Source organism: Bos grunniens, chromosome 1 (assembly GCF_055505025.1).
Source record: "Bos grunniens cultivar Pamir isolate PY7600 chromosome 1, Bosgru_T2T1.0, whole genome shotgun sequence".
NCBI classification, from domain to species: Eukaryota; Metazoa; Chordata; class Mammalia; order Artiodactyla; family Bovidae; genus Bos; species Bos grunniens.
Window position 1 is genome coordinate 145,773,683 of NC_141165.1, and position 72,089 is coordinate 145,845,771.

At 38.4% G+C, this 72,089-nt stretch overlaps 1 pseudogene; it reads left to right on the forward strand.

Moving 5' to 3' along the window:
• The first annotated feature begins 42,646 nt into the window (after window positions 1-42,646).
• LOC147380260 (EMI domain-containing protein 1-like) lies at window positions 42,647-44,170 on the forward strand (annotated as a pseudogene).
• The last annotated feature ends 27,919 nt before the right edge of the window (window positions 44,171-72,089 follow it).

Genomic DNA, 72,089 nt, shown 5'->3' on the forward strand with positions numbered 1-72,089 from the left:
GACTTTTTGCAACGCCGTGGACTGTATCCTACCAGGCTCCTCTGTCCATGGGATTCTCCAGGCAAGAATACTGGAGTGGGTTGCCATTTCCTCCTCTGGGGGATCTTCCTGACCCAGGGATCGAACCCAGTTCTCCTGCATTGCAGGCAGACGCTTTAACCTCTGAGCCGCCAGGGAAGCCCAGTCACATTTTCATAGAATAATACTAAATATTCTATTATATCTGTTCAGAATGACTGAAATGAAGGAATGGATTGTTTTTATGTCAAACACTCTTTATCTCTCTCTTTTAAAGTATAGATCTGGCATGATTAAAATTTTTGTTGGTATTCACCTCTCTTTTATACTACTTCTATTTATTTTCTTCTGCTCTCATCATACTTTTTGATCCACATTTCCACCCCCCACCAAAAGCCACTCTATTATAGGTTCCTGTTAAAAATTTTAATGATTGTATTTCTCAGTCAAAGCTGAAAGAGCAAAGAAGTATTGAGTGTTCACAAAGTTCACTCCTTCATTTAATCTCTGTACTTAAGTATCTATCTCATCTGGCACCAAGTAGAAGAATTGGAATTGCTAGGTAACAAATTGCTGAATACTAACAAATCTCTGGTAAGTGTCAGCATTATGTCATTTTTCTCTAAAAGTCAAAGTTATAAAAGTCAATGAAGCATCAGTAAATGACATTACAGACTTCATCTCCTTCAACTCTATAAATCTCTCTCTAGGTTTCACATACTCAGTATAAATCATGTCAATCAATAATGCCTATTATAAATAGGGTGATCATACAATTTACCAAACAAGCAGGAATTTTTTGCAAGTATCCATAAATGGGCACTGTAAAAATTAATCCACAATAACAGATATAAAGCAAAACTGGACTTATGTTTACTCTACTTGTATTACTTTTTTTTTCTTTCTTTTTTTAAATTTTATTTTATTTTTATTTTTTTCAATTTTATTTTATTTTATTTTTAACTTTTTTTTTATTTTATTTTATTTTTAAACTTTACAATATTGTATTAGTTTTGCCAAATATCTAAATGAATCCACCACAGGTATACCCGCGTTCCCCATCCTGAACCCTCCTCCCTTCTCTACCCTCCCTCTGGGTCGTCCCAGTGCACCAGCCCCAAGCATCCAGTACCGTGCATCGAATCTGGACTGGCGACTCGTTTCATACATGATATTATACATGTTTCAATGCTATTCTATGAAGGTAGTATCACATAGCTGCTACCAGATCAGTTTTTAGAACCACAGAGAACAGAGTTTGTATCCCACTGTTTGTGAAACAGCTGTAGGAACTTGGAGAAATTTAACATTTTTAAACCTCACTCTCTACTTTTGCAGAGTGTAACTATCTATAGCATTTATCTCATAGGCTTGTCTTAGAGATTCATTGAGGTTATGTGTATATATTATTTATTAATAGCTTAAGGGTTATGTATGCTGCTAAGTCACTTCAGTCATGTCCAACTCTGTTTGACCCCATAGGCTGCAGCCCACCAGGCTTCCCCGTCCCTGGGATTCTCCAGGCGAGAACACTGGAGTGGGTTAGGTATATGATGAATTAAAAAAAAAAAAGAAGCAAAAGATTTGTGAGACTTTATATTAAAACACTAAAAGAACTTATTTTAAAAATGGAGTAAAAATTATAAGGACTGTCAGTTAAAAGGGAGGAAATAAAATTTGGGGAGTGATGGAAATTTTATGCTAGTTGCTAACAAATGTATGCATATACTCACATTTACAGTGAAAACTTACTGAAAATTTATAGCAAATTTTAGTGTATTAAAATTATGTGTCAATAAAGCTGACCTTTAAAATCTGGGTAAAGTAATTTTAAATATGTGGAGGTGGCTAAAGAAATGTCTAACAATAAATTATAATAAATATACAAATGAATATGTGTAGAAAACTAACCTGATAAACATTTTATAAAGTTATTGCGAACTATAATTTCTTAATGAGAATTTTGGATTTAATTAGTAATCATGCATAGTAAGTATGAATTCTTTACTATTAAAATAAACTAGAAAGCTAAGCAATATCAGCGACATTGACTCAAATAAAAATGTCAAGCTTCAAATTTATTATTTCTCAAATTACAATTAAAAATACTTTAAAACAAAAAAGTTTAAATACAGAAGAATTATTAATTGAAAAGATTCCAAACTGGATGTAAAAATGAATTGCTTTAAAAGAGAAAGTATGGCTTTTAAAGTACACCATTTATTTTAAATGAAAACACAACCTCAAGTATAATACGCCATAGTGCTATTTATAAAAGTGCTACCAAAACTCTTATCATTTTGACAGATCATTTGAAAATATAGCAAAAATTGTCCAAAATTGCTGAAAAACTTTTTGCCATATGAGTAAGATCAAAATAAGTAATGAAACTTTTTTTTAAAGAAGAAAATGTTAGAATATTTTTATATGACTCTGAAATAAATAAATAAAAATAAATTGGAAGTCATAGTGTTGTTTAGCCACTCAGTGGTGTCCAGCTCTTTTGCGACCCCATGAACCTGTCAGGCTCCTCTGTCCATGGGATTTTCCAGGCAAGAATACTGGAGTGGGTTGCTGTTTCCTTTTCCAGGGGATCTTCCTGACCCAGGAATCAAACCCACATCTCCTGCATTGGTGTGTGTGTGTGTGTGTGTGTGTGAAAGTCACTCAGTAGTGTCCAACTCTTTGCGACCCCATGGAATAAACAGTCCATGGAATTCTCCAAGCCAGAATACTGGAGTGGTTAGCCTTCATCGGTAGGCAGATTCTTTACCATTGAGCCATGAGCTTCTCTTGGAAATAAATTACAGGGTATTAATAGAACTGTATAATCATTGGTCTATAATATAAAAGTACCTACTAATATCTGAAGCTATTTAAGTATAATTCTACATGAAATTTTTGAGGTGTAGTTGCTCATTCCACTTCAGTCGCTTAGTTGGGTCTGACTCTTTGAGACCCCATGGACTGTAGCATGCCGGGCCTCCCTGTCCAGCACCAACTCCCGGAATTTACTCAAACTCATGTCCGTTGAGTTGGTGATGCCATCCAACCATCTCATCCTCTGTCATCCCCTTCTCCTCCTGCCTTCAATCTTTCCCAGCATCAGGGTCTTGTTTTCAGTGAGTCAGTTCTTCTCATCAGGTGGCCAAAGCACTGGAGCTTCAGCTTCAGCATCAGTCCTTCCAATGAGTATTCAGGACTGATCTCCTTTAGGATGTACTGGTTGGATCTCCTTGCAGTCCAAGGGACTCTCAAGAGTCTTCTCCAACACCACAGTTCAAAAGCATCAATTCTTTGGCATTCAGCTTTCTTTATAGTCCAACTCTCACATCAATACATGACTACTGGAAAAACCATAACTGTGACTAGGTGGACCTTTGTTGGCAAAGTAATGTCTGTGTTTTTCAATATGCTGTCTAAGTTGGTCACAACTTTTCTTCCTAGGAGCAAGGGTCTTTTAATTTCAAAGCTGCAGTCACCATCTGCAGTGATTTTGGGGCCCCCCAAAATAAAGTCTTTCACTGTTTCCTCATCTATTTGCCACAGATAAGAAAGCCTTCATCAGTGATCAATGCAAAGAAATAGAGGAAAACAATAGAATGGGAAAGACTGGAGATATCTTCAATAAAAACTGAGATACCAAGGGAAATTTTCAAGCAAAGGTGGGCACAATAAAGGACAGAAATGGTATTGACCTAACAGAAGCAAAAGACATTAAGAAGAGGTGGCAAGAATACACAGAAGAACTATACAAAAAAGATCTTCACAACCCAGATAATTACAATGGTGTGATCACTCATCTAGAGGCAGACATCCTGGAATGTGAAGTCAAGTGGGCCTTAGGAAGCATCACTATGAACAAAGCTAGTGGAGGTGATAGAATTCCAGTTGAGCTGTTTCAAATCCTGAAAGATGATGCTGTGAAAGTCCTGCACTCAATATGCCAGCAAATTTGAAAAACTCAGCAATGGCCACAGGATTGGAAAAGGTCAATTTTCATTCCAATCCCAAATAAAGGCAATGCCAAAGAATGCTCAAACTACTGCACGATTGCACTTACATCACACACTAGGAAGGTAATGTTCAAATTTTTCCAAGCCAGGCTTCAGCAATATGTGAACTGTGAACTTCCAGATGTTCAAGCTGGATTTAGAAAACGCAGAGGAACCAGAGCTCAAATTTCCAACATCAGTTGAATCATTGAAAAAGCAAGAGAGTTCCAGAAAAACATCTATTTCTGATTTATTTACTATGCCACAGCCTTTGACTGTGTGGGTTACAACAAATGTGGAAAATTCTTAATGAGTTGGGAATACTCAACCACCTGACCTGCCTCCTAAGAAATCTGTATGCAGTTGTAGTTATTAACATTGTGGAAATGAAGGCTGAGTCCCAGGTAGCATGAGTGAGGGAAAGCCAGTATTGTAACTGTATGGGACTCCCAGAGATTGTTGGATTCTGCTAAATGCACCCCTAAAAACTGCACTCTACTTGTGAACTTCCAGGAATGCTAATTGGACATATTTGGTAAAGCTGAACAAAGTTCAAGAATGAAATCTTACTGAAATGAATTTTAAACTTATATTTGATGGAGAAGGCAATGGCACCCCACTCCAGTACTCTTGCCTGGAAAATCCCATGGACGGAGGAGCCTGGTAGGCTGCAGTCCATGGGGTCGCTAAGAGTCGGATAGACTGAGCGACTTCACTTTCACTTTTCACTTTCATGCATTGGAGGAGGAAATGGCAGCCCACTCCAGTGTTCTTGCCTGGAGAAACCCAGGGGCAGGAGAGCCTGGTGGGCTGCCCTCTATGGGGTCACATAGAGTCAGACATGACTGAAGTGACTTAGCAAGACTTATATTTGAGAGATAATGGAAGTGAGTATAGTAGTTTTTAGGAAAACCTATTTTTAATTTTTTTCATATCACAACATGGTTTTAAAACCCTTTCACAACAACTTTCACATTTGATAATATTTCCCCCAAAACTTGTTCATTTAAAGGATAAGCCTAAAAATTAAATAAATAAAATGGAGACATCCTTAATGCCAACAGTAGGGAAATTAATCACTTTTTTTTTCATAACTACACATTTCCTAGACTTGAGGTCCTTAACCTGCTCTCTTCATTTGGAAGACTCCTTGCCATTTTAAGGATCTATGTTTTTGCCTAACATTCCCTTCCCTTTTTCTCTGTCTGTAATCTCCTATCCACCTTTCAATGCACAGTTTGGGGACTTCCCTGGCAATCCAGTGGTTAAGACTTGGCACTTCCACTTGATCCCTCTTCAGGGAACTAAGATCCCACATCCCCCATAGCATGGCCAAAACACACACATACACACAGCTCAAAATTACCTACAAAGATGAATAAAATTACCTACAAAGATGAATACCTGCACCTAGCTCAGACTTGGCAGATAGAACTGCTCACTCAACCATATATTGAATGAAGGAAGGGACCATCTAGTAAAGGAAAGCCTAATAAGTATGTCTCTTAACTCTATCTAGAACTGTTTTTTTCTGACTTTTTTGCCCAAGACCTAAAACCAAAAGAAAAATTCTAGTGTCTAAATTTATAGTTTGGCATAAACGTTCCACAAATTTTTGGCCAATTCACCATCTTTTCAGAGCAGCTTTTCCCAGTACCCACTCCTCTGAGCACAGCAGCCTTGTTGAAACCACGACAGAGGTGGTCCAGGTCACAAAGAGGTGTTAGAGCCAAAGGGTCAATCCAGCAACCAAAAACTCAAGATGACTCAATATGACTTAATTATGTTTCTTAAACACTATAAAAGGGACACATCATTTGCCATAAAAAAATAAAATAAAGGATAAGCCTTACATAAATCCTAAGGCTGAAATATTAATTTAGAAAAAAATTTCCCTGAGAAAGATAAAAGAATTCAGTAACTGATGCCCTCAACATAAATATAATGTTAACTAGTAAAGAAAAATATAAAAATCTACTTTTCTCTCCATCAAAGTCACTGATGTTGATTTCAATATTCCTTGAGAATCCCATGTTAATTCCTACTTCAAGATTTTACTCTTACTTTTTCCAAGGCCTGGATCTCTCTTGTTCTGTTTTTATATTTTCCCATTAGATTTTAGGTTCCATGAGGTGCACTAGTATATCTCATTTATTTTTTTTTCTCTTAATGCCTAGAACAAGTACTGAGACATAATGTGGGTTAGTTGACTTATTTTAAATGGAGAGAAATAAATATATTTATCCAATTGCATACAGGGAAGAGGGCTTCCCACGTGGCTCAATGCATACTGGGAAGAGGGCTTCCCACGTGGCTGAATGGTAAAGAATTTGCCTGCCAATGCAGAAGATATGAGTTTGATTGCCTTTGTGGATCACAGCCTTGTCATGGCAAAAGGGTTTGCATAATTTAGTGAATCTATGAGCCGTGCTGTGCAGGACCACCCAAGATGGACAGGTCATAGTAAAGAATTCTGACAAAATGTGGTCCCCTGGAAGAGGAAATGTCAATTCACTCCAGTATTCTTGCCTAGAGAACCCCATGGACAGTGTGAAAAGGCAAAAAGATATGACACTGAAAGATAACCCCCACCCCCAGGTGGGAAGGTGTCCAGTGTGCTACTGGGAAAATGTGGAGGGCAATTCCTAATAGCTTCAGAGTGAATGAAGTGTCTGGGCCAGAGTGGAAGTCGGCTCACTTGTGGATGTGTCTAATGGTAAAAGTAATGTCTGATGCTGTAAAGAATAATATTGCATAGGAACCTGGAATGTTAGGTCCATGAATCAAGGTAAATTGCATGTGGTCAAACAGGACATGGCAAGATGAGCATCTACATCTTGGGAATCAGTGAACTAAAATGGATGGGAACTGGCAAATTTAATTCAGATGACCATTATATCTACTACTGTAGGCAAGAATTCCTGGGAATAAATGGAGTAGCTCTCATAGAAAACAAAAGAGTCCAAAATTCAGTACTTGTGCGCAGTCTCAAAAATGACAGAATACTCTGTGTTTATTTCCTCGTGGCTTCCCTGGTGGCTCAGAGGGTAAAGTTTCTGCCTGCAATGCAGGAGACCTGGGTGCAATCCCTGGGTCAGGAAGATCCCCTGGAGAAGAAATGTCAACCCACTCTGATACTCTTGCCTGGAAAATCCCATGGACGGAGGAGCCTGGTAGCCACATTCCATGGGGTCACAAAAAGTCGAACATGACTGAGTGACTTCACTTTTCCAAGGTAAACTATTAGACATCAGAGTAATACAAGTCTAAGCCCCAAATACTGATGCTGAAGAAGCTGAAGTTAAATGGTTCTATGAAGATCTACAACACCTTCTAGAACTAATAGCAAAGAGGATGTCATTTTCATCATAGGGGTTTGGAATGCCAAATTCGGAGGTCAAGAGATCCCCAGACTAACAGGCAAGTTTGTATTGATGTGTAAAACGAAGCAGGGCAAAGGTTCACAGAGTTTTGTGAAGATGACACTGCTCATAGAAAACACCCTCTTCCAAAACACAAGACTACTTCACACGTGGATATCATCAGATGATCAATATTGAAATCAGATTACTTGTGTTCTTTGCAGCCAAAGACGGAGAAACTCTATAGAAACATCATAAAAAAGACCTGGAGCTGACTGTGGCTCAGATCATAAGCACTTTATTGTTAAATTCGGACTTAAATTGAAGAAAGTAGGGAAAACCACTAGGCCATTCAAGTATGATATAACTCAAACCTCTTATGAGTATACAGTGGATGTGATAAATATATTCAAGGGATTAGACCTGGTAGAAAGAGTGCCTGAAGAACTACGGATGGATGTTTATAACATTGCACAGGAGACAGTGACCAAAATCATCTCAAAGAAAAAGAAAATGAAAGAAGACAAAGTAGTTGTCTGAGGAGGTGTTACAAATAGCTGAAGAAAAACACGAAGTGAAAGGCAGGGGAGAAAGGGAAATGTATACCGAACTGAGTGAAGAGTTGCAGAGAATAGACAGGAGAGGTAAGAAAGCCTTCTTAAATGAACAATGCAAAGAAATAGAGGAAAACGATAGAAGGGGAAAGACTAGAGATTTTTCAGGAAGATTGGATATATCAAGGGACCATTTCATGCAAATGTGGGCACAATAAAGGACAGAATTGGTAAGGACTTAAGAGAAACAGATGAGATTGTGAAGAGGGGGTAAGAATACACAAAACTATACAAAAAAGGTCTTAATGAACCTCTGATGGTGTGGTCACTCACCTAGACACAGGCATTCTGGAATGTGAAGTCAAGTAACCCTTAGAAAGCACTGCTATGATCAAAACTATTGGAGGAGATGGAATTCTAACTGAACTATTTCAAATCCTAAAAGATGATGCTGTGAAAGTGCTGCACTCAATACGCCAGCAAATTTGGAAAACTCAGCAGTGACCACAGGACTGGAAAAGGTCAGTTTTCATTCCAATCCCAAAGAAAGGCAATGCCAAAGAATATTTAAACTACTGCACAATTGCACTCATTTCACATGCTAGCAATGTAATGTTCAAAATCCTTCAAGCTAGGCTTCAGCAGTATATGAACTGAGAACTTCCAGATGTACGGGCTGTATTTAGAAAAGGCAGAGCAACCAGAGATGACATTACCAACATTCATTGCATCAAAGAAAAAGCAAGGAAATTCTAGGAAAACATCTACTTCTCCTTCATTGACTATGCTAAAGCCTTTGACAGGGTGGATCATAACAAACTGTAGAATATTCTTAAAGAGATGGGAATACCAGACCACCCGACCTGCCTCTTGAGAAACCTGTATGTAAGTAAAAAAGCAACAGTTAGAACTGGATATGGAACAACTGACTGGTTCAAAATTGAGAAAGGAGCATGTCAAGGCTGTATAATGTCACCTTGCTTATTTAATTTTGGTGCAGAGTATATCATGCAAAATGCCGGGTTGGGTGAAGCACAAGCTGGAATCGATTGGTGGGAGTAATGTAGGCAACCTCATATAGGAAGATGATACTATTTTAGTATCAGAAAGTGAAAAGGAACTAAAGAGCCTCTTGATGAGGGTGAAAGAGGAGAGTGAAAAAGGTGGGTTGAAACTCAACGTTAAAAAACTAAGTTCTGGCATCTGGTCCCATCACTTTATGGCAAGTAGAAGGAGAAACAGTGGAAACAGTGACAGATTTTATTTTCTTGGGCTGCAAAATCACTGTGGATGGTGACTAGCAGCCATAAAATTAAAAGATGCTTGCTCCTTGGAAGGAAAGATATGACAAAATAAGACAATGTATTAAAAAGCAGAGGCAACAATTTGCTGACACAGGTTCATATAGTCAAAGCTATGGTTTTTGCAGTTGTCATGTATGGATGTGAGAGTTGTACCATAAAGAAGGCTGATCCCTGAAAAATTAATGCCTTTGAATTTAGGTGCTGGAGAAGACTCTTGAGAATCTGCAAGGAGATCAAGCCAGTCAGTCCTAAAGGAAATCAACCCAGAATATTCGTTGGATGGACTGCTACTGAAGCTTCAATACTTTGGCGACCTGATGTGAACAGCTGACTTATTGGGGAAAACAAACAAACAAACAAACAAAAACAAAAACCTGAAAGATTGAAGGCAAAAGAAAAAGGAAGTTTCAAAGGATGAGACGTTTAGATAGTATCACTGACTCACTAAATATGAATTTAAGCAAACTCCATGATATACTGGTGGACAGAAGTTCCTGCAAGTTGCAGTTCATGGGGGAAACCGTGAGTGACTTGACTTAGGGACTGAACAACAACTGTAATTGAGGAGGCAATAAATTATAAAAGGTAAAAACTGATAAGCATTGAGAAACAACTGGAAGCTCCAACAGAGATGATGAAATCCAATCCGTCTACGTTCCAGCTGCAACTAAAATCTTTTGCTTCACAATTAAGAATGCACAGGAGTACTTCTGTGACAGAAATGACTATTCTGTAAAAATAAGTTTAAAGCTATTTTAGATTATACTTGAAATCATGGAAATCACAAAAACAAGAAATTTTTAATAGTTAATAAAAAGCTTAGGGCACACTTTGCAACTGAGGAAATGTTATTTTGGTAGGTCATATTTAGAGAGAGAGTGGATAAAAGAAAATTGCAGAACTCTTTCAGTGGGGTTAGGGGTTTAAACAAGAAGCTAATGATCAGGTCACTGGAAAGATGCAGATGACTTTCCAAACAGCAGAGACTTTGAAAGATAATGGTAATTAGAATCACATTAAGCCATTTTCTACTGAAGCACGATGTTTTAATAAAGCAAAGATAAGGTAAATATATCTGTGGAGCCTTGTATGAAGTGTAGGAGGTAGAATTAGGCTTTTTGCTTGTCAACACTATCTACTTCTGTGGTCTATCACTATGCAATTTTGGAGTCAGTTATCCAGCAACTTCTAAGTGCATATCTGTATATAGAGAACATGATAGGAGAAATAAAACTGCAATGAAACATTGCAAACAGAAAGTTAAGATAAGGATACTCATCATCCAATTAAATGAATCAGCCTTTTAGATTGGAACTGGGTTTTCTTGGAACCGTACCTTAAAGCTCAGTTGCACATACTAGAGCAGGGTAAAAGCATTCAGGGATGGGCATTTAGGAGGAACTTGGCACCACTGGTAGGGTGGATGTGTACTTTTGGGCTGCTGCCCATAGAGTTTTCAGTAAGCCAAAGCACAATAAAAGGAACAGAAGCAACTTTGGCTGAGTCACACTTGAAACCAGCAGAATCTGCCAACTCTGGAAGCAGAGGCAAAGGCTGCAATAACGATAAAGTAGGAGCACAGCTTTTCAATCCTTTCCAAACAAAGGGGGCTTAGACAGAAATAACTCTTTTCAGCATCCCGACTGAAAAAATGTTGTCTTTGCCCACCCAGTCTATTCATCTGATCTCACCACCTTGACTTTCACAACTAGTTTGCATATACCTCTTGACACAATCTATTGTCTTTTAGCAAGCTGAAATTAAGTATCCATAGAGAGACATTTTAGCAATTACAGACTGCTGATCTGTAGCACATGTGGAGAATGAACCTAATAACTTTAGAAGATGTGTCCTAAAATTAGTTTGCCTTTGTAAGGCTTTCAGTTCTTACATTTTATATAGCCCTTAATTGCTCAGCTTATGCTATAGAAACCTAGTGCCCATTTAGGATAGTGTGTGCACGCATGATCTGTTCTCGGTCATGTCTGACTCTTTGCTACCCCATGGACCACCAGTGTATTGCTGTTGTTGTTGAGTCACTAAATTGTGTCCAACTCTTTGCAACCCTTTGAACTGCAGCATGCCAGGCTTCCCTACCCTTCACTATCTCCTGGAGTTTGCTCAAATTCATGTCCTTTGAGTCTGTGATGGTATCCAACCATGTCATCCTCTGTCACCCTCTTCTTTTGTCTTCAGTCTTTCCCAGCATCAGCGTCTTTTCAAGTGAGTCAGCTCTTCACATCAGGTGTGTATGCTCTGTTTAATTCTGAATCAGGACATGTCTTCCTTCTGATCACTACTGCTTGGTACAACTAATGAAGATAGAAAAGAGTTGAATTTTCCTTTTCCCTCTTGTCTTCGAATATCCACAGAGGATGTGCTGGATGACTCAAGTTGTGAGGCAACAATAACACTTTTCTCCCCTGTATCTTTTGCACACAACATCAAGTGCAGAAAGAGGAATGGACTATCTCATTCCATATAAGTAAATAAGAATGTCAGTTATCAGCAATTACAGCCCTCCACATGAGCCAGTGAACCCTGAGAAAACTTAGAAAGGAAAAGCCATCTAGCAACCATCAGACTGCAGACACTCCATATAGTGATCCCTGAGGAAACTCAGGATGAGAAAACACAGGATATTAGCCTCAGACAGTTGAGGTCCATGTCAAAGACATGGTTTCAGTGACCTCACACTCTTGCATATTCCCATATACAGAAAGGCACTAAATTCCTTAACTTGAGATATTTGGCTTTCTTTAATTAACAGCAATTTTTTGATGTTTCAACTACCTGCCCTTTGTTGAAAATCTCCTGTATATCCTGGCACACCCTTCAGATCATTTGAGCAGTTTTTTAGAGCTATCTGAAATGCTGTCTCCTGGGCTGCAGTCCTCATTTTGCCCCAAATAAAATTTAATTTACAACTCTCACTTTGTGCTTATTTTTTTAAATCAGCGAGGGAGAGCAAAACAGTGTATGCCTTCAGAAAGTACAACCTTGAGCTGCCACAAGCAAATTACATCCTGATCTAGAGGACAATTGATGTTTAAATAGTAAGATGGAAGCTGCCAAACACCTAGATAATCTCACAAAATTTAATGCTCCAGATTTCAGTTTTGTTACATTCTCCACTAATGATTGGCTGTGAGCCACTACTGAGTCACTTTATTCTTTGTTCTTTAAATCTTCCATTTAATGTGAGGACAAAAAAAGCAGAACAGTGCCAATATATAAACATATTTATTTTCTAAGAAAAATTAGGAAACTAAAATTTCAATAATGGAGGAATATGATACAAAAGATAATTTTAGAATAATTTATTAATTCTTTTGATACATGAACATTCTCTCGTTCAACAGATATTTACTGAGCCTGTCCTGTGCACCATGACTTCTTCAGATTCTTGAGACACTGGTGAAAAATAAAACTCTCTGCTTTTAGGTTTTACATTCTCTTATGGGTGGGGAAGGGGAAAGACATTAACATATACATTCATGATATGTCAGTGGGTGATATGAAGTAGTGGAAAAATAAAGCCAAGTAAGAGGGCAAGTGACACAGATATAATGTAATACTATACAAGAGAGCAATGCAGAATTTGGTACTGAGAAGAAACATTCTCTAAAATTAATACAGATAAGCTTCTGCTGATGGTTGTACAATTTTACCAATCTCTCTTTGTGATGGTTTATTTTATGTATCAACTTGGCTGAGCCACAGAGCGCCCAGTTGGTGAAACATTATTTCTAGGTGAGTCTTGAATATGTTTTTGGACGAGGAATGAATAAAGCAGATTGCACTTCCTTAATGTGGTGGGCATCATCCAATCCAATCTAGGGCCTGAATCAAATGAAAAGGCAGGTGAAGGTGAAATTTGTTCTCTGATTGACTGTTGAGCTGGAATATCAATGTTCACTTGACTTTGGTTCTCTTGATTCTTAAGAGCTCACACTCAGGCTGGAATTTAAACAATTAGATATCTGGCTCTTTGACATTTTCAATTACACTACTGAAATGTTGGCTTAAAACAACATTAAAAAAACTAAGATCATGCATCCGGTCCCATCACTTCATGGCAAACCATAAGAGATTTTATTTTCTTGGGCTCCAAAATCACTGCACATGGTGACTGCAGCCATGAGATTAAAAGACACTTGCTACTTGGAAGAAAAACTATGACAATCCCAGAGAGTGTATTAAAAAGCAGAGGCATTACTTTGCTAACAAAGATCTGTCTAGTCAAAGCTATGTTTTTTGTTTTTTTTTTCCAGTAGTCATGATGGATGTGAGAGTTGGACCATAAAGAAGGCTGGGCACCAAAAAATTGATGGTTTTGAACTGTGGTGTTGGAGAAGACTCTTGAGAATCCCTTGGATAGCAGGGAGATCAAATCACTCAATTGTAAAGGAAATCAGTCCTGAATATTCATTGGAAGGACTGATGCTGAAGCTGAAGCTCCAATAATTTGACCACCTGTTGTGAAGAGTAGACTCATTAGAAAAGACTCTGATGCTGGGAAAGATTGAAGGCAGGGGGAGAAGGGGATGACAGACAACAAGATGGTTGGATGGCATCACTGACTGACTGGATTTGAGTTTGAGCAAAGTCCAGGAAATGGTGAAGGACTGGGAAGCCTGGCGTGCTGCAGTCCATGGTGTCACAAAGAGTCAGACATGACTGAGCCACTGAACAACAACGGGCTTTCCTGGATCCCTAGTCTGCAGACAGGAGATGGAGGGAATTCTTGGTTTCCATAATCTATCTCTTTCTCTGTCTCTATCTCCTCCACTGGTTCTGTTTCTCTGGATAACTGTGACTAATATACTCCCAAATTTTCCACTTATGTAATCAAAACATGCCACACAGATTTGAAGATCTAGAGTAATTAAGAAAGGAGACAGTATGAGAGGCTTTCTATGTTTGCTCATTTTGTTGTCTTGTTCCTTTAAATTTCAATGTTTCCTTCTGCTAAAGTATTATTGACAAATAAAACTTAAAGAGAAATCTGTATGCAGGTCAGGAAGCAACAGTTAGAACTGGACATGGAACAACAGACTGGTTCCAAATAGGAAAAGGAGTACGTCAAGGCTGTATATTGTCACTCTGCTTATGAGAAACGCTGGACTGGAAGAAGCGCAACCTGCAATCAAGATTGCCGGGAGAAATATCAATAACCTCAGATATGCAGATGACACCACCCTTATGGTAGAATGTGAAGAGGAACTAAAAAGCCTCTTGATGAAAGTGAAAGTGGGGAGTGAAAAAGTTGGCTTAAAGCTCAACATTCAGAAAATGAAGATCATGGCATTCAATCCCATCACTTCATGGGAAATAGATGGAGAAACAGTGGAAACAGTGTCAGACTTTATTTTTTGGGGCTCCAAAATCACTGCAGATGGTGACTGTAGCCATGAAATTAAAAGATGCTTACTCCTTGGAAGGAAAGCTATGATCAACCTAGATAGCATATTGAAAAGCAGAGACATTACTTTGCCAACAAAGGTCCATCTAGTCAAGGCTATGGTTTTTCCTGTGGTCATGTATGGATGTGAGAGTTGTACTGTGAAGAAGGCTGAGCCCGGAAGAATTGATGCTTTTGAACTGTGGTGTTGGAGAAGACTCTTGAGAGTCCCTTGGACTGCAAGGAGATCCAACCAGTCCATTCTGAAGGATATCAGCCCTGGGATTTCTTTGGAGGGAATGATGCTAAAGCTGAAACTCCAGTACTTTGGCCACCTCATTGAAGAGTTGACTCATTGGAAAAGACTGTGATGCTGGGAGGGATTGGGGGCAGGAGGAGAAGGGGATGACAGAGGATGAGATGGCTGGATGGCATCACTGACTTGATGGATGTGAGTCTCAGTGAACTTCAGGAGTTGGTGATGGACAGTGAGGCCTGGCATGCTGTGATTCATGAGGTCACAAAGAGTTGGACACGACTGAGTGACTGAACTGAACTGAAAGCAGGCAATGTAATAATTTATGCACATTTTTATTGTAAGAGGACTTCCCGGGTGACTCTAGTGGTAGTCAGTCTACTGCCAATACAGGAGATGCAAGAGACACAGTTCAGTCCCTGGGTCAGGAAGACCCCTAGAGTTGGAAATGACAACCCACTCCAATATTCTTGCCTGGAAAATGCCATGAACAGGGGAGCTTAGAGGGCTACAGTCCATGGGGCCACAAAGAGTCAGGACATGTCTGAGTGACTAAGTACACATTGAATGAATTCTCACAATCAATTAATTCCCACCATCAATTAATTAACACAGCAATCACATCACATATTTATTTTTTACATTATACTGTCAATAAAGTTCTAAAGAGCAATATTTCCAGTCCTCATCAATGACTATTATAATCCTTTAAAACCATATCTATTACCACACTTAATAGTAATTTGAGAAAATTAACTTTTCAACATTCCCTTAAACCTTATTTTTTCTCTATAACTCTATTTGCATAAACTATTTTTCTAAGAAAAAATCCTTGTAGATTACATGCAGGAAAAACAACTGTATCAGTCTTGAGAAACTTTAACTAAAATAATTTTAGAAAATAGCACACTGAAAGGTCATGAATATTTCATAAGCGAGTAAGTACTAGATAGATTTAATGGATCAAATAGGTTCAGGTCAGAATTATTTTGAAATAAATTGTTATTAGTAAATCTACTTAATATGAAATAGGCATTCAAGAAATTTATCACTTATAGAAGATGGTACATATGTCCTCTGTGCCTTATTTTTCTCATCTGTATTAGGAATAAATGAATAACATATTTGACTTAATGATCTAAGAATATGGGTGTATATATCGGTTCAGTTCAGTTGCTCAGTCGTGTCTGACTCTGTGACCCCATGAATTGCAGCACGCCAGGCCTCCTTGCCCATCACCAACTCCCGGAGTTCACTCAAACTCACGTTCATGGAGTCAGTGACGCCATCCAGCCATCTCATCCTCTGTCATTCCCTTCTTCTCTTGCCCCCAATCCCTCCCAGAATCAGGGTCTTTTCCAATGAGTCAACTCTTTGCATGAGGTGGCCAAAGTACTGAAGTTTCAGCTTCAGCATCAGTCTTTCCAAAGAACACCCAGGACTGATCTCCTTCAGAATGGACTGGTTGGATCTCCTTGCAGTCCAAGGGACTCTCAAGAGTCTTCTCCAACACCACAGTTCAAATGCATCAATTCTTTGGCACTCAGCTTTCTTCATAGTCCAAATCTCACATCCATACATGACTACTGGAAAAACCATAGCCTTGACTAGACAAATCTTTATTGGCAAAGTAATGTCTTTACTTTTTAATGTGCTATCTAGGTTGGTCATAACTTTCCTTCCAAGGAGTAAGCGTATTTTAATTTCATGGCTGCGATCACCATCTGCAGTGATTTTAGAGCCCCCAAAAATAAAGTCTGACACTGTTTCCACTATTTCCCCATCTATTTCCCATGAAGTGATGGGATCGGATGCCATGATCTTTATTTTCTGAATGTTGAGCTTTAAGCTAACTTTTTCACTCTCCTCTTTCACTTTCATCAAGAGGCTTTTTAGTTCCTCTTCACTTTCTGCCATAAGGGTGGTGTCATCTGCATATCTGAGGTTATTGATATTTCTCCCGGCAATCTTGATTCCAGCTTGTGCTTCTTCCAGTCCAGCGTTTCTCATGATGTACTCTGCATATCAGTTAAATAAGCAGGGTGACAATATACAGCCTTGACGTACTCCTTTTCCTATTTGGAACCAGTCTGTTGTTCCATGTCCAGTTCTAACTGTTGCTTCCTGAACTGCATATAAGTTTCTCAAGAGGCAGGTCAGGTAGTCTGATATACCCATCTCTTTCAGAATTTTCCACAGTTTATTGTGATCCACACAGTCAAAGGCTTTGGCATAGTCAATAAAGCAGAAATAGATGTTTTTCTTGAACTGTCTTGCTTTTTCCATGTTCCAGTGGATGTTGGCAATTTGATCTCTGGTTCCTCTGCCTTTTCTAAAAACAGCTTGAACATCTGCAAGTTCACGATTCATATATTGCTGAACCCTGGCTTGAAGAATTTTGAGCATTACTTTACTAGCATATGAGATGAGTTCAATTGTGTGGTAGTTTGAGCATTCCTTGGCATTGCCTTCCTTAGGGACTGGAATCAAAATTGACCTTTTCGAGTCCTGTGGCCACTGCTGAGTTTTCCAAATTTGCTGGCATATTGAGTGCAGCACTTTCACAGCATCATCTTTCAGGATTTGATATAGCTCAACTGGAATTCCATCATCTCCACTAGCTTTGTTCATAGTGATGCTTTCTAAGGCCCACTTGACTTCACATTCCAGGATGTCTGGCTCCAGGTGAGTGATCACACCATCGTGATTATCTTGGTTGTGAAGATCTTTTTTGTACAGTTCTTCTGTGTATTCTTGCCACTTCTTCTTAATATCTTCTGCTTCTGTTAGGTCCATACCATTTCTGTCCTTTATCGAGCTCATCTTTGCATGAAATGTTCCCTTAGTATCTCTAATTTTCTTGAAGAGTTAGCTAGTCTTTCTCGTTCTGTTGTTTTCCTCTGTTTCTTTGCATTGATCGCTGAAGAAGGCTTTCTTATCTCTTCTTGGTATTCTTTGGAACTCTTTGGAACTTCATGGCTATGTCATGGAGTTAAAAACCCTTGAACTTTTGTTTGATATTGAGATAGTAACAATATCAAAAAACAAATACTACTGTATTCACTTGAGATATTGTTTTCATGAGCAGGAATAAGTTTAGCTCATGACATCCACATGGATATTTTATTGGGATTTTTGCTGTAGCTTCATTATTTTGGAAATATTATGAGAATTTGTATTGCTGCACTTTTTCAAAGATAAATTGATTTCTGGAGTAATCATGCATGCAACATGTTTCCTTTTCCTAAGTCAGCATAGAGGGGAAAAAAAAAAAGACATATTTCAAGATATTTAACAGAAAGTAGGAGATATGTGAGTCCCACCACCAGCGGTACAGAGATTTCTCATGGGAGAAAAAAAAAAATTCAAAAACAAGCTAAAGGGTCTGGTGTTACTTCTCAAGAAGCGACTGCATGTGACAACAAATGATGCTCACCATTCTGTCTTTCCTAATGGCAGCTTTCCTGCCAATATTGAAGAGGTCTACTGCATTCATTGTCCTTGAGTCTCAATGCAGAATTCCTGACAGAGTCTAAGACATAACCAAGTGTGACAGTAGAAGGCAGAGGTGATCTGTATTATTCCTGTCATGCTCTTGTGATGTTTAAGTGATTAGCAAATTGATCTTCAGTTAATACAATAACAAGAGAGAGAGGTTGGGTTCTAATTAGTGTATAATAACTTTAGGGATGATAATATATGGAAGTTCAAGAAATCTTCCTTGCCTTATAAGTCATTCATCAATACTTGTGCTTCTGAGATAATTGAGTTAGAGAAATTACTCTTTAAAATACTAACCTAATTTAGCCAACACATGTTACCCTAGACTTTAAAGAAAAAAAATTTTTTATATAAAAAGTCTGTGTTATCCATAGGCTTTTATAATTAAACTCACAAAATAAACATGTGCTGATTTCAGGTTAATGGAAGTATGACTCGGAAAATGGCCAAATCTTTATGATAGTTTTTTAAACATTTTCTACAGACCATTATTTTAGTGAGGCAGGATACAGGTGACTCACTGCCAGCTACTGTTCCATGTGTCCTCAGACAGTCACCTGGTGGACAGTAGCCCAGTGGGAATACAGAGACTCCCTTAATTTCATAATTACATAATGAATTTAAGGCATGCAATGTTTCAGTATATTAGCCAATGTAAAGTGAATTATGTTTACTACGTATCTGACTCAAACTTACAGTATAGTGCAGAAACAGACTGTAGTCTACCAGACTTCTCTGTCCATGGGATTTTCCAGGCAAGAGTACTGGAGTGGGTTGCCATTTCCTTCTCCAGGGATACAGATACACCTTTGCTCAAAAACTCATAAAGAGTTACATTTTCCTTCAGAAGTGAAAGAGTGAAGTCGCTCAGTCGTGTCCGACTCTTTGTGACCCCATGGCCGGTAGCCTACCAGGCTCTGCCGTCCATGGGATTTTCCAGGCAAGAATACTGGAGTGGGCTGCCGTTTCCCTCTCCAAATAATATTCACAGTACATGTGATCTTTCACAGTTGTACAACCTTATCTCATCTCCTATGATAGTACTTTTGAAAGCCTGATTTCTCTTATTCAGTTTTCTATTTCTTTATATCAATCTGTACACAGTTTCCATTTGCACATCTCTAGATTTTCTTATGGTTTTGTGTTTGTTCTTTAGATGATGTCCTCTTTGTTTTTCCTAAGTTGACCACTCTTCAAAATTAGGATGAGTCCCAGCTTCATCATAAGCCCTATTCAGACGTTTGTAACAGATATTATCGTTTCATCTTAATGACTACTCAGGGCACATATATTTGGAGTCAAGTATTATGAAAGGCCCTTCTCAGCTTTTGCTTTCAAATTAAGTTATAGTCTCACCTCTAGCTTTATATATATACATTGCTGCAAGATTATTGATTCAATATTCAAATATTGCATTTCTATCAACTCTATAGTTAACTGAGGCAAAATCTTGCCATCTTCTTACTCTGCACTTGTGGGATACTATAGAACAAAGCTAGGCACATACTACTCTCTCAATAAATAATTGTTGAATTAAACTGAACAGAAAAATAAAATGCTACTTTATGATGACTGGTTTTAGAAGTTTTACCTAATGATGTCATTTTATAACTTTTTCTATGACATTATTTTATTGACTTGAGAACCCCTAAGGGTTTCATTTCTTGTTAATAAATTGTTAGTGAAAGTGTTAGTTGCTCAGTCATGTCTGATTCTCTGCAACCCCGGGGACTGTGGCCTGCCAGGCTTCTCTGTCCATGGACTTCTCCAGGCAAGAATATTGGAGTGGGTATCAATTCCCTTCTTCAAGGGATCTTCCCAATCCAGGAATTGAACCCGGGTCTCTTGCATTGCATTGGTAAGGAGACTCCAAATCTTATTTTATCCTCAATTGAAATATAAAATGTATTGGTCTTAAAATTAACATAATTATAAAATAAGTACTTACTATAATGGCCGTGTATTATTTGTTGGAATTTTTCTTTTCTTAAATCCCCAAATACCCTGTAATACTATGACTCCACATAACAATAAGAAAGGTTATTAATATAATTAAAATTTGAATCCAGATAAATCCTGTTTGTTGCAAACCATCTGATAAAACAACACAAAAACCACCATTCTTAATTTTTAAACATTTTTTTCATTACATCTGTAATTCTTAGACATTTGACTGGGAAATTTGTATAATTCATAGCAATGTCTAATTTGAAAACACAGGTTAAAATTTGGTCATATAAAAAGGTTTGCAACCATGTAAGTAGGGAAGAATAGCTTTGTACATAGCAAAGCTATCATGTAGCATAATGAAAAACTGTAAAGTTGTTTAACTCACTGATTTCCCTCATTAACTTTACTAATCCAATCTGGCCAATTTGCATATTCTGTATATCTTATACTCACCACTATAGAAAACACACAGATAAACAAAGTTTGTTATTGATCTATCCATCTATCATCTACCTAAATATGTATCTATATGTGTGTGTAAACTAATATGATATTATTCTCCTTTAAAATAATCCCAGCTTATTTTTTAAAATAGTAATAATTGTATGGAATTATTTCATTAAACTTATTCTTTGCTATACCACTCACAAAAATTGTTTTGCACAAGTTGCTTTAAATATTCTCAGAAAACTTCAACATTATCACACATAATATTGAAGTTTCAAACTGTAAATTTTAAATCATCATAACTAGGCTCAACCACAGCCTTGTTAATCAAAACAGGAACCTTTGCAATCAACACATTTTTGCCAATGAGAAACACGATTACTTATTCCTGTAGCATAAAAGTCCATGTTTCAGGATTTTATGAACTCCTGGAAAGCAGCCTTTGCCTCCTGCTGGTGGTGGAAGCGTTTTGCCTGCAAAAGTTGTCCAGATGCTTGAAGTGGCAGTTAGTTGGCTAAAGGCCAGGTGAGTGTGGCAAATGAGGCAAAAGTTCATAGCCCAATTCATTCAACTTTGAAGCATTTTGTTGTGTGACCTGTGGTCTGGTGTCATGGAGAGGAAATGGGTCCTTTCTGTTGACCAATGCCAGCTACAGGCATTGCAGTTTTCAGATCCTCTCATAGATTTGCTGAGCAGGCTTCTCAGATGTAATGGTTTTATAAGGATTCAGAAAGCTATAGTGGATCAGACTGGCAGCAGACCACCAGTGATCATGACCTTCCTTGGTGCAAGTTTGGCTTTGGGAAGTGCTTTGGAGCCTCTTCTCAGTCTAACCACTGAGCTGATCATCACCAGTTGTCTGTCATATAAAATTCATTTTTCATCACAATCTGATCAAGAAATGGTTCATTGTTGTGGCATAGAATAAGAGAAGATGACACTTTAAAATGATTTTAAAATTCGTTCAGCTCATGAGGCACCTATTTACTTTCCCAAATTACTTCAAATGCTGAATGACCACAGAATGGTCAACACTGAGTTCTTTTGCACCTTCTTATGTAGTTGTAAGAGGCTCAGCTTCGATGATGGCTCTCAATCAGTCATTGCCACTTCTGATGGCCGACCACCATGATCCTCTTCTTCAAGGTTCTTGCCTCCTTTGCAAAACATCTTGAACCAACACTGCACTGTACATTCATTAGCAGTTTCTGGGCCAAATTTGTTGTGTAGTTGGAAGTTGTCTCTACGGCTTCATGACCCATTTTGAACTCAAAAAGAAACTCTCTCAAACTGCTTTTGGGTCTAACAGTATTTTCCTAGCCTAAAATAAGGCAAAAGTTTGTAGTCCAGTTCATTCAACTTTGAAGCATTTGTTGTGTGACGTGTGGTCTGGTGTTGTCACAGAGAAGTTGGTAACGAACAGGGAGGCGGGGCATGCTGCAGTCCAGGGGGTCGTAAAGGGTCGGACACAGCTGAGCGATTGAATTGAACTGAACTGAAAATTAACAATGACAACAACAACAACAAACATACAGTAAATAACAGTCATTCAGTTCAGTTCAGTTGCTCAGTTGTGTCTGACTCTTTGCAACCCCAGGAATCACAGCATGCCAGGCCTCCCTGTCCATCACCAACTCCCGGAGTTCACTCAAACTCATATCCATCAAGTCAGTGATGCCATCCAGCCATCTCATCCTCTGTTGTCCCCTTCTCCTCCTGCCCCCAATCCCTCCCAGCATCAGAGTCTTTTCCAGTGAGTCAACTCTTCACATGACGTGGCCAAAGTATTGGAGTTTCAGCTACAGCATCAGTCTTTCCAATGAACACCCAGGACTGATCTCCTTTAGAATGGACTGGTTGGATCTCCTTGCAGGCCAAGGAACTCTCAAGAGTCTTCTCCAACACCAAAGTTCAAAAGCATCAATTCTTCGGCACTCAGCCTTCTTCACAGTCCAACACTCACATCCATACATGACCACTGGAAAAACCATAGCCTTGACTAGACGGACCTTTGGGGGAAAATTAATGTCTCTGCTTTTGAATATGTCATCTAGGTTGGTCATAACTTTCCTTCCAAGGAGTAAGCATCTTTTAATTTCATGGCTGCAGCCACCATCTGCAGTGATTTTGGAGCCCAAAAAAATAAAGTCTGACACTATTTCCCCATCTATTTCCCATGAAGTGATAGGACCAGATGCCATGATCTTAGTTTTCTGAATGTTGAGCTTTAAGCCAACTTTTCACTCTCCTCTTCCACTTTCATCAAGAAGCCTTTTAGTTCCTCTTCACTTTCTGCCATAAGGGTGGTATCATCTGCATATCTGAGGTTATTGATATTTCTCCTGGCAACCTTGATTCCAGCTTGTGCTTCTTCCAGCCCAGCGTTTCTCATGATGTATTCTGCATATAAGTTAAATAAGCAGGGTGTCAATATACAGCCTTTACGTACTCCTTTTCCTAATGCAAAAAAGCAAAATGGCTGTCTGGGGAGGCCTTACAAGTAGCTGTGAAGAGAAGGGAAGCAAAAAGCAAAGGAGAAAAGGAAAGATATAAGCATCTGAATGCAGAGTTCCAAAGAATAGTAAGGAGAGATAAGAAAGCCTTCCTCAGCTATCAAGGCAAAGAAATAGAGGAAAACAACAGAATGGGAAAGACTAACCACCTCTTCAAGAAAATTAGAGATACCAAGGGAACACTTGATGCAAAGATGGGCTTGATAAAGGACAGAAATGGTATGGACCTAACAGAAGCAGAAGATATTAAGAAGAGGTGGCAAGAATACAGAGAAGAGCTGTGCAAAAAAGATCGTCAGGACCAAGATAATCATGATGGTGTGATCACTCACCTAGAGCCAGACATCCTGGAATGTGAAGTCAAGTGGGCCTTAGAAAGCATCACTACGAACAAAGCTAGTGGAGGTGATAGAATTCCAGTTGAGCTATTTCAAATCCTGAAAGATGATGCTATGAAAGTGCTGCACTCAATATGCCAGCAAATTTGGAAAACTCAGCAGTGGTCACAGGACTGGAAAAGGTCAGTTATTATTCCAATCCCAAAGAAAGGCAATGCCAAAGAATGCTCAAACTACCGCACAATTGCACTCATCTCACACGCTAGTAAAGTAATGCTCAAAATTCTCCAAGCCAGGCTTCGGCAATACTTGAACCATGAACCAGATGTTCAAGCTGGTTTTAGAAAAAGCAGAGGAACCAGAGATCAAAGTGCCAACATCCACTGGATCACAGAAAAAGCAAGAGAGTTCCAGAAAAACATCTATTTCTGCTTTATTGAGTATGCCAAAGCCTTTGACTGTGTGGATCACATTTAACTGTGGAAAATTCTGAAAGAGATTAGAAAACCAGACCACCTGACTGGCCTCTTGAGAAACCTATATGCAGGTCAGGAAGCAACAGTTAGAACTGGACATGGAACAACAGACTGGTCCCAAATAGGAAAAGGAATACATTTAGGCTGTATATTGTCACCCTGCATATTTAACAAGTCATGAGCAAAAAACATAAAGTGAGAAATGTGCATTAAAATGGTGACCACGTTAAGAATATATCCCAATATGAAATGGTAAATTTCAACAATGCAAGACTGCAATTACTTTTGCACCTACTTAATAGTTCAATAATTTGAAATAATATGAAAACCATGTTAAAATATAGAGCTTAAACCTATTTTACATCAAGAGCTTCGGTCTCATTAGTGCTTTATAGGTTATTACTTTTTTCTATTAGTTTTTCTATAGCAGTAGCTTACCCAAGAGAGAAATTAATTCTGCCCAAGAGCAAAAAATTATTAAAAATATTAAAAAGAACCTTTAACATTCATGCCAGAGAACCTAAGCATTATATTCCAAGAACTTCACATATATTGATCCTAATAGTTGCAGAATCTCTGTAAGAGAATATTCTTCCTTATATACTGAAAAACTGCAGCCCTGAGAGTTTAGACACCTTAACTAATAGATAGTGGGGAAATTAATCGATGCCTTTCTCATTTCAGAAAACTGCCTCTGGCTGGTCATTCTATTCTCAGGTATTTTCTCTTCATTTTCATCCATGTCACTTAATTTTCACAAATGGACAACTGAATTTTGTTAAAATTAGAAAGCAATATTTTTACTGTACTTTATCCTGGAGTGTGAAGTCCAGTGAATCTTAGGAAGCATTACTACAATCAAAGGTAGTGGAGGTGATGAATTCCAGCTGAGCAATTTCAAATCCTATATGATGATGCTATTAAAGTGCTGCACTCAATATGCCAGCAAAACTGGAAAACTCAGCAGCAGCCACAAGACTGGGAAAGGTCAGTTTTCATTCCAATCCTAAAGAAGAGCAATGACAAAGAATGTTCAAACTACCACACAATTGTACTCATTTGACGTGCTAGCAAGGTCATGTTTAAAATCCTCCAAGCTAGACTTCAACAGTACATGAGCCAAGAACTTCCAGATTTACAGGCTGGAATTAGAAAAAGCAGAGGAATCAGAGACCGAATTGTCAACATTTTTTGGGTCATAGAAAAAGCAAGAGAATTCCAGAAAAACATCTACTTTTTCTTCAATGACTATGCTAGAGCCTTTGCCTGTGTGGATTACAACAAACTGTGGAAAATGCTTAAAGAGATGTGAATACCAGACCATCTTACCTGCCTCCTGAGAACTCTGTACTCAGGACAAGAATCAACAGAACCAGACATGGAACAATGGACTGGTTCAAAACTGGGAAAGGACTACATCAAGGCTGTATACTGTCACCTTGCTTATTTAAACTATATGCAGAGTATATTATGAGAAATACCAGGCTGAATGAAGCTCAAGCTGGAATCAAGATTTCCAGGTGATTTATCAATAATCTCAGATATGCATATGACACCACCCTAATGGCAGAAAGCAAAGAACTAAAGAGCCTCCTGATGAAGGTGAAAGAGGAGAGTGAAAAAGCTGGCTTGAAACTCAACATTCAAAACCCTAAGATCATGGCAAATAGATGGGGAAACCATGTAAACAGTGAAATATTTTATTTTCCTGGACTCCAAAATCACTATGAATGGTGAATGCAGCCATGAAATGAAAAAAAAAAAAAAAATGCTTTGTCCTTGGAAGAAAAGCTATGACAAACTTAGATAGCATAATATTAAAAAGCAGAGACATCACTTTGCCCACAGAGGTCAGTACAGTCAAAGCTATGGTTTTTCCAGTAGTCACGTATGGATGTGATATTTGGACCATAAAGGCTGCGTGCTAAAGAATTGCTGCTTTTGAACTGTGGTTTTGGAGAAGACTCTTGACAGTCCCTTGGACTGCAAGGAGATCCAACCAGTCCATCCTAAAGGAAATCAGTCCTGAATATTCATTGGAAGGACTGATGCTGAAGCTGAGACTCCAATACTTTGGCCACCTGATGTGAAGAACTGACTCATTTGAAAAGACCATGATGCTGGGAAAGATTGAGGGCAGGAGAAGAAGGGGACGACAGAGGATGAGATGGCTGGATGGCATCACCAACTCAATGGGCATAAATTTGAGTAGACTCCGAGAGCTGGTGATGGACAGGGAGATGCAGTGTGCTGCAGTCCATGGGGTTGCAAAGAGTCAGGCACGACTGAGCGACTGAACTCAACTAAAACTGACTGATACTTCAAAATATTTTAGAAGAGTCTTGCCAATGGTCACTCACGCTTGTACTTTTTTTTTTTTTTTTTTTTTTTTTTGCTCACGCTTGTACTTTAAACCTTAGGCAATAAAAAATTGATTAAAAAAACATTCTGAATATCATAAAAACTCTCAGGATTTTTCAGGTGAATAATGGATCCTGATCCTATGGTCTCCGTATGATCTCCAAAAGGTGGTGAGGAGGGAAGTGAGCCACTTTATTTGTCTTGAGTGTCCACCCCTTAAATAGTCTGTGCAGTTGACAGTAAAACAGTTCTTACATTACTAGAGTCATGCTGTAGAAACTTTGAATGTATCAATCATGTTCAGTTCTTCTTAGCATCACCTGTTTATAAACATGTGCCAGGGTAGGGGTGCCATTATGGAAATGAGGAGTAAATACTTTTATATTTTGACTGACTATCTGGGGAGCATCAGTGATGATCTGTGTGGAAAAAAAAATACTGAATGTCTTCACATCAAAGTTACTTTGTCTTTCCTTCCCTCTTTTGTTTATTTGTTTTTAATTAATTAAGAAAAGGGCAATATCTGAAAGAGTTACCAAGGGAAATTGCTCTGCTGGTGAAGTAGAGTGTGAGAGTAGTCTGAGAATGAGGAATGAGCACAGCTTTAGCTGTGTTATTAGGCAGAAAAAAAAAGTATTTTTTTTAAACAGACTGAGTAGAAGGTAACATAAGTACCATTAAAAGTTTAGCTTTTCAAGAAGTAAAAAAAAAAAAAAAAACTCATTACTTTCACAATTTTTCTCAGCCAAGAGGTACCCAAGGGCATCATGAAAAGGATGCTAGCTGATGCTTTTTAATATGTGAGTGTACATTCTCCAAGACAGCTGCCGGTTCTGCCACCTGGGCAGAATGCAGAGGCAGCAGAAAATTTGAAGACTTCATAGAACACAGACTACAGACCTTAGCTCCATACCATAGTGTGGAATAAGAAAAAAAAAAAAAAAACTGAAAGAAATGTATACCATAAAAAATCATAACATTTGGTGATTTTATGATGTTACATGATGGCATCACTGACTCAATGGACATGAACTTAAGCAGACTCCAGGAGACAGTGAAGGACAGGGAAGCCTGGCATGCTGAAGTCCACGGGCTTGCAAAGAGTCGGACACAACTTAGTGATTGAACAACAGCACGATGTTACATAATGAAAATATTTGTTACTATGAAATTTTAAGGGGATAATACAGGAAGGTTATACATGTATAACCTTAATTGAAGGTTATAACACATATAACCCCTATATATTGTATAGGGGTTTAACTCCCTATACAAGGCATAGGGGGTTTATGGGAAATTGTACTTTCCTCTCAGTTTTGTTGTTAACAACAACAAAATATGTATATGTATATATATATACATATATGTTGTGAACCTATACATATATATATATATATATATATATTATTTGTGTGTGTGTATGTATATGTATATGGAGAGAGAAAGTAAAATGGTGGTTTCAGGACACAAAAATAGGGAGATTGGGGAAATGTTTACAGCACAAGCCTCTGTACAGCATAGTAATTATAGCCAACAATACAGTATTATAATTTTCCAAGTTGCTAAGAACCTGGATTTTAATTGTTCTCACCACACACAAAAAAAAGATAATTATGTGACATGCTAGAGATGTTAGCTTGGAGAAGGAAATGGCAACCCACTCCAGTGTCCTTGCCTGGAGAATCCCAGGGACAAAGGAGCCTGGTGGGCTGCCATCTATGAGGTTGCACAGAGTCAGACACGACTAAAGTGACTTAGCAGCAGCAGCAGAGATGTTAGCTAATTCTATGGTGGAAATTATACTGCAGTATGTAAATATACCAAGTTAACATGAGGTACATCTTAAACTTACATAATGTTTATGTCAATTATTTATCAATTGAAAAAAAAATCACTCACCAGAATGGTGCATTTGTCTTAAAGATGAAACTGTATAAATGAATCATAATCAACCACAGTTAACCTTAGGGTCCAACCCTTGGAGTTGGAAAAATGTATAATGACTTATATCCATCATTATAATATCATAGAGTATTCCCACCACCCTCAAAATCCTTTATGTTCTGTCTATTCATCCTTCCTCCCTGCTCCCTGCCAAAATCACTTTTGGCAACCACTGAACTTTTCATTGTGTTCATAATTTGTTTTTCCTTTTCCAAAATGATACATAGTTGGAATCATACAATATGTAGACATTTCAGATTAGCTTCTTTCACTCAGCAACATATTAACACATTTAAGTCTCTTTCATATATTTCTATGGCTTGATTTATTTTTTGTAACGAATAATGTTCCGTTGTTTGGATATTCCACAGTCGAGTTTACCACTCACCTAACTGAAGGACATCTTAGTTGCTTTCAAGTTTTGGCCATCATGAATAAAACTGCTATAAAAATCAATATGGGGATGTAAGTTTCTAACGTTTTACATAAATGCCAGAGAGTATGATTGCTAGATCATACAGTAAGGGTACATTTAGTTCTGTAGTAAAACATCAAACTAATCTCCAATGTGACCATGCTATTTTACTTTCCCACCAGCAATAACTGTGAGCGTCTCCTGCTCTCTATTCTCCCCACATCTGATGGTGTCAGTGTTCAGATTTGTGCCATTCTAGCAGTTACACAGTTGTATCTTATTGGGGTTAAGAACTTATGATGTGGAACATCTTTTCACATGCTTGTTTGCCATCTGCATATCCTTTCTTGGTTACATATTTGTTAAGGTCTTTGGTTCATATTTAAATCAGTTTTTTTTTTTCTTATTTTTGAGTTTTAAGGTTTCTTTATTTTGGATAACAGTCCTTCATCAGTGTGCTTTTTGAAAATATTTTTCTCCCAGTCTGTGACACTTAGCTTTGCAAAGAAGAAATTTTAATATTAATAAATTTCAGCTTATCAATTATTTCTTTCATGGATCCCATCTTTGGTATATAAAAAGACATTGTCATGCTCAAGGTCATCTGCAATTTCTCCTGTGCTGTCTTCTAGGAGTTTATAGTTTTGCATTTTTACATTTATATCTAGGATCCATTATGCATTCATTTTTTGAAGCATATAAAGTCATTCATTTTTTCTGCAGGTGGATGCCCGGTTGTTTCAGCACTATTTATTAAAGAGATTATCTTTGTTCCATTGTATTGTCTTTGTTTCTTGTCAAAGATTAGTTGACTGTATTTATAGAGGCCTATTTCTGGACTCTCTATTCAGTAGCATTGATGTAGTTGAATACTCTTTTGCCAGAACCACACTGTCTTTATTTATAGCAAGTCTAGAAGTCAAATAGCCGCAGTCTAATCTTTTCTTCTCTTTTACTCTGTTTCTTTTCATATTTCTGTTTGCACAAGGACTATTCATAGAGGAGGAACTAACTGCTAAGACTTAGACAATATTTCCCGAAAAGGTTTGATTTAAAAACTTTTCACTATTAAGAAGAAATGCTTCTGGAAACAGGTGAGTGTTGGGAATTGTAATTATTATGTGTCCACTTGGCTAGGACTGAAGCATTCAATTATCTATTCAACACTAACAAAACTGTTGTTAACCTAGGTGTTGCTGTGAAGGTATTTTGTAGATGTGACTGATATCTATCATTAGTTTATTTCCATTAAAGGAGATTAGCTTTCATACTTTGAGTGGACTTTATATAATCAGCCAAAAGAACTTAGAAAAATAGCTTTTCCCTGAGGAAGAAGAAAGCCCACTTGTGGACCCCAACATAAACTCTTATCTGAGAGTAAACAGCCTGCCAACCTGCCCTGTGGATTTCAGACTTCCTTGACCAGACCCTACATTTGTGTAAGCCAAGATCAGTCCTTGAAATAAATGTCTTTATGCACACCACACATACACACATTCTACTGATTCTGTATTTGTCTGATAGATACAGGAATCATATTAGCTATTTATTTTACTCTTTCCATCTCGTATTTGACCTGACCTTAACAACATAGTAGATTTTTCTCTTGCTTTAAGCTGTGAAGAGGCACATGGAACTCCTAATGCATGGTGTGTATGCATTTTAATCATTTCTGTTTAGAAAATTAAATCAGGATCATTTTTAAACAACAGATAACTAAAATTGAAGAAGCTCAAATTAATCATTTTCTAAATATAAACTTATTTACTAGGAAATTGTCTCTAGAGTAGCATAATTTTAAAGATACTCATTTTTCTCCTCTAATTATACTAAGTCAGCACTGGGAAAAGTCCTTGAACTCTGGAGATATTGTCACTGGAATCAGCCTTTGGAATATGCACTCAATCATAGCTGCTTTTATATTTGGTATGTCTATCCTTCAATGTCAGTTCTCATTAATGTTCTGGTTCTGATACTGTCATTTGATGACTTCTCCATTGCCATCTTACTTTATTAGCTAATTATTTTCTAATTACTATTTTATGCCACTCTTTGATTCATTGGTTTTTAATATTTAACTTAATTGACTTTGTTTAAATGATATGAGAAAAAATGAATTTAAATTTATCATTTAATCTTGCAAATTCTGATTTGAAAAAAGTGAAAGTGTTAGTTGTGTCCGACTCTCAGCGACCCCAGGGACTGTAGCCCTCCAGGCTCCTCAGTCCATGAAATTCTCTTGGCAAGAGTACTGAAGTAGGTTTCCATTTCCTTCTCCAGGGGATCTTCCCAACTCAGGTATTGAACCCAGGTCTCCTGAATTTCAGGCAGATTCTTCATCATCTGAGTCAATAGAAAAATAGGGAAGCCTGGCATGCTGCAGTCCATGGAGTCACAGAGTTGGATATGACTGAGCGACTGAACAGCAATAACTCTGCTTATAAGTTAAATAAGCAAGGTGACAATACACAGCCTTGAAGTACTACTTTCCGATTTTGAACCAGTCCGTGGTTCCATGTCCTGTTCTAACTGTTGATTCTTGACCTGCACACAGGTTTCTCAGGAGGCAGGTAAGATGGTCAGGTATTCACATCTCTTGAAGAATTTTCCACAGCTGTGGAAAATTGTGAGTATAATTTCAAGTAAATATAGTATAGTTTAATTTTCTTATATGAAAGTTCTAAAGCCAAACATTTAAGAGATAAACAAGAAGAAAGCTCAACATGGCACAAAGTAGAATAAAAATTGTTTTTTAGATTAATTTTCAAAATACAAGTTGTTTTAAAATAATATTGTTTTTCTGTTCCAATTTGTTTATAATACATAATGCATGAGAAAAAACTGAATGGATTAAAAGCAAACAAAAAAACACATTTAGCTAGAAGGAGGGAATGTTGATGAACACTTCCATTATTTTCATTTTTGTAAGAAAAACACCTTAATTTTTTTTAATTTGTTAGTGTTACTTAATTGATGGAGAGGGACACAAAATGAAGCAAAGCAAAGCTATCCTTCCACTGCAAATATTCTTCTTTCAGACAATAGAATAAATTTTTTCACTCCTTCTTTCAGAAATAAAGTTCAAAGTAATTACCATTACTTAGAGACACAGAAAATAGCCTTCCAGTTAGACAAATGGTTCAACAAGCTTCTTAATGAGAGTATCTTCCCATCTGGATCCCTCTGCAGGCAGACTCAACAGGAAAACAAAACAATAACCCTAGGATATCTGATTCCAAAAACCTGAATAGAAAAATTTTAAATAAATTATGCAAAAACAACAGAAAATACTGTAGAATGAAGTTCATAACCATCTCCTGTCTCAGTTCAGTTCAGTTCAGTCACTCAGTCCTGTGTGTACTCAGGACTGCAGCACACTAAGCCTCCCTGTCCATCACCAACTCCTGGAGCTTGCTCAAACTCATGTTCATTGAGTTGGTTATGCTATCCAACCATCTCATCCTGTCATCCCCTTTCCCCTCCTGCCTTCAATATTTCAGTCAGTTCTTCTTATCAGGTGGCCAAAGTATTGTTCTTCCAATGAATCAGCATTAGTTTTTCCAATGAATCTTTTCAGTTCAGTACAGTTGCTCAGTCGTGTCTGACTCTTTGCGACCCCATGAATTGCAGCATGCCAGGCCTCCCTGTCCATCACCAACTCCCGGAGTTCACTCAAACTCACGTCCATTGAGTCAGTGATGCCATCCAGCCATCTCATCCTCTGTCGTCCCCTTCTCCTCCCACCCCCAATCCTTCCCAGCATCAGAGTCTTTTCCAATGAGTCAACTCTTCGCATGAGGTGGCCAGAGTACTGGAGTTTCAGCTTTAGCATCATTCCTTCCAAAGAAATCCCAGGGCTGATCTCCTTTAGAATAGATTGGTTGGATCTCCTTGCAGTCCAAGAGTCTTCTCCAACACAGTTCAAAAGCATCAATTCTTTGGCACTCAGCTTTTTTTTTTTTTCCAATGAATATTTAGGACCAGGTTCCTTTAGGATTGACTGGTTTCATCTCTTTGCAGTCCAAGGAACTCTCAAGAGTCTTCTTCAACACCACAGTTCAAAAGCATCAATTCTTCAGTGCTCAGTTTTCTTTATAGTTCAACTCTCACATCCATACGTGACTACTGGAAAAACTATAGCTTTGACTGTACAGACCTTTGTCAGCAAAGTGGTATCTCTGCTTTTTAATATGCTGTCTAGGTTTATCATAGCTTTTCTTCCAAGGAGCAAGCGTCTTTTAATTTCATGGCTGCAGTCACCATGTACAGTGTTTTTGGAGCCCAAGAAAATAAAGTCTCTCAATGTTTCCATTGTTTCCCCATCTATTTGCCATGAACTGATGGGACCAGGGAGAAGGAAATAGCAACCCACTCCAGTGTTCTTGCCTGGAGAATCCCAGGGACGGGGGAGCCTGGTGGGCTGCCATCTATGGGGTGGCACAGAGTTGGACACGACTGAAGCGACTTAGCAGCAGTAGCAGATGGGACCAGATGCCATGATCTTAGTTTTCTGAATGTTAAGTTTTAAGCCAACTTTTTCACTCTCCTCTTTCACTTTGATCAAGAGGCTCTTTAGTTCCTTTTCACTTTCTGCCATAAGAGTGGTGTCATCTGCATATCTGAGGTTATTGATATCTCTCCCGGCAATCTTGATTCCAGCTTGTGTTTCCTCCAGTCCAGCGTTCCTCATGATGTACTCTGCATATAAGTTAAATAAGCAGGGTGACAATACACAGCCTTGGTGAACTCCTTTATCAATTTGGAATCAGTCTGTTGTTCCATGTCCAGTTAAAAATGTTGCTATCTATCTCCTGCCTACTCTTTTCCATTCCATTTCATGGTTTTGTTACTTTTTACATTAAATTCTATAATAGACTCCTAGATGTTCTGCATAACTCCCAACTTTTATGTCTTCATATTTTTTCCAATTTCTACTACACAAATTTTTCACTGGGTTCAACTTGAACAACATCAAGTCCCTGTGCTCAAGCACTCAAGATGATTTAAACTGACTGTAACAATCATACCTAATCAAAATTCAATGCCTGATTTTAAGGCTGTTATATACTGGTTCCGTCAAAACCAGCTTTTTCATCCTCTTTATCTTTTTCAACTGAGTTGAAGTATAGTTAATTTACAATGTTGTGTTAGTTTCAGAGGTACAATAATTCAGCTATATATCTATTCTTTTGCAGATTATTTTCCATTTTCAGGTTATTAAGAGATAATGAACATAGTTTCCTGTGCTATATAGTAGGTCCTTGTTGTTTATCTATTTTATATATAGTACAATGTGTTTATAAATTAAACTCCTAATTTATGTTGCACACCACTGCCACTATCCAAAATGGTAACCACAGGTTTTTTTTTCTGTGTTTGTGAGTCTTTATTGACCTTGCAAATTCACTTGTATTATTTTTATAATTCCCACATATAAGTGATGTTACATGATATTTGTCTTTGTCTGACTTATTTTACTTAATATGATGATTCTAGATCCATTCATGTTGCTACAAATGCATTATTTCATTTTTTTGCTGAGTTAACTGTCCATTGTATGCATTTGTGTGCATATACCACATCTTCTTTATCCAGTCTTCTGTTGATGGACATTTAGATTGCTTCCATGTCTTGGTTTTTGTAAATAGTGTTGCTACAAATAGTGGGGTGTACTTACCTTCTTAAATTAGAGTTTTCTCCATATATACTCCCAGGAGTAGGATTTCTGGATCATTTGGTAGTTCTATCTTAAGTTTTTAAAAGTAATTTCCATATTGTCTTCCATAGGGGCTTCATGAATTTACATACCCAGTAATGCTGTAGGAGGGTTCATTTTTCTCCACACCATCTCCAATATTTATTATTTGTAGACATTTTAATGATGAAATTCTGACTTGTTTAAGGTGATACCTCATTGCAGTTTTGATTTACATTGTTCTAATTATTACTTTTATTGAGCATCTTTTTATGTGCCTGTTGGCCTTCTATATGCCTTTGGAGAAATTTCTATTTAGGTATTTTGTCCATCTCTTAATTGGGTTGTTTGGTTTTTTGATATTGAGCAGTATGAGCTATTTTTGTACTTTGGAAATTAATCCTTTGTTGGTGACATCATTTGCAAGTATTTTCTCCTGGTCCTTAAGTTGTTTTTTCATTTTGTTTATGGTTTTCTTTGTTGTGCAAAGCTTTTAAGTTTTATTAAGTACCATTTGTCTATTTTTATTTCCATTACCCTAGGTCAGGAGAAGAATCTGAAAAAAATATTGCTGCATTTATATCAAAGAGTATTCCATGTATGGTTTTGGACTTCCGAGGTGTCTTAGTGGTAAAGAAACTCCCTGCCAATGCAGGAGATGCAGGAGATGCAGGAGATATGGGTTTGATTCCTGAGTGGCAAAGATCTCCTGGGGTAGGAAATGGCAACCCACTCCAGTATTCTTATCTGGAAAATTCCATGTACACAGGAGCCTGGTGGGCTAACAGTCCAGGAGCCACAAAGAGTTGGACATGACTCAGCACACATACACACACACACACACACACACACACACACACACGTGTGTGTGCACAAACACCTATGTTTTACTCTAGGGATTTTATAGCCTCCAATCTTACATTTAGGTTTTTCATCTATTTTGCCTTTATTTTTTAACATAGTGTTAGAGCATATCCTAATTCCATTCTTTTCCATGAAACTGTCCAGTTTTCAGCACCATTTATTGAAGAGACTGTCTTTTCTCCATTGTATATTCATGTTTCCTTTGCCATAGATTAGTGACCATAAGCATGTGGGTGTATTTCTGGGTTCTGTATCCTATTCCATCAATATATGTGTCTGTTCTTGTGCCAGCACCATATTGTGATTAATGTCTATTTTCAGTAAAGATCAGTCAGATAGCATGATTTCTCCAATTCCACTCTTCTTTCTCAAGATTGTTATGAACAATTATGGGTCTTTATGTTTCCATACTAATTTTGTTCCAATTCTATGAAAAATGCCTTGGATAATTTGATAGTGACTGCATTTAATAAATAGATTGCCTTAGGTAGTATGATCATTTTAACAATGCTTATTTTTCCAATTCAAGAGCACAGTATATCTTCCCATCTGTTGGTGTCATCTTTAATTTCTTTCATCAGCATCTTACAGTTTTCTGAGTACAGATCTTTTTTCCCATCACATCCTATCTTCTCATCTAATAATTATTCATTTTCTTCTTTGATATTTACCTTCTTTTCAAGTGAGCCTTTCTTATTGCCTTAAAAAAAAAAAAAAAAAACACACACTCTTCCACCATGCTATATTTCTGCCACCCACATTCTCCTCTCTGTTCACCTTTTTGAGCTCCAGGTCAGAATATTCAACGGATTTTATAAGATGTTTACTTGGATATCTCCAAGTCATTTCAGGCTCAACATGCCCAAATTGAAATTCATAATTTCATTAATTCCATCCCAATGGAGGAAAAAGAGTGAACAAATAAAATAGCCACCCCTGGTCTTTTTATAGTGTGTCTTGTTTTGGTAAATACCTGCAAGTCAGAATACTCACACTCATAATTCATTTTATATTTTTTCTTTTTTTATAGAGTCCATTATAAACTCTGATCCAATTTACATCCTAAATACCAATGAAATTCACATCATTCTTTCCATATCCCTATCAGGAAAGCTATCTCTATTCATTACTCTAAGCATGTCAAGTCGGTTTCTGTCCACAGCATTCCACTGTCATCTTGATTTGATATCATTGCCACTATATCTACAAAGTATCAGAATGAGTCAACAGAATTCTTTTCACAGGTTGACTTGGACAAACAGTGTCATGGTAAATGTCTGGGAATCTTATTCTTATTAAGGATTTTCAACTAAAAACATCACTAAATCTTCACTGGAAAAGCCTTATGGTCTCCTATCTATTAATTTGTTGTCAAGTGCCAAGATCTACCATCTTGGATCTATGCTCTAAATATTAGAAAATGTCTGTGGCACCCATTAACCAATTTTGTAATATTAATTTATTTTAATTATTAGAAACATGACCAGCAACCCACTTCTTACTTGAATTTCACTCTGGCAGTGATGATGGATAAGAAGACCCTGTAAGCAGTTGATCGACCCTCAAACTTAATCTCTTCCTGCTGACCAGTAAAATTAAATTTCAAACAAATTTTTTCCTGCGTTATCCAAACATTCTATTAATGAGTTCCATTTTGTACTGTGTGGTTAACATACTCTCCAGTTGGGCAGCATTCCTGCCTATCAATAGGAGACAGTAATTTATTTTCTTTCTCACTTTCCTCTCACCTCCCATAGATTATGTATAGATCTTTTGTACTTCATTCACTAGTCAGAGCACAAAACTAACTTTTCATCATAAAAGTCTCCCTACTTGAAACAGTGTAGGAATTGGACAAGATTGCTAATCCCCTCTTCTCCCTTGAAGAAAATCACCTGATGACCACTGTCAACAGTTATGCCTAAAAGCAAGTATCTTGGGAAATGCTAGTTACTTCACTGAGCTGGAATTTTTGTTCTCGACTCCTAGTTCAGATGAGTAATAAGTACTACTGCCTCAGTGAAATTGACAGACATTGCCAAGTTATTGCTATTGTCATATTGCATAAAAAGCCCCACAAAGATACAATATTAATTCATGATTTCTCTGTTATTAAATGTCTCATTATTAAATTTGCTCTTATTGTCAATTGTTTTGAGGAAGAAATTCCCAGTAGAGATGACAGTTCCTGGTATAAGAGGTATTTCAATGAGACAGCTGGAGTTGAAAATATTCTTTAAAATGATCATCAATTAACTACCTCTGGTTTGCAAAAGTGGTAATTTCTACTTTACCCTACTCAGTTAAAAATGTCTTCCCTTTAGTAGTCCCTGTCCTTGGGTTATTTTACCAAGATTTTTACTGTTTCTGGGTAACCAGATTTATTAATAAAACTGACACTGTACTAAAAATTCAACTTTTGCAGGGCATAATAATATTATATGTCATATGTAAATTATAATAATTTGAAAAGGTTTATTTTTTATTTGTAGAAGTTGGGTTTTTCCATGGTTCCAAGGTAATTTGTCTAACTGATAGATGATGGATAATGGCACCCCAGCCATGAACTATCTCCTGACAATTCCCTTAGGGAAAGAGACATATCCATGACATGAAGAACCACAATGGTCCCACCTTATAAAATTTCTAGCTCTGCTAGAGAGACCAACTTCCTAATTAATGTTACAAGAAAATTTAGTGATAATTGGGCAAGTTAATGATAAGATCACTGGGATAGTGACTTTAGAATAACTATTTTATGTAACCTATGAATGGATTTTATTTTAACCAGCTAAAGGAATATGTTAACCTATTGGCAAGAATTTATCATGTGCATGTATGACTTATTAATAGTTTTAAGATCCAATTGCCAAAATTAAGTCTTCAAATTTTGCCATACTGAAACTGAGTCCTATTTTCAAGAGTTGGTGGCCTTTAAAGAAACTGAAGTATAAAAACATAAGCACTTGCTACTTTACTAACACTGAGAATTATAGCATTTGTCTTTAGTGGATGCTTAGAAAATGTTGCATATTCTGTAGCCATAAAAGGGTATATGACAAATATTTTTACCTAGATACTGAACATGAGTAATGCCTATTATGATTTAGATAGAACACAAAATCTGAAAAACAAGAGATAAATGCTTTATCTGTGAATAAATTATTAACAAATTTTAGAGTCTGCAAGTGGTGCAATAAAAAATGACATTGTTCCATATTTTACTTGTTAATTCTGTCTGTAGTTTTCTTTTGCAATATTGTAAGCTGAGGCTCCCAAAGCCTGTTTTGTTTTTTGTTTTTTTCTTCAGCTACCAAATGATAGAATTCCGGTGCTTAGAAACTGGAGAATGCTTCCTATGAAAACAACCTCAGAAAAATATTAAGGCGAAAATTATTAAATGTCTATATCAACACTTTCTCAGGAACACTTGGTATTCTCAATTTTTGATGGTATGTGTATGTATGCTCAGGCAATAAGTCATGTCTGACTCTTTTGTGACCCCATGGACTGTAGCTGGCCAGGATCTTCTGATGATGGGAGTTCCCAGACAACAATACTGGAGTGGATTGCCATTTCCTCTTCCAGGGGATCTTCCCAGCCCAGGAATTGAACCTGCATCTCCTGTGTCTCCTGCACTAGCAAGTGTATTCTTTACTACTGAGCTACCTGGGAAGCACATTGATGGTACAGTTTTCTTTTAATTTATACTTTGATGATTGTTATTAGGGAGGACGTTGCCGCACCAGGGTTGAAAACCACTAGTATACAACAGAAAAAAACTGGAGAACGTGAAACTGATTGCTATTTATAAATTATTCCCAAAACATATCACTGTGCAGATGAAGATAATTTATCTTCTCATTTCAGTTCAGTTGTTCAGTTGTTGTGTCCGACCCCATGAACTGCAGCATGCCAGGCCTCTCTGTCCATCCCTGTTGGAGTTTATCCAAACTCATGTCCGTTGAGTCAGTAATGCCATCCAAACATCTCATCCTCTGTCATCCCCTTCTCCTCCTGTCTTAAATCTTTCCCAGAATCAGGTTCTTTTCAAATGAATCAGCTCTTCACATCAGGTGGCCAAAGTACTGGAGTTTCAGCTTCAACATCAGTCCTTCCAAAGAACACCCAGGACTGATCTCCTTCAGGATGGACTGTTTGGATCTCCTTGCAGTCCAAGAGACTCTTAAGAGTCTTCTCCAACAACACAGTTCAAAAGCACCAATTCTTCGGTGCTCAGCTTTCTTCACAGTCTAACTCTCACATACATGACCACTGGAAAAACCATAGCCTTGACTAGACAGACCTTTGTTGGCAAAGTAAGGTCTCTGCTTTTCAATATGCTATCTAGGTTAGTCATAACTTTTCTTCCATGGAGTAAACGTCTTTTAATTTCATGGCTGCAATCACCATCTGCAGTGATTTTGGAGCTCAAAAAAATAAAGTCTGACACTGTTTCCACTGTTGCCACATCTATTTCCCATGAAGTAATGGGATCAGATGCCATGATCTTCATTTTCTGAATGGTGAGTTTTAAGACAACTTTTTCACTCTCCACTTTCACTTTCATCAAGAGGCTTTTTAGTTCCTCTTCACTTTCTGCCATAGGGGTGGTGTCATCTGCATATCTGAGGTTACTGATATTTCTCCTGGCAATCTTGATTCCATCTTGTGCTTCTTCCAGCCCAGCGTTTCTCATGATGTATTCTGCATATAAGTTAAATAAGCAGGGTGTCAATATTCAGCCTTGACATACTCCTGTTCCTATTTGGAACCAGTCTGTTGTTCCATGTTCAGTTCTAATATAGTATTAAGAGTTACTTTCTCATAAAATTGCACATTAAAGAAAGCAGCTACGTATTTTAATTATACAAGTAATTTACAGGCCTGGTGAGTTTGTGAGCTTCCAAATTTAGACACCATTTCTAGAAAATGATCAGTCACCTAGGTGTGCACAGTCTGAAATCAAGTAACTTTTGAGTCAGTTTTCTAAGATTCTTTTATCCAGCAGCTCTACAATGAGCTGCTAAGGTTATTGAGACAGTCTGATTAAGGCAATATTACAGCGTATTTTAAAGCTATATTGAGAGCAATTTAATGCAGTTTAGCAGGCACTTCTCTATTTTGTAGTGACCTAGGAACATAAAACTGTATAATCCAAAAAAAAAAAAAAAAAAAAAAAACATGCAGCAAAGTAGATACAAAATGTAAAAGATTAGATTCACAATGTGTTGACCTGGTAAGTTCAATTCCTTTTGCCAAGTTACTTTTGGATCTTAACTGATTTTCTGAAATTTGTAAGATAGAATCTAGTGTGGGTGATAATTTTCCTGCATATACTTAGCATGCTACTTGAGAAACAATTCTCTTATTTTGAGTTGTGCATGTGTCCTTTTAATGGAGTAAGCTATTTTGTAGGATAATATTATTTGGCAATGGATATTGAATGAGAAAACCTATTTGAATATCCATCTAGCCATATGAAGGCATTTACAAATATACATATATATATATATATGCATACAAATACATACACTGTTCAGTTCAGTTCAGTTCATTTCAGTCTCTCAGTCGTGTCCGACTCTTTGCGACCCCACGAATCACAGCACGCCAGGCCTCCTTGTCTATCACCAACTCCTGGAGTTCACTCAAACTCACATCCATCGAGTTGGTGATGCCATCCAGCCATCTCATCCTCTGTCGTCCCCTTCTCCTCCTGCCCTCAATCCCTCCCAGAATCAGAGTCTTTTCCAATGAGTCAACTCTTCTCGTGAGGTAGCCAAAGTACTGGAGTTTCAGCTTTAGTATCATTCCTTCCAAAGAACACCCAGGGCTGATCTCCTTTAGAATGGACTGGTTGGATCTCCTTGCAGTCCAAGGGACTCTCAAGAGACTTCTCCAACACCACAGTTTAAAAGCATCAATTCTTCAGCATATACTGTTATGCATACATAATTAACTGAGGTTTACTTCTTGCAAGCCAAGTTCTGTTTTACATATGAGACGTATTTAATTTTTACAAATCTATAGGTTTGATAATATTTCTACAAAGAAAGAATCTGAGATTTAGATAAATTAACTGAATTTCTCAAAATTATATGCCCTATAAGTGGGAAAATTAGAATTAAAGTTTAATTTTAACTATTTCAGTATGAGAGCTCTTTAACATGGCATTCTTCTCTTCCAGACTCTGTCAAATTGATTCCATATTTTAAATTTTATGATCTAATAACCATAAATGATTACTAGCAGTTCTTCACTTAATTATGTATTTGTAGGAATCATAAAGCATTAAGACTGACAGATGCACATTTGTTAGACAGCTCTCCCTCATACTCATGCTTCTGATTTAAAGCAACAATGTTATCTGATGGCTTCTAACATAACACTGTTGCTAGAGTTATATGATGTTAATCCTATTTTAATGAAAATTTGAACCACAGTCTCCCTAACTTCATCACAAACTTTCAGATTGTATTTCCTTCCTTTGATAAATTTCTGAGTTAAGTTTCATTATTGTAATCTAAACAATAAAAGTGGGAGATATCATCTTTTGCTACATTGAAATCTATCCACTGTCACATGGTAAGGAAAGGGAAAAAATAATTCAAAGCCTATGTGTGTGTGTGTGTGAGTGTGTATATAAGAACTGTGTATGTGAGTGTGTGTGTGTGTGTGTATATATATATATATATATATGATTTATATCACTGTCTTTCAGCCTAGGATTCCAAGAATGTATATTAGGCAATGAAAACATATTTTTCATTACATGTTTTGTTTTACAATATTACCTAACACTAGTCAGTATTTTAACAGGAACCCAAAGAAAATGAACAATATGTTAAATTATGGCTAACTCATTCACTCATTTTAGATTCTGTACTCAGGATTTCTTCATCCTGCTTTTTTGTCCTTCAAGCAGATGATGGCTTGTGCTGGACTGATACAAACTGTGAGAAGGAAGAAACAGAGTACACAAAAATCAGAAGTTTTGAAACAGGTCTTTTCCAATGAGTAAGCTCTTCACATCAGGTGGCCAACAGCTACAGGGGCTTCCCTGGTGGCTCAGTTAGTAAACAGTCTGCTTGCGATGCAGCAGACCCGAATTTGATCCCTGGTTTGGGAAGATCCATCCCCTGGAGATGGAAACCACAACCCACTCCAATATTCATGCCTAGAGAACCCCATGGACAGAGGAGCCTGGCAGGCTACAGTCCATGGGGTCGCGGGAGTCGGACACGACTGAGTGACAGCTACAGGATGGGTGTTAAGACCCACGTACAAGGTGATGTACAAGACGGTGACCGCCTGCCAGTGAATATGCAGCCTCCAGGCCCTCGCTGCTGAGCTGCCACGAAGTTGTAGGCTCCTCTGATTTCGTGGTGCCCAGGTGGTCGGGCACCGCCACCTGGCGGTTGGCCCTTGGGGCCCACAGGCTTCTCTGGTTTCTCACCTGCAGCAAAGTGTCGAACTGACGGAGCTGCTGAAGGCGCTGGAGGCCAAGCCGGCAGGGCTGACTGTCACGGAGTGGGCAGGGCCCCGACCCCAGCTGCCCCCCCGAGGACCCTGCCCCGCCTTGGGGCTCCCCAGTTGCCCAGGGCAGCTCCGGGAATGGAGGCCTTCTAGGGCTGCTGGGAGCCAGAGAAAACCAGAGGCCTCCTTTGTTCCCTTGAGATGATGGAGTTGGTGCTCAGGGGCTTCCTGGGTCCACTGGCCCCACAGGAGACCCCGGCAGTGGGGGCCCAGTGGGGATGAGAGGTCCATCAGGTCTGCAGGGCCCCCCAAGGAGCTCTGGTCAGGCCAGAGCTGTGGGTACCCCGGAGAGAGGGGACCTCCAGTGCCCCAAGGCCCTCTTGGCCCCCCTGGCCTCCCTGCCCCACCCCCCAGCCCCTGTTGGACCACCCTACACCCGAATCTCCCAGCCTGAGGACCTGTTTCTGTCTAACACTTTCACTGAGACCAGCAGCCACTGGCCACCTGGACCGGCTGGGTCCCCAGCACCCCCCCCCCTCCCCGGGATCCATGGGTCCTCCTGGACTTCCTGGCCCCATGGGCATTCCTGGGAGTCCTGGACATAGGGGACCCCCAGGCCCCACTGTACCTAAAGAAATCTCAGGCCACCCTGGAGAGAAGAGCCAAAGAGGACTGCAAGGGTAGCCCGGCCCCCAAGGCTCCATGGGGGCAGTGGGGAGAACCTGGCTGCAAAGGAGACTTTGATGAGAAGAGCCCACTGGAACCAGAGGGGTCAGGGACAAGCCTTGCCACCCCCAGGGGCACCCCCAGCCTCCTGAAGGGCAAAAGGGGAGGACAAACCGCCAGCTACAGGATCCTGGCCCCCAGGAGCCGAGACAAGACAAACTGAGGGTGGTGGTGGCCCCATGGGGAAGGCCAGGCCAGGCTTCCCTTCCCAGCCTGGACTGGGCTGACTGCCTCTGGGTTCTGCCAGTCCATATTTATTAATATCCTCGGGGTCCCCTGCACAACCTAGGCCTTTGGGTGGGGGTCTTGGTCCTGGTACTCAGTGCGCGTCTGCCTTTCATGAGATTGAGCAGGGACTGGGGCCTGAGAGGGAGGTGTGGCCCAGGTGAGAGGGCTCAGGGCCCTGGGCCTCAGTTGCCCTTTGTGAAGTGGGGTGATGCAGGTCTGCAGCAGGGACAGCAGGTTTGGAGCTTCTGTCATCTCATCAACTGCCCGGCCCTCCACACTTCTGGGGATGACGAGGACGGGAAGTCCGGCCTCCCCACTCCCCAGCCAATCCTGGGGAGCCCACCTGCACCCCTCCTCTCCTTGTTTTCCGGTGCTGGGTTCCTGACCCTGAGGTCAAGCTACTTGATCTGACTGGGTGTTCAGGGCTCCTGTGTCAGTTCTGACCACTGAACCCTCAGTCCCTCCCGGGGGCCTGGAGGAGGGGACCACCTGCTCCCACAACCGCCTGTGACCGCTCCAGCAGGTAGATGTGTATCAGCCAATAAAGGCCTCTGCCTGACTGCCAAAAAAATTAAAAAACGAACTAGAGACACCAGGTGGCATCTCTTCTTTAAGCCCAACTCTTGATACATGATAGTCTTTCCAAAGTTGTATGTCTTCTATCTCAGTATTTGTGTTATTGGGAAAAACATTTAGCAATTTGCTAGTTTGTTTTAATCACCTGATTTGGCAAGGAACCCATAATGAAACAGTATTTTCCTTTGTAAATCATTTATTTATCACTTTGTTAGGGATAACATTGTTATTTATTTATTTTTCTTTTGCCTAGATCAATAAAGCATAGCAAAGAATTCTGAACTCTTATTAAGTGCTATATATCTACTTAAATGGAATTATGTGTTGTCGTACAATTGCTCATAAAAACAAATCTAGAAGAATAGAATGCATTCCAAATAGAGATTCTGGGGTCAAGCTTGCATAGTGGAGATAGTTTGTATATTATCATCATTTTTTTTCTAAGGCTTTAGAAGAGTTTTGTCATGCTAAGATTGAAGTAATTATGCTTCAGTTTATAGAATATCAAATAAAAAGAATCTCTATGTTCTTGTGAATCTCTATGTTCTTGAAATGAGATTGTTTAGTTTTAAAATTATTCAGTGAGCAGCTGTAGTTTTTCTTTACAACCTCACTTTCTAGATTCCTTTTAAAGCTGAATAATTCAGTTTAAAAGTCCAACAGCCTCATACTTTGAGCTTCACGGTACTTCACTAAAATCACTGAGGATGGTGACAGCAGTGATGAAATTAGAAGATGATTGCTTCTTGGCAGGGAAGCTATGACAAACCTAGACAGTGTGTTAAAGATCAAGGACATCATTTTGCCAGCAAAGGTCTGTACAGTCAAGGTATCATCTTTCCAGTAGTCAGGTACGGATGTGAGATCTGGACACAGTGGAGCGCTGAAGAATTGATGCTTTTGAACTGTAGTGCTGGAACATACTCTCAAGAATCCCTTGAAAAGCAAGGAGATCAAACCAGTCAATCTTAAAGGATATCAACCCTGAATAATCTTTGGAAGGACTGATGCTGAAGGTGAAGCTACAGTACTTTGGCTAAGAGGGTGACAGAGGATGAGATGACTAGATGGCATCACCGATTCAATGGACCTGAACGTGTGCAAACTCTGGGAGATGGTGAGGAATAGGGAAACCTGGAATGCTGCAATCCATGGGGTCGTGAAGACTGAACACGACCTGGAGACTAAGCAACAACAACTTCACTTATTTCATTGAAGACTCTGTCCTCCTCCCTCCCCTTACCTGTCATCAATCATTGTGAATTCAACTTCCACAGGGATTAGCCATCTAACACTCAGGTCTCTCTTCAGATGTCCTTTCTTCCCCTCCAGTTCAACTATCTACTGTTATTACCACTTTTCAGATTTTCATCTCCAGATCTTGGGCCACTTTTGAAGTTTTATTATAAAAATTTGTTTCCCATCCACAAATATCTTAGCCTCCATCTCATTTGCTCAAGAAACTTAATTTCACAATCATACAATTTCACTGGAACTCTAGGGCATTATTCTCACAATAATTTCATGATACAAAGCATCTTCTGACATCACTTTCTCCTTTGTGTAACTTAGATTCTATATTTAACATTATCATCCCTCTTTCAAATCTCCTCAACCACTATGAAATATTATCACTAATATTATTATCACATTTATTATTATTGATAACCTTGCATACACTTCTCTGCTGCCCTAGTCAAACCCACTATCAGGTCTCCTCAAACAGCCTTGTAATGTGTTTCCACACTTCTACAACTTTCCAATAGCGACACAGCAACATGATTGCCTTTAAAAAAAGAAAAAAAAACTGTAAATTGCATCATTTATCTTTCATGCTTACAAAACTGTTCCGTTTCCGTATTCTACCTGATATAAATTACAAACTCATGTCTATGTCTAATGCCATCTAATCCTACCTAGTATCCATCTAAACCAAATTTCTTTTAACTTCCTCACATAAGTAAAAGGCTACTGCTCTGCTTTGCTTTCTCATGGTTTCTATGACTATATCCTTCCCAATGTTTAAATCTTTCATTCAAGATTACCTCCACAGAGAGCACCTCGCCAATCATTTTCTTAAAGTAGGCACTGTCACATCAGATTGTTCTGTACTTCAGTGCCTTGTTATTTTCTTTCATATGGTATATAGTGACTATTGGTGTTTCCCTGGTGACTCAGACAGTAAAGCGTCTGTCTACAATGTGAGAGACCTGGGTTCTATCCCTGGGTTGGGAAGATTCCCTGGAGAAGGAAATGGCAACCCACTCCAGTATTCTTGCCTTGAAAATCCCATGGATGGAGGAGCTTGGTGCAGGCTACTATCCATGGGTTCGCAAAGAGTCGGGCACGAATGAGTGACTTCACTTTCACTTCTTTGTGGCTCAGATGGTAAAGAATCTGCCTGAAATGCAGGAGACCCGGGTTCAATCCCTGGGTCAGGCAGATCCCCTGGAGAAGGGAATGGCAGTCCACTTTGGTATTCTTGGCTGGAGAATTCCATGGACAGAGGAGCCTGAGGGGTTACACAAAGAGTCAGATAGGACTGAAAGACTTAACACGTTCACTTTCGCCCCCCCCCCCAAATAAATAATAAACAGAGGCTCCAAGGAACCGGTGCATATATCATGTATAATTTTCTTTTTCTTTGGATAAATACCCAGGAGAGGAATTGCTGAATCGTAGTTCTATTTGTAATTTTTTGAGAAGCCCCCATAATATTTTCTATAGTGGCTCAATCAATTTACATGCCTACAAACAGTGCACAGGGTTTGCTTTTCTCAACATTCTCAACAACACTTATTATTTGTTATCTTTTTAATAATAACCATTCTGACAGATGTGAGGTGATATCTGATTGCGGTTTTGATTTGCATATCTCTTATCATTAATGATGTTCAATGTCTTTTCATGGGCCTGTGGCCATCCAAATGTCTACTTTGGAAAAATGTCTATTCATATCTTCTACCCATCTTTAAATCAAACTTTCTTAAAAATTTTTTGATGTTGAGTTGTATGAATTTTTGAGCATTTTGGACATTAACCTTTTAGTGGATATATTGTTTGCAAATATCTTATCCCATTCAGTACCTTGCCTTTTCATTTTGTTGACAGTTCCCTTCACTTTACAAAAGCTTTTTAATTTGATGTACTCCAACTAATTTATTTTTGCTTTTGTTTTACTTGTCTGAGAAGACTGATCCAAAAAATAATACTACTAAGACCAATGTCAAAAATCTCACTCTCTTAATTTTCTTCTAGAAGTTTTATGGTTTCAGATCTAACATTTAATCCTTTCATCAATTAAACTTATTTTCATGCATGATGTGAGAAAGTAAGCCAATTTAATTCTTTTGCACGTAGGTATTTAATTTTCCCACCACCATTTATTAAAGAGGTGGTCTTTTCTGCTTTGTATATTTTTTCCTCCTTTTTTATAGACTAATTGCTCATATAAGTGTGAGTTCATTCCTAGATTTTCTGTTCTATTCCATTGATCCATGTGTCTGTTTTTGTGCCAATATCATACTCTTTTGATGACTGTAGCTTTTGTAGTATAGTTTGAAAACAGGGAGCACAATACTTTCAGCTTTATTCTTCTCTCTCAAGATTGACTATTCAATATTGACTATTGACTATTTTGACTATTCTTTTTTCCATAAAGAATGTTTAATATTCTGAGGATTAAGAAACAAAATATTTTTTAAAAACTTGCTTAACTAGGTTTATTTTTTTCTGAATTCTTCTAAGAATTAAAAACAAATAATCAAACCATTATAATTTGAACCATCAGATTTTATTTCAGGAAAATCTAATACTTTTCAAAAGTTATCATTTTAATGTTATTCCACAAAATTACTTCTTAACATTAAAAAAAAAAATTTCCCATCCAAAGATTCCCATATTTGAATTACATTACTGCAAGGCACATTTGGAATGCACCTCCCTCACAACACACAGACAATATACTTCCTGAAACAGGATTTTAAAATACTGTTAACTTTGCTAAGAAAGTATATTCCCTGTGTAACATTTTTAACTTCAGTATATTAAACACTAAGTAATACAATAAACTTCACAATTCTTAGGTAAAAATGTTGCTTCTGGAGGATAATGCACCTTTTTAAAAATTAATTCAGTACATATGTATAAAGATAATTCTTTCTTAAACCTTTGTACTTGAAATACAGATATGGTGATGCTAAAAACAGCCTTAAACAAACCTGAAAATACTGCAGAATGATAGATTTTATGTTATTGCCTTCATGTGAGATTGTATCATTTCCTCTAGTATCTCCAAAGATGAATTTAACAATGGCTAACTACTATTTCCTTCATCTCTAACATCAGTTCTTTTATAAGAGATTCCAAATTTTATATACATATATATATATATATATATATATATATATATATATATATATAAGCCAGGACAATTTTAATGGTTCTTCCAAATTTAATGCCTCTTATTTAGGGCCCAAATACATATATTCCCTCTGAAAATTTTTGGTCAAGTATGTTTAACCATGACAGCAAATAGCATTTTTAAGATGTTGATATTTTTCACATCATGCATTTTTTGTTAATAAATATATTGTCAAGAAAGTAAGAACAAGCGCTGTGTTTTCTTAATTATAAGAGTTGAGTGAAAAGAAGAGTAACAATAGTAATGACATTTGTTGCAGTCTGATACTTCAACAGTCATGGTGTTTGTGTTTTGCAGTCAGGGAATTGTGAAACATCACAATATTTCTTATCCCAAATATCAAGTCAACAGAATACTACTTTCATTGCTTATGTCTTCAAGAGGTGAATTATTAAAATTTTTTAGCTATCTCAATTATATTTACCTGTGCATGGTTATAGACTACAAGGCAGCATATATTAATATCAGAACACATATTCAGAGCATTTCTGTAAAGCAATCATTGCAGGCAGAGTCTTTACTGTCTGAGCCACCAGGAAAGCCCAGTTTATCAATAACTTTCCAATTACAGCCAGGTTTGGATTGTGGGAAAACTCATCCTTAAAGTTAAAAATTTTCACATTTTAACCCCAGACAAGTGACTTAGATTTTTCTGCTTTAAGTTGAGAGTTGTACATCTTATTGTGGCATCAAGAGTATTTAAAAAATATATTTATGTATTTAAATATATTTATTTAAAAATAAAAAAAGTCAAAGACATAAGACTAGAATTTTGCACTATCATTAAAGAAACTAAATCAGAATTATATAAATAATATATGAGAATTTTATGCTGGGTGTTCAGTAGCCCTATAACAGTAAGCAACTTATGAAACAATAACTATTGTAATTACATATCACATTAATAATTTATGAAGTCAGTTTTTTCCCCCTAATTATACATTGTTCAGTTTACCTGTCAATAACTTTATATTTTAATGCTTAACCTGGGTTCTATCACTGGGTCAGGAAGATCCCCTTGAGAAGGAACTGGCTACCCACTCCAGTATTCTTTCCTGGAGAATTTCATGGATAGAGGAGTCTGGTGAGCTACAGCCCATGGGATTGCAAAGAGTCAGACATGACTGAGCGACTAACATTTACTTACTTAGATAATTATTTATTCATTTATATTTCTACTATCAGAAAAATAGTAATTATACTTATGGTGCTCCATGAACTATTAATTTAAAAAGAAATTGATTGAAAGGCAGCATTCTTGGATCTTGGTGTTTGATAAAGTTTGTATGTCCAACCTAGATAGCATATTTAAAAGCAGAGACATTACTTTGCCAACAAAGGTTTGTCTAGTCAAGGCTATGGTTTTTCCTGTGGTCATGTATGGATGTGAGAGTTGGACTGTGAAGAAGGCAGAGCACCGAAGAATTGATGCTTTTGAACTGTGGTGTTGGAGAAGACTCTTGAGAGTCCCTTGGATTGCAAGGAGATCCAACCAGTCCATTATAAAGGAGATAAGCCCTGGGATTTCTTTGGAAGGAATGATGCTAAGACTGAAACTCTAGTACTTTGGCCACCTCACGCAAAGAGTTGACTCATTGGAATAGACTCTGATGCTGGGAGGGATTGGGGGCAGGAGGAGAAGGGGACGACAGAGGATGAGATGGCTGGATGGCATCACTGACTCGATGGACGTGAGTCTGAGTGAACTCCGGGAGTTGGTGATGGACAGGGAGGCCTGGTGTGCTGCGATTCACGGGGTCTGCAAAGAGTCAGACACAACTGAGCGACTGAACTGAACTGAAAGTTTGTATCTCTACTAATGTTTATGGTATTATAGTTACTTTGCTAAGAAAGTATATCCCCTGTGTAACATTTTTTAACTTCTCAACAGTTTAGGGTTCTGGTGATTTATTTTAAAAGTCCTATATTAATAGGAAATTATGAATGTATTAGTTGCAAACACATGCCCCCAAAATGATTGAAATTAGTCAATATAATTTAATATGCACAGGTATCTGAACACTCATTTGAAGCTGAGGGTCAATTGGACTTCATTTTCTTTTTGACTTTTGGATACTTGCATTGTTCACAAAAAGCACACTTACAGCTCTAGCTCTACATGTAGCTATCAGCTTCAAGACACTGTGATGTTACATTCTAAAGATGGTACAGTATAGATATTTTGAAGGTTTTCCTCACTAATCTTTATTCTGAGGTATTTTTAATTGTTAAAGTAAGGATAATTATTCTGTTTAGTAAAATAATATTAACATTATGTTTCAGTAATTCCTCCATGTTTTTATTCATTTGCCTTAGATAGACAAATCATTTCACTGCACTGTGAAGATCAGTGCACTGCCTTAACGTCTTTCATGGTGGGTGCCACGGAAGCCACTTGATATAATTGGAATGCATTCTTATTACAAAGTCTTGAGCAGATAGGTGAAACCCTTTTTCAATTAACCTTTTCTCTCTTCTGCCTCATTTCCCTTTTTCATTCTTTCCTGCTTCCCTGTGATTGCAATCCCATTAAAGTGTTAGCATATAACACATGGCGTATTTTCAATTTTGTCCCCTCAGAATCTGTTTTCTAGAGAACCTGGGCTAAGATGATCTCTAAGTGGAAAGAGCATATTTAAAACATTTTAAAATATGGCAATAGTAAAACTACAGTGCCATACAGTGAACGAAAACATATGATAAAGAAAATTAAAAAGAATATGGCTGAACTTGAAAATGGTCAAAGATGATTTAAGAGGAGAGTGAGAAATTAAGGTATATGCCAGGAGTAACAAAAAGTAACAGAAAAGTTACACTGATGCTAGACTTTAGAACAGTATCCTGTGTTCTCCTAATAAGGAGCTTTCATAATTTAAAGTAAGTGTCAGAAAATTGTTTAAGGGGTCTAGAACATGTCGTGCAAAAATATGCCACTTTGGTATAAGAAATATTTTGAGCTGAAGGCAATTGAGAATCAGCAAACGCAGTTAAGAGTTCTCTTCCTCTCCATGGGATCTCCCTGACCCAGGGGTCAAACTTGTGACTCCTGCTTTGGCAGGTGAATTCTTTACCACTGAGCCACCAGGGAAACCCGTTGGACTTTTTCTCACTTCAGGGAGGCATCGGTCTTCGGAGAGATACATATATAAGAAGGCAAATCTTCACTTGCTCACCTAACAGCCTAGAGAAGAGCTCCTGGGGATCCATGAATTAGGGGTAATGAGAAAGAAGGGGATGAATTATGACTCCCAACAAAAAGCTTTAGGACAGTTGGTAGATTTCACTACAGTTTACAGTTTTCTATTTCAAACAAATAGTTTATGGAATTTAATTATATACACCTGTGTTTATCTCTTCTCCATTATCTCAAATCTGAATTTAATCTTTTGTTATAAAGTAACCAAAGTTTTCTATCTCCAAATCAGTTATTCTTTTCCTGGTAATAGCAAAAGTATACAGATTAGAGTAGCTTGTTCATTGAATTGCTGCTGCTTTAACACAATCTGAGATAAAAGATTGGAAATAGTTATAGAAATGGTGTATGGTGGTGGTTTACTTGTTCAGTCATATCCAACTCTTGTGACCCCATGGACTGTAGCCCTCTAGGCTCCTCTGTCCATGGGATTTCCCAGGCAACGTTACTGAAGTGGGTTGCCATTTCCTCCTCCAGAGGATCTTCTGGTCTCCTGCATTGCAGGCTGACTCGTTACCAACTGAGCCATCAGGGTACATATATCCTTTTCCTTGTATTCTACATTGATTTAAGACTAATACATTGCTTAATAAATTTTACAGGAAAAAATTCTCTGAGAATATACTTATAAACTTATCACTAATAAATACATAGTACAATAGTATACTTATTTGTATGAGCAAATGTAGAGACACTAAATTCAGAAATGTGAAAAGTTAATAATTTCGTATTATTATTTTAAATTAATTTACTCTGTGACATTTCTTTGATGACATTTGGTAGAAAACAGTGGTGCAGACATTTTAGAACCGATGTGTTATGCCAGAGAAGTTTTCACATATATAAGAACACTTATATATGTGTTATATAGAAAGTCATGAAGCAGTACTAATAAATACAATATTTTGTAAGCATGTTCTTTCTACACTAAGTGATGTAATATAATTGAAGATATGCTCTGAATCACTGAAATATCAGGTGATTCAAATTATGCAACACTAAAGACTCTACTCATGACATAAGTAATTCCTTATTCTGAGAAACTGGCTTTCCATTTAAAAAATGCAAAATTATTTGGAAGAGTAGAGTGTAAAACTCAGTAATCATAAGTACTTGCTATTCTTTTTTTTTAATTTAATTTTATTTTTAAACTTTACAATATTGTATTAGTTTTGCCAAATATTGAAATGAATCTGCCACAGGTATACCTGTGTTCCCCATCCTGAACCCTCCTCCCTCCTCCCTCCCCATACCCTCCCTCTGGGTCGTCCCAGTGCACCAGCCCCAAGCATCCAGTATCGTGCATTGAACCTGGACTGGTGACTGGAGCACACACCAGTGTCATTTATTTGCAGCATCCCTCCCTACCTCCCCTCAGCGCGACTGAACAAGTGAGCCTAAAAAAAAAAAAAAAAAGTACTTGCTATTCTTATCATCTCAACAGTTTTAATATTTCTTAAAATGATATTTATTCCTGGGCACTTGTATGAGATAAAGCTACTAGATGTTTTAAAAACATTGTGAAATCTGTGCATTTTAGTTAGGGAATTTTAAAATTTTATATATTAAAAGGGCTTCCCTCGTAGCTCAGCTGATAAAGAATTCGCCTGCCATGCAGGAGACTTGGTTAAATTACTGGGTCGGGAAGATCCCTTGGAGAAAGGTTAGGCCACCCATTACAGTGTTCTTGGGCTTCTCTTGTGGCTCAACTGGTAAAGAATCTGCCTGCAATTGGGGAGACCTGGGTTTGATCCCTAGGTTGGAAAGATCCCCTGGAGGAGGGCATGGAAACTCACTCCAGTATTCTTGCCTGGATAATCCCCACAGAAAGAGGAGCCTGGTGGGCTACAATCCATGGGCTCTCAAAGAGTCAAACATGACTGAGCAATTAAGCACAATACACATACTAAAAAAGTAAAAAAAAAAAAAAAAAACATGTAGAGGGTTAAGTGTGTAGATGATTTTTTATTGTAATTTAACTATGAAGTAATTCATTATTTGACTGAATTTTCTACTTGAGAGAGTAAATTGAACGGACTAAATTTGCAAACTCCAAATGAACACAAATAATGCTGTTTGGCTAGTCTACTGTGACAGAACACCTTCGCTATTCAAAGAGCAGGGAAATACAAACTAGTTGCCTAATTTAATGGTTGTTTGGATTGATTAATCAATTTAATGAAACTTTTCAATAGACTATAGCCTTAAATTATGTTTACGTATGTAGACTACTCATTTGGCACTATGCCAAAATGGAAAGTTTATTAAAAGTGAAAAATTAACAGAGATTCTTACTTTCATCAACAAAATCTTCCTGTCAATGCAGGAGACATAAGAGACAAGGGTTCGTTCATTCCTTGGGTCAGGAAGACCCCCTGGAGGAATGCATTGCAACCCATCCAGTATTCTCACCTGGAGAATTCCATGGACAGAGGAGCCTGGTAGGCTACAGTCCATAGGGTTGCAAAGAGTCAGACAAGACTGAGGGGAATTAGCACACACCCACAAACATCTTACAGTGAGGAGATTAAATGTCTTTACCTCACTTTCTTTGAATCTTGTCTACATAAGAAGGTACAGGTTATAATAGCACAAAAAAATTTAGTATTTCCCTGCTTAAAACAAAACAAAACAAAACAAAAACAGTTGGCCCTATCTTTGTTTTCTACTTTTGCTATTGACTTTGATTCAAACCTATAGCTTTGTTTTCTACTTTTGCTATTGACTTTGATTCAAACCTATTTACTATAGAGCAAAGCTTAATGAAAGCTGACCACCAAAGGACTGATGTGTTCTAGTTGTGGTGCTGGAGAAGACTTTTATGAGTCCCTCAGATGGCAAGGAGATCAAACCAGTCCATCCTGAAGGAAATCAGTCCTGGGTTTTCATTGGAAGAACTGATGCTGAAGCTGAAACTCCAATACATTCACCACCTGATGCAAAGAGCTGACTCATTGGAAAAGACCCTGATGCTGGGAAAGATTGAGGGCAGGAGGAGAAGGGGATGACATAGGATAAGATGGTTGGATGGCATCATTGGCTCAATGGACATGGGTTTGGGTGGACTCCAGGAGTTGGTAATGGACAGGGAGGCCTGGTGTGCTGCAGTTCATGGGGTTGCAGCGTTGGACATGAGTGAGCAACTGAACTGAACTGATAGGGCTCCCAGATTGTGGTCCTGTTTTCAGTAAATATTCTGCTTCGTTGTCCTCAATTCCTGGAATGTGTCTTTAGTCTGATAAATTATGAGCACTCAGATCCAGGGAAGGGCAGTAATTAAAGTCTATTCCACCTGCTTGAGGGAAAAACAACTGGTGATCATTAACCTTCAGCTCAGTTCAGTTCAATTCAATCACTCAGTCATGTCTGACTCCTTGCAACACCATGAATTGCAGCACGCCAGGCCTCCCTGTCCATCACCAACTCCCGGAGTTCACTCAGACTCACATCCATCGAGTCAGTGATGCCATCCAGCCATCTCATCTTCTGTCGTCCCCTTCTCCTCCTGCCCCCAATCCCTTCCAGCATCAGAGTCTTTTCCAATGAGTCAACTCTTCACATGAGGTGGCCAAAGTACTGGAGTTTCAGCTTTAGCATCATTCCTTCCAAAGAACACCCAGGACTGATCTCCTTTAGAATGGACTGGTTGGATCTCCTTGCAGTCCAAGAGACTCTCGAGAGTCTGCTCCAATACCACAGTTCAAAAGCATCAATTCTTTGGCGCTCAGCCTTCTTCACAGTCCAACTCTCGCATCCATACATAACCACTGGAAAAACCATGGCCTTGACTAGACGGAACTTTGTTGGCAAAGTAATGTCTCTGCTTTTTCTTTTTTTTGTAATTTATTTTTTTTAATTTAATTTTATCTTTAAACTTTACAATATTGTATTAGTTTTGCCAAATATTGAAATGAATCCACCACAGGTATACATGTGTTCCCCATCCTGAACCCTCCTCCCTCCTCCCTCCCCATACCATCCCTCTGGGTCCTCCCGGTGCACCAGTCCCAAGCATCCAGTATCGTGCATCGAACCTGGACTGGCGACTCGTTTCATACATGATATTATACATGTTTCAATGCCATCCTCCCAAATCTCACCACCCTCTCCCTCTCCCACAGAGTCCATAAGACTGTTCTATACATCAGTGTCTCTTTTGCTGTCTCGTACACAGGGTTATTGTTACCATCTTTCTAAATTCCATATATATGCATTAGTATACTGTATTGCTGTTTTTCTTTCTGGCTTACTTCACTCGGTATAATAGGCTCCAGGTTCATCCACCTCATTAGAACTGATTCAAATGTATTCTTTTTAATGGCTGAGTAATACTCCATTGTGTATATGTACCACTGCTTTCTTATCCATTCATCTGCTGATGGACATCTAGGTTGCTTCCATGTCCTGGCTATTATAAACAGTGCTGCGATGAACATTGGGGTACATGTGTCTCTTTCCCTTCTGGTTTCCTCAGTGTGTATGCCCAGCAGTGGGATTGCTGGATCATAAGGCAGTTCTATTTCCAGTTTCTTAAGGAATCTCCACACTGTTCTCCATAGTGGCTGTACTAGTTTGCATTCCCACCAACAGTGTAAGAGGGTTCCCTTTTCTCCACACCCTCTCCAGCATTTATTGCTTGTAGACTTTTGGATCACAGCCATTCTGACTGGCATGAAATGGTACCTCATAGTGGTTTTGATTTGCATTTCTCTGATAATGAGTGATGTTGAGCATTTTTCATGTGTTTGTTAGCCATCTGTATGTCTTCTTTGGAGAGATGTCTGTTTAGTTCTTTGGCCCATTTTTTGATTGGGTCATTTATTTTTCTGGAGTTGAGCTGCAGGAGTTGCTTGTATATTTTGAGATTAGTTGTTTGTCAGTTGCTTCATTTGCTATTATTTTCTCCCATTCTGAAGGCTGCCTTTTCACCGTGCTAATCGTTTCCTTTGTTGTGCAGAAGCTTTTAAGGTTAATTAGGTCCCATTTGTTTATTTTTGCTTTTATTTCCAATATTCTGGGAGGTGGGTCATAGAGGATCCTGCTGTGATGTATGTCGCAGAGTGTTTTGCCTATGTTCTCCTCTAGGAGTTTTATAGTTTCTGGTCTTATGTTGAGATCTTTAATCCATTTTGAGTTTATTTTTGTTTATGGTGTTAGAAATTGTTCTAGTTTCATTCTTTTACAAGTGATTGACCAGTTTTCCCAGCACCACTTGTTAAAGAGATTGTCTTTAATCCATTGTATATTCTTGTCTCCTTTGTCAAAGATAAGGTGTCCATATGTGCGTGGATTTATCTCTGGGCTTTCTATTTTGTTCCATTGATCTATATTTCTGTCTTTGTGCCAGTACCATACTGTCTTGATGACTGTGGCTTTGTAGTAGAGCCTGAAGTCAGGTAGATTGATTCCTCCAGTTCCATTCTTCTTTCTCAAGATAGCTTTGGCTATTTGGGGTTTTTGGTATTTCCATACAAATTGTGAAATTATTTATTCTAGCTCTGTGAAGAATACCGTTGGTAGCTTGATAGGGATTGCATTGAATCTATAAATTGTTTTGGGTAGTATACTCATTTTCACTATATTGATTCTTCCAATCCATGAACATGGTATATTTCTCCATCTACTATGTCCTCTTTGATTTCTTTCACCAGTGTTTTATAGTTTTCTATATATAGGTCTGCTTTTGAATATGCTATCTGTGTTGGTCAAAATTTTCCTTCCAAGGAGTAAGTGTCTTAATTTTCATGGCTGCAATCACCATCTGCAGTGATTTTGGAGAGCAAGAAAATAAAGTCTGACACTGTTTCCACTATTTCCCCATCTATTTCCCATGAAGTGATGGGACCAGATGCCATGATTTTCATTTTCTGAATGTTGAGTTTAAGCCAACTTTTTCACTCTCCGTTTTCACTTTCATCAAGAGGCTTTTGAGTTCTTCTTCACTTTCTGCCATAAGGGTGGTGTCATCTGCATTTCTGAGGTTATTGATATTTCTCCTGGCAATCTTGGTTCCAGCTTGTGCTTCTTCCAGCCCAGCGTTTCTCATGATGTACTCTGCATAGAAGTTAAATAAGCAGGGTGACAATACACAGCCTTGACATACTCCTTTTCCTATTTGGAACCAGTCTGTAGTTCCATGTCCAGTTCTAACTGTTGCTTCCTGACCTGCATATAGGTTTCTCAAGAGGCAGATCAGGTGGTCTGGTATTCCCATCTCTTTCAGAATTTTCCACAGTTTATTTTGATCCACACAGTCAAAGGCTTTGACATAGTCAATAAAGCAGAAATAGATGTTTTTCTGGAACTCTCTTGCTTTTGCGATGACCCAGCGGATGTTGGCAATTTGATCTCTGGTTCCTCTGCTTTTTCTAAAACCAGCTTGAACATCTGGAAGTTCACGGTTCACATATTGCTGAAGCCTGGCTTGGAGAATTTTGAGCATTACTTTACTAGTGTGTGAAATGAGTGCAATTATGTGGTAGTTTGAACATTCTTTGGCATTGCCTTTCTTTGGGATTGGAATGAAAACTGACCTTTTCCAGTCCTGTGGCCAATGCTGAGTTTTCCAAATTTGCTGGCATATTGAGTGCAGCACTTTCACAGCATCATCTTTCAGGATTTGAAATAGCTCAACTGGAATTCCATCACCTCCACTAGTTTTGTTCATAGTGATGCTTTCTAAGGCCCACTTGACTTCACATTCCAGGATGTCTGGCTATAGGTGAGTGATCACACCATCGTGATTATTTTGGTCATGAAAATCTATTTTTTACAGTTTTTCTGTGTGTTCTTGCCACCTCTTCTTAATACCTTCTGCTTCTGTTAGGTCCATACCATTTCTGTCCTTTATTGAGCCCATCTTTGCATGAAATGTTCCCTTGGTATCTCTAATCTTCTTGAAGTCTAGTCTTTCCCATTCTGTTGTTTCCCTGTTTCTTTGCATTGATCACTGAGGAAGGCTTTCTTATCTCATCTTGTTATTCTTTGGAACTCTGCATTCAGATGCTTATATCTTTCCCTTTCTCCTTTATTTTTTGCTTCTCTTCTTTTCACAGCTATTTGTAAGGCCTCCCCAGACAGCAATTTTGCTTTTTTGCATTTCTTTTCCATGGGGATGGTCTTGATCCCTGTCTCCTGTACAATGTCACAAACCTCTGTCCATAGTTCATCAGGCACTCTATCTACCAGATCTAGTCCCTTAAATCTATTTCTCACCTCCACTGTATAATCATTAGGGATTTGATTTAGTTCGTACGAGCCTGCTGCAATGGACCTTGCAGAAACGTGGCCCAGAGGAACTACCCCAGGTCCCAGGTCAGGGGAGGCGGCTGAGAGGAGCAACCCCAGGTCCAAGGAGTGGTGGCTGCGTTGAGGCAGGAGGGCCAAAAGGAGCAACTCCATGTTCAAGATCAGGAGGGGCTGCGGTGAGGAGATACCCCTCGTCCAAGGTAAGGAGCAGCAGCTGGGCTTTACTGGAACAGCCATGAAGAGATACCCCACATCCAAGGTGAGAGAAACCCAAGTAAGATGGTAAGTGTTGCAAGAGGGCATCAGAGGGCAGGCACACTGAAACCATAATCACAGAAAACTAGTCAATCTAATCACACTCACCACAGCCTGGTCTAACTCAATGAAACAGCCATGCCATGTGGGGCCACCCAAGACAGGCGGGTCATGGTGGAAAGGTCTGACAGAATGTGGTCCACTGGAGAAAGGAATGTCAAACCACTTCAGTATTCTTGCCTTGAGAACCCCGTGAACAGTGTGAGAAGGCAAAATGATAGGATACTGAAAGGGGAACTCCCTGGGTTGGTAGGTGCCCAATATGCTACTGGAGATCAGTGGAGAAATAACTCCAGAAAGAATGAAGGGATGGAGCCAAAGCAAAAACAATACCCAGCAGTGGATGTGACTGGTGATAGAAGCAAGGTCCAATGCTGTAAAGAGAAATATTGCATAGGAACCTGGAATGTTAGGTCCATGAATCAAGGCAAATTGGAAGTGGTCAAACAGGAGATGGCAAGAGTGAACATTGATATTCTAGGAATCAGTGAACTAAAATGGACTGGAATGGGTGAATTTCACTCAGATGACCATTATATCTACTATGCATGCAGGAATCCCTTAGAAGAAATGGAGTAGCCATCATGGTGAACAAAAGAGTCTGAAGTGCAGTACTTGGATGCAATCTCAAAAACGAGAGAATGATCTCTATTCGTTTCCAAGGCAAACCATTCAATATCACAGTAATCCAAGTCTATGCCCCAACAAGTAACACTGAAGAAGCTGAAGTTGAGTGGTTCTATTAAGACCTACAAGACCTTTTAGAACTAATACCCCAAAAAGGTGTCCTTTTCATTATAGGGGACTGGAATGCAAAAGGAGGAAGTCAAGAAACACCTGGCTGCTACTGCTAAGTCACTTCAGTCGTGTCCGACTCTGTGTGACCCCATAGACAGCAGTCCACCAGGCTCCCCCGTTCCTGGGATTCTCCAGGCAAGAACACTGGAGTGGGTTGCCATTTCCTACTGGAGTGGGATGCCATTGCCTTCTCCAGAAACACCTGGAGTAACAGGCAAATTTGGCCTTGGAATATGGAATGAAGCAGGGGAAAGGCTAGTAGAGTTTTGCCAAGAGAACACACTGGTCATAGCAAACACCCTCTTTCAACAACACAAGAGAAGACTCTACACATGGACATCACCAGATGGTCAACACTGAAATCAGATTGATTATATTCTTTGCAGCCAGAGATGGAGAAGCTCTATATAGTCAGCAAAAACAAGATTTGGAGGTGACTGTGGAGGTGACTTTGGCTCAGATTATGAACTCCTTATTGCCAAATTAAGACTTAAAGAAAGTAAGGAAAACCATTAGACCATTCGGTATGACCTAAATCAAATCCCTTATGATGTGATTTAAGGCAGGATATAAAAACTGCTGTAAGTCCCACTTTGAGAGGATTCTTTACCCTCCTCAGTGTCTATGCTGACAGCTTTGTACCTTCCCCCTCTTTAGTAAATCCTATTCACTTGTGATAGTGAGTGCTTGTGTGTTCCTTCATTCCATTCTTCGGCTCCTCTGACAAGAACTCTGATTTCCCTCTCACTAGGACACCTGGGGACATTATCATCATTTGGGAGCTTATCATCACTTGGGAACACAAGATCTCAGGCCCAACCCTAGAAAGAGGAATTGTAGGAATGGAGTCCAGTAATCTCCCTTTTAACAAGCTCCCTAGATGATTCTGATACATATAAAAGTTGGGAATCACTGACTTAAGGCTTTTACTCATTTCCAATCACGATCTTTCAGATGAGTTATCTTTCTAAGAAAGAAGAAAGGTATTACCTTGGGAATTGAGGGAATCGCAATTTTAACTGAATCCTTTACCTGTGTACATGGTTCATCAAATGATTCAGAGACAAGAGCAACTTGAAGGTGAATCTAATCAATGTAGATAACTAACTGGGATAATTGTCTCACTCTCTGCATTACTTAGCCTGCATATAAATTGCCCTAAGCCATGTTCATATGCCAATGGTGCATCAGTCCAGGAATAAGAGGTTAACAAATCTCAGAAAATTTTTGAAACTTGTGTGGTTTTGAAACCAAATCATTATGGAATCGTGTCCTTAAGCAAGTACCTGGGAACCAATATACTTAAGGAAAAAGTATTAAAAATAACTTTTGGCTGATGGAACAGGGCTTATAGCATGTGCTAAGTCAGTTTATATTAAAATAGCACCAAAATGTATTTTTAAAAATCTTCAACTAAAATGCACATATTTTAGTGATTTTTTGCATGTGAGTTAGCATGCCATTAAAGATTTACAAACTCCATGAAGTGCTAATACAGCCATAATTATCATTGCTTTGAAAAAGCTCCACAAATTTATCATTTCACCTAACCATGTATATAGGAAATTCTCTCTAAAGAGAGATCATGTGGAATTAAAACTGAGGATATAACAGCAGTGTTGAAAATTGTTAATGTTTGCTGTTGACATTTCATTGTAAGTATTTTCACTTAGGCAGTTTTTAAACTGAACTATGCAGACCTAATATATTTTAATATATTATTAAAATTCAACTCAGAAACACTCTGGTTCTTGTTTATTATTTTAAATGAGCAATTTAAAGCTATTACACTGTCAGAAAACAAAATTCAACCAAGTAAATGTAAATATCATTGTCTTTATTCACTAATTCATGAATTTGGTAGCATCCGATCTGAAAAATAGAAACTGGCATAGAAAACGGGAGATTTTCAACAGCATAAAGCAGGTGGGACAAGGAAGCCTGAAATAAAAGAAAGAATTATTTCAGGCAAGGTCACCTTCCTTTGGGGGAAGGCAGGAGTCTATGTGGTGGATTGGCTTATTAATGCTGGCCAGGAAATTCCAGACTGACTTAAAAGTCATGTTCCTGGGAAGGGCTGATTTAGGTATTAAGTCTTGCTGACCTGGGGCTTAGCATGCATACTAAGTCGCTTCAGTAGTACAAAATTCTTTGCAACCCTATGACCCACTAGGCTCTTTGTCCGTGAGATTACTGGAAGAATACTGGAGTGGGTTGCCATACCCTTTTCCAGGGGATCTGCCTAACCCAGGGATTGAACTCATGTCTCTTATGTCTCCTGCATTAGCAGGAGTGTTTACCACTAGTGCAACATGGGAAGTCCAGGGTTTAGCAAAAGTGACTCCATTTGTGATCTGTTGTTTTTTTGTTTTTGTTTTTTTTATTTTATTTTTAAACTTTACAAAATTGTATTAGTTTTGCCAAATATCTAAATGAATCCGCCACAGGTATACATGTGTTCCCCATCTTGAACCCTCCTCCCTCCTCCCTCCCCATACCATCCCTCTGGGTCCTCCCGGTGCACCAGTCCCAAGCATCCAGTATCGTGCATCGAACCTGGACTGGCGACTCATTTCATACATGATATTATACATGTTTCAATGCCATTCTCTTAAATCTTCCCCCCCTCTCCCTCTCCCACAGAGTCCATAAGACTGTTCTATACATCAGTGTCTCTTTTGCTGTCTCGTACACAGGGTTATTGTTACCATCTTTCTAAATTCCATATATATGCATTAGTATACTGTATTGCTGTTTTTCTTTCTGGCTTACTTTACTCTGTATAATAGGCTCCAGGTTCATCCACCTCATTAGAACTGATTCAAATGTATTCTTTTTAATGGCTGAGTAATACTTCATTGTGTATATGTACCACAGCTTTCTTATCCATTCATCTGCTGATGGACATCTAGGTTGCTTCCATGTCCTGGCTATTATAAACAGTGCTGCAATGAACATTGGGATACACATGTCTCTTTCCCTTCTGGTTTCCTCAGTGTGTATGCCCAGCAGTGGGATTGCTGGGTCATAAGGCAGTTAGGGAATATATATGCAGCTTTCTGATAAAAGTTCCTTCCTTTATTTGTCTTTGATCATTTATTGCAAATAAATTACACATGATGGCAATTTTAATAAAATATAAACATACTGTATTCCAAAATTTGAATATTTATATATATAAAAGATATTTTAAATTTTGTCTTAATTTTACTTAAACCTAGCTTCCCTGGAGGCTCAGTTCAGTTCAGTAGCTCAGTCATGTCCGACTCTTTGTGACACCAAGGACTGCAGTACACCAGGCCGCCCTGTCCATCACCAACACTGGGAATTTACTCAAACTCACATCCATTGAGTCTGTGATGCCATTCAACAATCTCATTCTCTGTTGTCTCCTTCTCCTCTCACCCTCAATCATTCCCAGCATCAGGGTCTTTTCATATGAGTCAGTTCTTCACATCACGTGGCCAAAGTATTGGAGTTTCAGCTTCAGCATCAGTCCTTCCAAGGAATATTCAGGACTGATTTCCTTTAGGATGGACTGGTTGTATATCCTTGCAGTCCAGGAGACTCTCAAGAGTCCTCTCCAACACCGCAGTTCAAAAGCATCGATATTTTTGGTGCTCAGCTTTCTTTATAGTTCAACTCTCACATCCATATATAAGTACTGGAAAAACCATAGCATTGATTAGATGGACTTTGTTGGCAAAGTAATGTCTCTCCTTTTGAATATGCTATTTAAGTTGGTCATAACTTTTCTTCCAAGGAGTAAGCATCTTTTAATTTCATGGCTGCAATCACCATCTGCAGTGATTTTGGAGCCCTTGAAAATAAAGTCTGCCACTGTTTCCACTGTCTCCCCATCTATTTGCCATGAAGTGATGGGACTGGATGCCATGATCTTTTCTTTCTGAATGTTGAGCTTTAAGCCAACTTTTTTTCACTCTTCTCTTTCATTTTCATCAAGAGGCTCTTTAGTTCTTCACATTATGCCATAAGGGTGGTGTCATATACATATCTGAGGTTATTGATATTTCTCCCAGAAATCTTGATTCCAGCTTGTGCTTCATCCAGCCCAGCGTTTCGCATGATGTACTCTGCATAGAAGTTAAATAAGCAGGGTGACAATACACAGCCTTGACGAACTCCTTTTCCCATTTGGAATCAGTCTGTGTTGTTCCATGTCCAGTTCTAACTGTTGCTTCCTGACCTGCATACAGATTTCTCAAGAGGCAGGTGAGGTGGTCTGGTATTCCCATCTCTTTCAGAATTTTCCACAGTTTATTGTGATCCACACAGTCAAAGGCTTTGGCATAGTCAATATAGCAGAAATAGATATTTTTCTGGAACTTTTGTGCTTTTTTGATGATCCAGAGGTTGTTGGCAATTTGACCTCTGGTTTCTCTGCCTTAAAACCAGGTTGAACATCTGGAAGTTCATGGTTCACATTTTGTTGAAGCCTGGCTTGGAGGATTTAAGCATCACTTTACTAGCGTGTGAGATGAGTGCAACTGTGTGGTAGTTTGAGCATTCTTTGGGATTGCCTTTTTTAGGGATTGAAATGAAAACCGACTCTTTCCAGTCCTGTAGCCACTGCTGAGTTTTCCAAATTTGCTGGCATATTGAGTGCAGCACTTTCACAGCATCATTTTTTAAGATTTGAAATAGCTCAACTGGAATTCCATCACCTCCACTAGCTTTGTAGGTAGTGATGCTTCCTAAGGCCCACTTGACTTCACATTCCAGGATGTCTGGCTCTAGGTGAGTGATCACACCATTGTAACTATCTGGGTCATGAAGATCTTTTTTGTACAATTCTTCTGTGTATTCTTGCCACCTCTTCTTAATATCTTCTGCTTCTGTTAGGTCCATAACATTTCTATCCTTTATTGTGCTCATCTTTGCATGAAATGTTCCCTTGATATCTCTAATTTTCTTGAAGAGATCTCTAGTCTTTCCCATTCTGTTGTTTTCCTCTATTTCTTTGCACCGATCACTGAGGAAGGCTTTCTTATCTCTCCTTGCTATTCTTTGGAACTCTGCATTCAGATGCTTATATCTTTCCTTTTCTCCTTTGCTTTTCACTTCTCTTCTTTTCACAGCTATTTGTAAGCCCCCCTCAGGCAGCCATTTTGCTTTTTTGCATTTCTTTTCCATGGGGATGGTCTTGATCCCTGCCTTCTGTACAGTGTCACAAACCTCCGTCCATAGTTCTTCAGGTATGCTATCAGATCTAATTCTCATTCCTTGAATCTATTCCTCACTTACATTGTGTAATTGTTAGGGATTTGATTTAGGTCATACTTAAATGGTCTAGTGGTTTTCCCTACTTTCTTCAATTTAAGTCTGACTTTGGCAATAAGGAGTTCATGATCTGAGCCACAGTCAGCTCCTGGTCTTGTTTTTGCTGACTATATAGAGCTTCTCCATCTTTAGCTGCAAAGAATATAATCAATCTGATTTTGGTGTTGACCATCTGGTGATGTCCATGTGGGTAGAGTCTTCTCTTGTGTTGTGGCTCAGGTGGTACAAATCCAACTGCATACTTGGAGACCTGGATTCAATCCCTGGAAAGGGCAACCACTTCAATATTCTTGCCTGGAAATTTCAATGGAGTGAAGAACCTGGCAGGCTATAGTTCATGAGGTCGCAGAGTCAGACATGAATTAGAGACTGACCACACACGTAAATCATGAGATTAATAAATAATTGTAGTTTTTAAATGGATGATAGCAAGTAACATCCACACTTGGGAAAATAATAATAAAACAGCACAACACTGAAAAGGAGACGTCTTTGAAGTAATTCAAGGAAGGAGGATACCTAAGAAATAAAAAGCAAAATGTCTCTGTGATAATAAAATAAGCAGAAGAAATTAGAGTACTATGATCCACTGTTTAGTAGACTGTGACTATCTATCAGCTGTAAGGTGCCATTTAGTGTTTGGGAGGATTCAGCTCAGACTGCTCAATGAAGTGCGAATATGAAGTTTAAGTGATAGTCATCCATAAACAAAACTGCCATTACAATTTCCTAGCAGAAAACAAAAATAATAGAATGAAACTTGATCAACTGACAGGAGGAAATGAGAGAATACAAAGGTTAACATAGAAAAAGTGTAGAAGATTTAGGAAGTAGAGTCAGTCACTGTTACCTCTGTCCCTGTGAGAAAGAACAGGAACCAAGCAACCCCAGAGTAAAATCCATCTTTGCACTGACTGACTGACCATCTAATATCACCTCCTCAAGTCTAGAATCTTTTTTCCACACCTACAACTCATCACCGTTCATCTTCCTTTCTCCCCTACATGCTGGTAAGGAGTTTCATTTCAGACAGGAAAACCCCTGAAGAACCAAACAGTAATGACTCTTGTAGCATTTTTCATAGGTGATGGGGAAGTAGATTAATAAAATATAAGAATTCTGCAGCATAAAAGGAGAAAAAAGTAGATAAGTGAGAAAATGAGAAATTAAGTTTTAGTCCCAGTTTATACTAGTAGAATTTTTTCTCCAGTCCTGAGTAAGGAATTCCATACTTTTATTTTGGCGTTATGGTCTGAATTGAACCAAATAGCAAATCAAGTAATAGAAAATTTGAAATGAAAAAGTAGAAATTTTTCTCTGACATTTAAGCAAAATGACATATTGGAGAAATTTTATTCCATTGTATAAACTAAATTCTAAAAATTCAAGTGTATAAAAAAGGAAAAGAACAAATAAATGCTATGCAAAATGATAGAAAAGAATCCAAACTTGACTGTAAAAACAATAAATGTATCTGTATTTAAATTATCAGTAAACACAGTGTGTAATATTACATATCATATATAAGAGATATGCCTAGAATATAAAATAAATTCAAATGTAGAAAAAGTTATATCAAATGAAGATGAACACAAATCAATCTAAAAGAGCTATGGTAAGAACAAATTAGATTTTAAAACAAGAAAAAGAAAAAAGGTATAATTAAGTAAAAAAAGTTTTCTTCCTGATGATATGTGGTTCAATTTACTAAGATATAATTATAAATGAACCTCAATATACCTAGGAACAGAGTTTCAGAATGTATGTGCAGTGTGCTTAGTCGCTCAGTCGTGTGGAAGTCTTTGCGACTGCATGGACTGCGGCACACCAGGCTCCTCTGTCAATGGGATTCTCCAGGCAAGAATATTGGGTGGGCTGCTATATCCTTCTCCAGGGGATCTTCTGAACCCAGGGATCAAACCTGGGTCTTTTATGTCTCCTGTATTGGTAGGAAAGGTGTTTTTTTTGTTGTTGTTGTTTGTTTGTTTGTTTGTTTTTATCACTAGCACCAACTGGAAGCCCATATATACCACGTATTAGACTCTTGGGAGTCCCTTGGACAGCAAGGAGATCCAACCAGTCAATCCTAAAGGAAATCAGTCCTGAATATTCATTGGAAGGACTGATGCTGAAGCAGAAGCTCCAATACTTTGGCCACCTGATGAAGAACTGACCAATAGGAAAAGACCCTGATGCTGGGAAAGATTAAAGGCAGGAGGTGAAGGGAATGAAAGAGGATGACATGGTTGGTTGACATCACTGACAATGGTCATAAGTTTGAGCAAGCTCTGGGAGTTGGTGATGGAAAAGAAGTATGGCTTGTTGCAGTCGTCCATGGGGTCACAAAGAGTTGGACAGCACTGAGTGAATGAAGGGAACCGAACTGAAATTAAATATCTAATGGGAAGCTGCTCTATAGCACAGGGAGCTCAGCTTGACACTCTCTGATGACCTAGATGCGTGACATGAGTGTGAAGGAGGCCCAAGAAGGAGCAGATATATGTATACACATAGCTGATTCACTTCATTGTACAGCAGAAGCATAACATCATAAAGAAACTATGGTGGTGTTTCTTGTTTAGTTGCTAAGCCATATCTGACTCCTGTGACCCCATGGACAGTAAGTAACCTGCCAGACCCCTCTGTCCACTGGATTTTCCAGGCAAGAATACTGCAGTGGGTTACCATTTCCTTCTCCAGGAGATCTTCTTGACCCAGGGGTTGAATCTGGGTCTCTGCATTGCAGGTGAAATCTTTACTGACTGAGACCCATGCTTTCTAATCATGAAAATGAAAACATAAGAGGTAACTGTAGGAGAATATTTTTATGACTTGGGAATGAAAACAATTTCTTAAAGAAAACACAAGATTGATACCTTTTACTTCATAACAAATTTAATCTTATCTAGATCAAAATACCTTGCTAAACATGAAAAGACATGAAAAATAGAAATGCTATTTAAAACATATATAACAGACAATCAATACACAAACATATATATATATATATATACATATTTTCTATAAATCAGTTAAAGGTTAAATTTTTAAGACCAATTTAAAACTAAAGATATGAATGAAATATATACAAACAGATGATACAAATTATAAATAAGCATGTAAAAAGGTATTCAAATTATCTAGTATTCAAGAAAATGAAAAAGACAATTTCAATTAGATACAATTTTAGACATACCACTAAGCTTTTTCAGTTTGAAATATAAAGTAGTGGAGAGACTGAGGAACAAGAGAAATATTTTTTACGCTTACATGGAAGTACATTGTTACAAGAAATTTGGAGAGCTGATTGGCAATGCCCATTTGTGGGCATTGACTATTGCAGTAATAACTCTCAACAAGCCATACTTCTCTGTTAAAGTTGGTTAAGTAAATGCTTTTGCAAATGAGATAGCTACAGTCCTGACTTACGTGGAGCCTCAGAAAGATTTTCTTCACTAGGGCCTGCCCAGTCCCTTGGTTATGGGAACCCTGACCCTATCATTTGAAGCAGCCCCTGATAGCTACAGAGGATGAGATGGTTGAGTTGATGATTGGTTGATCACCAACTCAATGGACATGAGTTTGAGCAAGCTCTGGGAGATGGTGAAGGACAGGGAAGCCTAGCGTGCTCCAGTCCATGGGATTGCAAAAAGTTAGACATGACTGAGCAACTAAACAAGTGACAGCTATCAGGGATCAGAAAAGTTTTTGCTTTTGACTAATTAAATAGGAAAAAACAAACACATTTTTGTGTGAGGCACTGCCTTGATTGTACAACACAAGACTTTTTATTTTTTTTAAATAAAACTATATCAAGATCTGCTTCTTAAACATTCTAAATATATTATCCCTATTTATATTACTATGTATTCATTAAGTATTATATTCACTGGGAGTTACTTGGTCAAAAATAAACACAAAGATACTTTCATGTTCCTGTCTATTCTTTGATTTTAATGTTGATTTAATTGAAACTGGGACTTCCCTGTAGCTCAGATGGTAAAGAATCTGCCTCCAATGCAGGAGACATGGCCTGAAATGCAGGAGGCCTGGGTTCAATCCCTGGGTCGAGAAGATCCTCTGGAGAACGGAATAGCAACCCATTCGAGTATTCTTGCCTGGGAAATCCCATGGACAGAGGAGCCTAGAGGGCTACAGTCCATAGGATCACAAAGAGTCAGATACGACAGTGACTAATACTCTGAGGATTGAAAATAAAATTATGATAACAGGTTTGGTTGTTAAATTACCTGTTATTATTATTTAGTGTTTGAATTTTTTTATTAGTTGGAGTGTATTTTTTAAAAATAATTCATTATTAAATGATTTAAAATGTACATTAAAGTTCCAAGAAAAAAAGACAAAACACTCTCATACTCCTCACCTCATCATATGATCAGTGGTAAGTAATTAATTTTATCCACCCATCCCATACATAAAACCTTGAGAAATTTTGCCTATGGTCCCAGTAATGTCTCTTTTTTCCATTCTGGTCATGATTGCACCTTAAATTCTGTGGCTATGCATAATAAAAGAATGCTTAGGAGACTCTGCAGTGTATAATATATGGTCAGACTGATCAGCATGGGCTCCTTTATTATGGCTTAATTGGTTTCTCCAATGATTTGGAATCTTTGCTGAATGACTTTGGAGAAGTGTAAGCTCATTAATTTGCCTGAGATTAATGCTGTTAAGTGGTTCAATACAGCTACCAATTGGGTAAACATAATTTCACTATTTTATCACCAGGGTGACTTCTCTTATTCAAATTCTGATTCATATTCTTTTTTTTTTTTAATTAATTTTATTTTATTTTTAAACTTTACATAATTGTATTAGTTTTGCCAAATATCAAAATGAATCCACCACAGATATACATGTGTTCCCCATCCTGAACCCTCCTCCCTCCTCCCTCCCCATACCATCCCTCTGGGTCGTCCCAGTGCACCAGCCCCAAGCATCCAGTATCGTGCATCGAACCTGGACTGGCGACTCGTTTCATACATGATATTATACATGTTTCAATGCCATTCTCCCAAATCTCACCACCCTCTCCCTCTCCCACAGAGTCCATAAGACTGATCTATACATCAGTGTCTCTTGCTGTCTCATACACAGGGTTATTGTTACCATCTTTCTAAATTCCATATATATGCATTAGTATACTGTATTGCTGTTTTTCTTTCTGGCTTACTTCACTCTGTATAATAGGTTCCAGTTTCATCCATCTCATTAGAACTGATTCAAATGTATTCTTTTTAATGGCTGAGTAATACTCCATTGTGTATATGTACCACAGCTTTCTTATCCATTCATCTGCTGATGGGCATCTAGGTTGCTTCCATGTCCTGGCTACTATAAACAGTGTTGCGATGAACATTGGGGTACATGTGTCTCTTTCCCTTCTGGTTTCCTCAGTGTGTAAGCCCAGCAGTGGGATTGCTGGATCATAAGGCAGTTCTATTTCTAGTTTTTTTAAGGAATCTCCACACTGTTCTCCATAGTGGCTGTACTAGTTTGCATTCCCACCAACAGTGTAAGAGAGTTCCCTTTTCTCCATACCCTCTCCAGCATTTATTGCTTGTAGACTTTTGGATCACAGCCATTCTGACTGGCATGAAATGGTACCTCATAGTGGTTTTGATTTGCGTAGTTCCTTGTTAATGTTCTCACTGTGTTCCTCTATTCTTTTCCTGAGCCTAGTAGGCATTTTTATTACAATTGCTTTGCTTTTTATCTCTATATTGTTAGTTTCCCCCTGCCCTGTAGTTTGATATTTTCTTTTCCATGAAACATACTCCTTTGTCTTCTCACTTTGTTTGACTTTCTCTGTCTCTATAAAACTATGTGAAATTTCAGTTATCCTATTCTTGAAGACATGTACCTGAGTATGAGTGTCCCTATGCAGTCTACAGTGCCGGGTGACTTTGATGTGACAGCTAGTGTTGAAGTGAGTATGAACTGATCTTGTCCCATGGTATACTGGTAGCTGCCACCTTGGTGGGAGACAGGCCTGGGATTTAAGGGACTAAAGCCAGAGCCAGGTGTTAGCTGGGGCTTATCCTAAGCTTTCCACGTGGGGTTAGTGGTAAAAAAACTCACCTGCTAGTGCAAGAGACATAAGAGATACGAGTTAAATCCCTGGATGGGGAAGGTTCCCCTGGAGGAGGGTATGGCAACCCACTTCAGTATCCTTGTCTGGATAGTTCCACGGACAGAGGAGCCTGGGGTCACAAAGAGTTGGGCATGACTGAAGCGAATTAGCACATGCACACCCCAATGAGGGCCAGAGCTGGGGCCTGGAGTCAAAGCCTTGAACGAATTGAGCTTCTCCCAGAAAACTAACCATTGCCTTTGTTGGTGCAGGATCAGGGATGATGGGTTTGACGCCATGCATCTAAGCTGACT